The sequence below is a fragment of the Equus asinus genome, chromosome 7, assembly GCF_041296235.1.
Source record: "Equus asinus isolate D_3611 breed Donkey chromosome 7, EquAss-T2T_v2, whole genome shotgun sequence".
Taxonomy (NCBI): domain Eukaryota; kingdom Metazoa; phylum Chordata; class Mammalia; order Perissodactyla; family Equidae; genus Equus; species Equus asinus.
Window position 1 is genome coordinate 7,605,189 of NC_091796.1, and position 72,089 is coordinate 7,677,277.

The window sequence follows — 72,089 nt, forward strand, 5'->3', positions numbered from 1 at the left end:
GTCCCCACTATCCTCAACAGCATGAATTGCCCCCTCTCCACTCAAATAGAAAACAGCAATAGTATTCAAGAGTTGTCTGGTCTCCTTGCGTACATTCCCTTGCCTCCTATTCTCTCTTGAATCCTGTTCATTAGGTTTCCATCCTCATCATTTTACAAGATTTGGTCCCCTCAGGGTCACCAATTACCTAGACTGTTGAATATACTGGTCAGTCCTAGGACTTTACTTCATTACATCCCTAGCTGAATTTGAACAAATTAATTTTTTTCTAGAAATAATTTCCTCACTTAGCTTCCAACTTACCAGATTTTCCCAGTTCTGTTCTCTTTGTGGTTTTTTCCCTCAGCTTCCTTTGGCATTCCTCTACCTCTTCTCTGCAAGCTGTTAGAGTTAGATAACCAGGTCAGTTCATGCTCATCTTCTTTAATTTCTATACACTCATTCCTTTGGTAAGCTCATCTATTGTTATCAGTCTAAAGATGCTAAAAGTTTTCAAATTATAACTCCAACTTGGGCCTACCTGAACTCCATATTTTATACTTAATCTCTCCTCAACATTACTTTCTGGGTACATAACAGATATTTCAAACTTAACAAATTCTCCATGTACTGGGTCAATTTTTTTTGTTTTCTTTTTCAAGTTTCTCCAACTCAGTCAAGGGCAACTCTACCTTTCTAATTGTTCAGGTGAAAAAAAAACTATATAGGTTTTTGGAATCCTTTCCCTCCATTACAATCCACATCAATCCGTATAAGGTTCTATTTTCATAATACATGCAGAAATTCACCATTTTGCACCATCTCTACACAATTGATATTTTTCACCTTGATTGTTTCAGTTGCCTCCTAGTCTCCTTGCTTCTGCTCTCCCTCCTTCCTCTTCCAAGTTTTTCTACACATATCAGCCAGAGGGATTTTTTAAAAATGTAAAGTTGATCACAACACTACGTTTTATAAACACTTCAATATCTCCTCACTTCACATGAAGTAAAAGATCGACTTCTTACAATGTTCTTCCAAGGCTCCTCAAATCTCTTCTCCTGCCTTTCCCTCCTCACTCACTCTGCCCGAGACGTGCTGGTGCTTTTTTGTCACTTGACCATATGGGGCATTCTCCCATCTCAAGACCTTTCCACTTGCAATCTTGGTTTCAAAGACTCTTGGCTTTGAATGCTCACATGGTTGCATGGCTCACTCCCTCATTTCCTTTTGGTCTCTGCTGAAATCTAACATTTGCAGTAAGACTTTTCCTAATTCCTAACCTACTTTTAAATTACAAGCCTCTCACCATTAGACTCAAACTTCCCCATTTCTATTTCCTGATGTATTATTACCATGGCATTTTATTGAGAAGCATATATTTTACTCCTTCAGTTATTGTCTTTCAATCTTTCTTCCTCATTTCCCCTCACCTCTAGCATATGCCTCCTGCAGAAAGGGAATTTTATCTCTTGAGTTAACTATTATATTGCTGGTGCTTAGAAGAATGTAAGGCATTCAATAAATATTTGACAAATAAATATTTCATTTCAGGATTTCTATGACATAATTCTAATCTGGCTCCCCACGTTGCTCTCATATGGTTCTTCTAGATGCAGTTGAAATTCCAGCCTGTTTTAATATTATTATTGGCTGAATAGCAGAGGATTTTGCTTCTAGTTTTTGCCTAAAAGACATACTAAACCCTCCTCCCCTTTGCCTTATTTCTAATTGATAGATTTCTTTCTAGATTTAGATTTTATCTGTGTCAGAAGTACTTCACTGATTTCTTCAACTAAACTTAACTACTTTTTTAACTTTTACAATTTTCAACATTATCTGCAGCATTTTAGTGTATTTGCATAGCATAATCCCCTTTTAATCTCTTTTCCTACCCTTCCTAAAGTGACTATTTGGGACAATGTATTTGCTGTAAAATAGTGTTATACACTTTAATGCACGTGCCTTGATTCAAAAGCAGATACTCAGGCACTTGTATAAGTTAGGAAATAATCTATATCAGGCAATGATGAATGCATAATATAGAAAAGACAAATATTATATAACTCTCTCTCAAGGACAAGTCTATTGATGCAAACTGACATGTACAGCAATAAATAATTTTCTTTATTTCATGGCACAGAGAAGGAGGTGGTAAATTTTCTCCTTTGTGCTATCTCATCTATTTTTATAATTTAAATTATGATTATACGTGAAATGTAAACGTGTTCCATCTTTCACTTATAGTACCTCTGAACTGTTAATCACAACCTGATTTTAAAACAAATAAAAACCGTCATCAACAACAATTAACATGATCTTGCTAACAAATTTATTCACAATACTACATACACTCTGTCTAATATTAGCAGCAAATTTATATTGCTGGTAAATATTTTAACAGCTAGCTATTGTGCTCTGTTTAGTATTTTAGAAAACCAAAGGAAAATCTCCAATCTGAATAAAAGTTTATATCAATTTTTAAAGTTTCCAGCATTGCACAACTTTTTTCTTACACATAGATAATGTTACAACAGAATGAATCATGACAATAGGTCTCTATCATATATGAATGTGCTAAAAGTCAAGGTGTATGTTTTATTTTAAATTTGGATACAACTATAATAAAAAAGGAAAAAAATAACATGGGATTCTCTGACAAGGATCCACTATGAACACCGTTTAGAGGCAACATAAAGTCATCAAAGAAGCGGCCCATATTCAAAAGAGAACATGGGTTTTTCTATATTGTTTAGTACTTATTCACGTTATGGCTTATAAGCCACTTTTCACATCTTGACTTTCAGTTTCACAATCTATAACATACAATAACAGTACCAAATTGGGAGTTCTTGTGATATTAAATGAGAAAATGAAATAAAGCTTCTTACAACATGGATTTAACGAAATGTGTGCTATTTTCACACGGATTCTTAGGAAACACAATAGAGGTATGTTCCACATTGCCCCTACACCTGTGACTTCTCAGACTTCACTTTGCCCTCCGCTACCAATTGGTCTCAGGAAGTATAGAAACTCATCAATAGCCAAGTCCTCCTCTTCAATTCCTAAACTTATTTTGCACATAGGATCATTATGTAACTAGATGTGTTCAATAGAGTATGGAGGAGAAATCTTTGGCTCTTCTCTAAAGAAGCAGCCAATAGCTTCAAATCCATTTTGTTCATCCCTGGCTAACGTTTATGCTGTGAACTAAAGAATCCACAAGACTAAGCAACGTCTGTCCCTGAGATACTGCTTAGAGCAGAGACTCACATCCTACATTGACTGCAATGTGAGTAATGAGTAAGTCTTCGTTTTGCTATGTCACTGAGATTTTGTTTTTATTGTTAGAAAAATGAGCGTTAAGTACTCTAGCCAGTATAATATATAGGCAGTTTAACACGAGATGGATTGCATAGGCAAAAGTAACTCATTCCATTTTGATACTTATAATTGAGATTCTTCACTGGAAAATATAGTTATATTCTTATATGCTGAAATTCAAGAAACTCTATAGTTAATTGTAACTGTTATAAGGGTGGAAATAAAAGTTATAACCATAAAGCAACCAAGGTCAAGTAATGAAAGGGTAACTGTGAAAAGTGTAATTTTAATGAAGGTATTATTTGAATAAGTTGACTTTTTCAAAGCCAAAATAAAAACCCTTAAAATATAAATGTGTTGACGTTTGTTTGGCTAAAAATCCAAAATACCAGATTCCGTGAAGCAAAGAGACTTACCCACAAATTGCAAAGTACTCAAAGAAGACACTAATTGCAATGACCACTCTTTAAACAATCATGCAGAAACATATCAGGGGATAAGCTGTCAAAAAAGTTCCATTTAAGGTTTTCATGAAAACAAAACAGAAAATGAAAATCTCTTCTTCTAAGGATGTGGGAGATGTAGATTCTGTCTAATTATTTTCAGTGTACTGGTCATTTATTGAAAGAAATAAGTGTTTATCTAGAGAACAGGTTAGATTGGAACTACTTAAAAGCACCTACTTTGGTTTTTTAACTCTATAATTTCAGTAGTTTGTGGGCACACAAGCAGGAATTTAAAGAAGAGAATACTGAGAATTTTAGCTTCAAATGAAGACTCATGGAACTATAGTGAACACCCACAGCTATCTCAAACATTCCACGTCGCAGGGCCTATTATTGCACTGTTTCAGAAACATCCTGGCAGGCATCGGTGATGAACCAGACCACAGTAATTGACACTTGCATAAAATAACAGTGACTAAAAGTGTCATTCAATTCATTCAATGCAGAGATTTTTAAGAATGGCATGACAGTGACAAATGGGAAATGTCTTCCAATTCTGCAGTGTGTCTAATTAAAATTATGTGACACAATTTAGGAAAAAAAATTTCTAGATGTGGTAACTCTGCATCTTTCAGATTTTGATTTTAAAAAGAAAACAGCATACAGCCCTCTGCTTTCAGTTAAAATATAGAAATCACAAGAGGTCACCCTGCCCACCCTAAGAACAGGAATAAGATGGATAAGATAAGATGGATAAATTACAAAATCACACAAAGTTTTTCTGCCTATCACAGAGCTGAGGATAAAAAGAAACATAATAAAATTAAATTACAGAGCAGTGTAGGCCTGTGCCCAGGAATCAGACCCGGGCTGCCAAAGCAGAGTTCACTGAAATAACCACTAGGACACCAGAGCTGGGCAAAATAAAAATGTTAATATAATACTCTATGGTATATGTTTCAAGGGAAAAACCTTTGAAGTCAAATAATTTATGACACTTAAAGTCCACAGAGCCTCATTTATATCCCATACATTCACTTACATTTTAAAACTAAAAATGATAATGTAATTTTCTTTAAATATTATGTGACATCCTTATTTCATGTTATTCCAAATGCTGCTTTTAAGATTTATTATAACAATATATTTCAGCTTAATAATAGTGAGAACTGTCAAAATGAATGACATTAGTACTGCATAAATATGATTCCTTCATTCTTGTAAAAGCAAACAGACATATAACAGCATAGTACATATATTTTAAGCATTGATATCAAAATTTGATCTGCCCTGAACACATGCTAATATAAAACAAATGTAATGGAGACTATACTGATTTAAGCAAAGAGTTAAGCAAAGATTGCTTAGAAAGGACATAAAAAGCTCACAACATAAAGGAAACTATTGATAAATTGTACTTCATCAAAATCTAAACTTCTGCCATTCAAAACACGATGTGATGAAAATGAAAAGCCAAAGACTGAAAAAAAACATTTGCAAGGTATATATCTGATTAAAGATTTGTATTCATAATGTATAAAGCACCCTCACAACTCAATAAGAAAACCAAGTAAAAAAAATTAATAATACATTCAGCAAAGAAGAGATATGAGTAGCAAATAAACACATGAAAAAATGCTCAAAATTATTAGTCATTAAGGAAACAAAAATTAAAACTGAGCTACCACTACACATTTATTAGAATGGCTACTTTAGTAAAATCTGACAACACCGAGTACTAGCAACTCAAACTCTAATAACTTGTTTTGGGGAATGAAAAACGTTACACCCAGTTTGGAAAACAGTTTGGCAATTTCTTTTATAGGTAAACAGAAAAATGCCATATGATCCAGCAGTCCCACACCTAGGTATTTATCTGAGAGAAATGTTAATGTGCATTTACACCAAGACCTATATGTGAATATTTATAGCACCGTTACTGATAATAGCCAAATACTGAAAACAACTCATGTGCTGTTAATTAGTGAGTGGAAAATATATCGTGGTACATCCATCCATAAAGTGAAATGCTACTCAGTAATCAAGAGAAATGAATTACTGAAAAATACAGAAACATAGACGTATTTTAAAAAGCATTACTCTAAGTGAAAGCAACCAGACATAACAGGCTACTCAGTGAATGATCCCCATTATATAACAACCTGGGAAGACAGAACTACAGAAAGAGATATCAGACCTGATTTTGCCAAGTGTTGGAGAGGTGATGGGTGGGGGAATGAGATGGAGTAAAGAGGGACACCAGGGGACTTTTGAGGGAGATAGAAATATTCTATATCTTGATTGTGGTGGTGGTTGTGTAACTGTGTACATTTACTCAAACACATAGAACAGTAAGACAAAAAAAATGGATGTATTATACTGTGTGGAAATTATATATTAATGAGCATGTTATCAAAAAAGAAATGCATACATTAGATTTTTGGCTTAGTTTGGTTTGGTTTCAATAATGAGCTATTTGAAATGTTTTGGGCAGAATACTAACATAAAACAGATAAAATCAAGTAATTCTGAATGAAGTGGGGTGGGAAATCTAGGTCATTCTGTGTGATTTAGCTGCTGCGAAACACACAATGCTTTACTTACTCAGGAATGTCAGATATGGGTTATTAGGTTTAAGCAAGAAAACTTTCCAATCATTCTTGTGTAATTCAGAATCAAAAATTGGCTTCGCTTTGGTCATGAGAGCCCAGAGAATTTGTAAGTCTTTTTATATTTCTGAACACTAGTTATTTATAATGCTTTCCCAGGAACAATCTGAATGCACAGCCCGTCTTCTGGGAGACCTCACTGATTATTGCGGCTCTGTATTGTTTTCCTGAAAACAGACATATACAGTCACAAACGTGTGCGAGTCTGTTCTCAATCTCTTTCTCAAATTCGCACACACTGTCAACAGAGTATTTTAAACAGTTGTATTCTATTAAATAAAATCTTATCTTTTTTGTCTGAGATTCTATATATATATCACCATTGAATTATAAAATAACCTTTATCACCCAAGTTTAAATTTTATCATTTGTTGATACTAGATTAGGACATATATAAGAGTAATTCTGTTGTTTATTGTTAAATATCAAGAAACATGATTTTTTTTGTAAATTTTCTTATATAATACCTTTACCTGATATAATATGGTATACTTATATTTATTTAGTACATTTATTGTATTGATAATTACTTTCAAAGATAATTCTGATATTGGGATATGAAATTTTCTGTAAATTTTTTTCATACCCATTAAGAAATTTAATATCATATGTCACAAAATGACAGAAGTAAGATCAGCTAATGGAAAGTCAACAGGAAATCCAACTGAGAGTATTTTATTTATTTTTTATAGTTAAAAATGAAATATTTTCATTTATGATTCTTTAGCATTTTCCAAGATTTTCTCCACCATTCAAACGTCTTACCTAAACCTATCAGTCCTCTGGTGTTTCCCTAGGAGCTGAGGCTCCTTATGCAAACTTATTTATTATGGTTGCTGAGAGGGTTTGATTCTGCTGTGTCCAGTCTTGAAATAAATTGTATTTATCAATATGGACTGTTTTACCCTCGCTGATGTATTCCAGAGCGGTAAAATATTGAGTTATGATTTACCTGCAAATCAAGTTTTCAATTTACTCACTAGAACTACCTTATTTATGTTTTTCTTTGCATTTTCCACTAAGATTTTTACAGGAACACAATTTTTCTTTTAAGTACACATACACACAGAAAAGGACACAAATAACAAGTGTTGACTTGATGAGTTGTCACAAAGGGAACATACCCATGTAATCTGTACTTCAGGCAAAAATAAAAATATATTAGTATTTTGATGCTTTCCTAGGCCCTATTCCAGTCACCACCCCACAAAGGTAACCAGTCTCCCAACTTCTGGCACCAGAGAATGTGTTTGTCTGCTTTTTAAACTTGATGGAAATCAGCCTATACAGTAAGCACTCTCCTAGGTCCAACGCCTCTCAGGCGGTATTTTGATTGTGAGATGCATTTACATTGCTGTATGGTTGCATAACATCCCATTGCATAAATCTGGAATAATGAGTTTTACTCACCCTCCACTTTATACATATTTGCAAATTTCTTTTACTTTTTTGCTTTCACAAATAATGCTGCTGAAACTATTCTGGTGCAACCTTCTGGTGACGTGTGTGTACGAGCACACAGTGTCTATTACACTATTATCTATTACGTCAGATAGATCACTAGAAGTTGAATTTCCGGGTAATAGAACATGCATAATATCAACTATAATAGACTCACGTAATGGTTTCCTAGGTGGCTATACCTGTGTTCATTCCTACCAGTATTGGAACAGAGTTCCAATTGCTCCAAACCCTCACCAACACTTCTTTCTATTTCATTTAGGCTTCTGGAGGATATTATCCAAGTAGGTCCTTTTAATTTGCATATCCCTACTGGACAAGGATGTTAAGCGATAGTTTAGATAATCGTTGAATGCTTGGATATTATTTTTTGTTAAGCAGTGCCTGTACAAATGATTTCTGCCTTTTCCTTCCTTATCTTTTAGAAGTCTTTTATATATTCTAGATTCAAGTCTAGAAGGTATATTTGAAGATATTTTCTCCCAATCTGTGGCTTCCTTTACAATTTTGATTAGTCTTTTGATTAATAGAAATTCTTATGTTTAATGAGGTCTAATATAGCATGCCTACCTATGTGGGATTATTTTCTATCCTATGTAAGAAATCATTGCCTATTCCAAGACCATGAATATGTTCTGGTACATTTTCTACCAAAAGCTTTTTTGTTTTACTTTTCTGTTTACATCTAAATCAATTTAGAATTTATTTTTGCACACAGTGTGAGGCATAAACTAAGATTATTATTTTTCAGATATCTAACAGACTCAGAATCATTTATTGAAGTGACAGTTCTTTCCATATTGTGATGGAGTGCTATGCTGTTGTAAATTCGATAATCATACAAACATCTTCCTGCTTCTGAGCTTGTACATTGAGACAATACTACACTCTCAATCATGATGGCTTTAAAATAGGTCCTAACAGGTCACAGTTTAAACGTCGTACATTTGTTTGTTACATTGTCTTGACTCTTTGCACATCTACTTTAATTTTTGAAATCAACTTGTACTTTTCCACTAAATTTGCCTCCTGGGATTGTTCTTGGGTTGAATTTAGGTCTCTTAATCATTTTGGGAAAGAAATATTTCTTTACATATTGACTTTTCCAATTCATGAGCAAGTTTCATCCCTTTAGATCCTGTCTTTTCACAATTTTCTCAACACTATTTGTAGTCATAAGTCTTGATTTCTTGCCCATATTTCATTACATTTATTTCCAGCTTTTTGATGTTTTAGGATACTATTTTAAATGTATTATAAAAGTATAATTCTTTTGTTCATTTCCTGTGTATTTAACGCATTTGATAAATTCACTTAATTTTAAGAATTTTTCTATTGATTATTTTTTGGTTTTCTATGTACAGAATAATATCATTGCAAACAGGGTGTCTTTTACTTCATGTCTTTGCTCTTTATGCCTTTTCTTTCTTTGGAAATCCTTATTGCATTAACTAGGACACTCTTGAAATATTTAAAAATCTCATTCTTGAACTGGGGTGGAACACTGCATGATTTCAGTAATTCATCAGTAATAATGACATTTACGACAGGGTTTTAGTAAGTCTGCTTTACCAAATTGAGTCCCATTTATGTTTGTAATTTGCCAAAAGTTCTTGTCAAGAATAGGTGTTGAATTTTACTAAATGTTCTCTTTTAATATTAGCATATGAGTTTTTCTCTCTTTCTATTAAAGTTGGGCTCACATTTGTCAAAGGAAAGTATTTACGTGATTCAAACAGAAGTTGTTAAGGACTTTATTCAGGCTAATGAGCATCAGGAATCACCTGATACCAGGTAACTCCCAGATTGAAGCCAGGCTAGGGTTTATATATTATAGTCATGCATTGCTTAATGATGGGAATACATTCTGAGAAATGCATTGGTAGGTGATTTTGTCATGGTGCAAACACTGTAGAGGGTACTTAGACAAACCTAGATGGTATAGCCTACTACACACCCGGGCTATACGTACAAATCTTATGGGACCAGTGTCGTATATTTGGTCCATCATTGCCCGAAATGTCATTATGTGGTGCATAACTGTACTACATACACATACACAACTCTACTGCATGAACACATATATTTTATATGAGCATATGTACATAATGCCCAGGTATATTTAAATGTATTCATCTATTGTGGATTAGGATATCCTTTTACTAAAATAAAATCTCTTGAGCGATTGGTTGGTTGGTTCTTTATTCAACAAATATTTACAATGAACAAAGTACGTGCCAGACTCCTCTGACTCCGAAGATGGAAGATGAACATAGATATACATGGCATCTTTGCTCCTGCTGTTTATAATGATCAAATGCTTTCATATTTGGAGGGCTTTGTATAAATAACCAAAATAATTATGTACCTTAAGTTAATTGTCTGGTGCTTCAAAATAAGTTCAAAGTTCAGGAAGATAGAATTAATCACCAATTTCATCTTGAGTCTGAATCATCTTGGAATATGATTGTTCATATAGAAATAGTATAAAAATGTATCAGATAGTTTCTATTGCAAATATATTAGTGGATCTATTTACATCCACCTGCTTTTGCCTCTCCTTGTTTTATTTGTAGTTTTCTTAGAACTGATTTGCCTTAAGGAGTTGCAATGAGAAAAATTATATATTATTTAATGTTTTAAAAACCTGACCCAGTTTCAAATTAATACCCAATGATTGTCCATGCCAGATGAAACCATTCTCCTCTCAGTAGTTATTTAAATAGCCTTAACAGGTCTCACACTGGTATAATGACTTCCTCTCCAAATTCATGTGCGGATTTTATCTGCCTTGTCTATATAGCTATAAAGCTATATTTCTGTGTGGAGAAAGGACACAAAATAATAGCCTCAATAGCAACGAAGCAGTCAAGAGCAGAAGGCTGTTTTGGTCGTTGAAAAGCACAGGTTACTACCTCTCTGCCTATGGTTGCGTGCGATAACATCCTGACAGTCACTACTTGCCATCGCTTCTATGCACACCAATCCTGGGCATGTGGCCTCATTAAAGCCATTAATCCACTTATATTCAGGCAGAGGCCAAATTCATCTCTTAAAAAAATGTGAGGTTCTTTATTTTTCCCCCAGCTAAATTAGATGTTTTAGTGGAAGAAAATAATTAGATAAGTTTTAGCAGTATCTGATTTGCAACTCATTGCAAGCACAGTCAAAGCAGGGTCAGTAGAAAGAAAAAAAGAATCGTTTTAATGGAGGCTATTGATCTGTGGTAAAGCATAATGATTAAAATAGACCTTTTGAGTTTTAGTTGCAAAGACGTACTATGTTCTAATTGCTGTAACCTTTGGGGATCTTCAGAAGGATAATAGTGCCGTACAAAGGTTAGAGCGGATTCTGGGGAGAAGCTGTTTAACTGAACGTGATGATGTACCAAAGAAACAATCTAAAGCAAATAAATCACTTATTTTTTTCCAACAAGGACAGGTAAGAAAAGAAAAATCAAAATTTGGATTTAAATTTGTAATTACTCTTAAAGGCATACTCCTTTAATACTAAGTGCCAAAACTGTATCATTGAAGACAGCAAAGTCTTAGAAATCCATTTTTATTAAAGTCTTTTGGGGTAGAGCATAGTAGGTCCTTACACTCAAATCAATGTGGAATCTTGTGTTTTTAGTTTTATTTTTTCACAAAGTTAAAGATATTTGATGTATAGACCTACTTTATACATTTTTGAAGTATTAGTAAAAATTCGTCAAAGACAAAATACCCTACAGATCTTTCCAATACTGTTATTCACCAAAATTCCAAGATTATTAATATAAGATGAATTCTTGAAGGTGTCAAGGAAAATTTGCATTGAACAGAGTTAAACAGTCAAGGAAGCCTTTATTCAAGGCATGCAATAGGGGAGAGAGATTGAACTCAGCTCCACTGAAACCAAATGCTGGAGAGATTTAAGCACTGGAGTGGACTAATAGAAAAGTGCTGGAGGAAAGTGGAGTCAGGGGGAGGTTGTCAATGTGATTGTTTGCTAATTGTTAATAATTGTAATAGTTGGTTGGGCTCCTACCCTCCAGGGAGACTGGGAGATGGGGCCACTATCTTTCTAGGTTGCATTTCAAAGGATGGTTTCCAGGTATGAGAAAGACACAACTGGGCTATAAAACTAACAGAGGCTGAGAGAAGATTTATATCTCAAAGAGACAGAGAATTTATATTCAAGCATTTTCTAAAGTAAAGGCTCTAAGCTTTAGTTACACTGAAGACAACATTAATACCATCTTGACAAAGACACAAGAACTTATAAGTGAATTGTTAAAAAATCAGTCAGTTGGGTCAAGCACAGTTATTTCCTATGACTGTTTACATGTGAATATGAGCTAGACCAGAATTTCTTGACTAAAGGTCTTTCACCTTTAAAGGTATAAATATTTTCCTATTTCACCTATAAAGGTATAATATTTTCAGAGAAGTTTTCTCCATCTCCATTTAAATGATGACAGAGAAACAGTTAATTTAAGACTAATGACTAATTTAAGAGTGTTAGGTCTTGTAAATATCTCAGAACTCAGATGTGAGACTACCGACTTGCATCTTTTATGAAATTTACTTTGAGGTCATTGACTTACTAGAATGTTGAAAGAGATAAAAGACTCTCTCAATAGAGGGAGAGACATTACCAGAGTTATGGGTAAATTATTGATATTGCACATCCCAAATAAAGTTATTTGCATTTTAATACTTGCCTCCAGCCTTTGTTCCCTCGAATCTCTGATGTGAGATAGACAGGCAAAATTATCACTACAATTTTCCAGATGGAAAAGCTGATACAACCCCTTGAAGCAGGGCAGTCACAGAACATACTCTTAAATATTCTTCTGTGCGAACAGAATGTTACTGAACCAGGTTCAGTTTTGCCCATTGTCCAGAAAGCCAATCACCAAAATGATGAGGTTGCAGCAGATAGAGAGGGTTTTAATCACAAGGCAGCCAAGTGTGGAGACAGGAGAACAAGTTTCAAATCCACCTCCTTGAAAATAGAGACTCAGGAGTATTTATGGGGTACAGGGACAAGAAGGTCTGAAGGATGGGAATAGATGATTGGAGGTAAAGAGAAGTGAGGTAATTGATGATCCGTGCAAGTGTAGTCAAGCTTCATGCCTCTTCAAGGATGCAGGTTCACAAAATGGTGGTGTTTCCACGATCTGAGGGTGGTGTTTTTAGCTTCTTAATGTCAGAAAGATCACTTACCAGGTGGCTGCGTAGGTCCAGTCAATGAGTTGGTGGTCTCATCCAGCCTGAACTGGACAAGGGGGTCTTAATTCCTGAAAAATGGCTCAAACACCCATTACTATGGTGACCCGGGTGCCAGGGAGATGTTATGTGTAGGAACCCACTGGGAGCCAGATAATATATTGCCTAAGTAGCACAGTTAACAATGAGGGATGGATGAACAACTAAAAGCTATAATTAATAATTGCAAAAAAAAACTTTAGGTACTAGCTACCTAATTGTAACTGCAGGCCCTCAAGGACCAGTTCAACTGACCCTGTCTTATCAAAAGAGTGATTAAGAATTGTCTTTCAGAAAATGTGCAAAGTCACATAGCCAAAGCATGCACAGAAGAAGAAATCTTGACCTGAAAAGACCACAGAACCAAAGATTCTCCTCCCTATGGAACCAAAGGTACATGACCAGAAGTCAAAAGTTGGATTCTTATCAGAGGCCAGGTGTCCATCATTCTGGAAGATCCAGTATTCAAATTCCTTCCCTACCTTACCATAAATGTTTAGAACCACATCATAAATGTTTAGAACCTTGTCCTAAATGTTTAGAACCTTACCATAAATGCTTGAAGCCCACCAATCAAAATCTGTCCTGCCAGCATTTCCACATGCCAGCCTGTTCCTTCTAACCTCTTAAATTTCACCCTGAATCCTGAATTGGAGAGAAAGATCTGAGGGCACACACCCCCTGTCTCCCTGCAGACAAATCTTGCAGAATAAAGTTGACCTCTTTTCCCAAAGGATGATACTGTAATTAATTGGCTTGTTTATGTGAATCAGGCAAGAGACTCTCAATTTTGTGCAGTAACATAATCATTAATGGCTGTTTATGGCTTTCAAGAATAATTCTCTTTTTATAGATAAGGAATCTGAGACTTTGAGGCCCAATGCCACAAACATACTAAGAGTCAAGTTTGGTATTTTTTTCACTATACTATACATATGGATTCAGTACTCAGAGTCCTCAATAGCCAATTACTTATTAAGTTTTAGATCTTTCATTTTCATATCCTAAAATCTAACTTTCTTGAAACTTCTCTTACCTTCATTCATGAATGTAAAAACTATGAAGACGATGAAGAAGAATGACTTGGAAGAGGAGGAAAAGGAGGAGGAGAAAGAGAATAAAAAAACAGCTGCTTTTATAGATATATTCCTTGTTTTCCAAAGCTCAAACATCTAATGAGAAATCAACCTAGAAAATCTGTGCTGGATGAAGACAGGAAGGAGGCTCTGAGGAGTGGAATTTGCTTGTCCTTTGATGAGAGACATTTGCATTTGTGAAGGAAGTCTCCATCTGTGGGGGTGTCTCCCTCTCTGCACCAGGAGGAAGGGAGAAGGACTTTATCTCTAGAAACTCTTAATGGGGAAGGGAAGGACTTAAGTCTTGTTTATTGTACTTGTCTGGTAACCTCATGTAACTGACCCCTCCCCCACAACCAACATCCTCCTTTGTCTTTAGCTGAAGATAATATTTAAGGTGGTGGCTTCAGCCATTTACTTACTCTGGTTTGATTCTTATCTAAAAGTTATAGGACCATCCAATAACAAGACCCCACCTGCACTAATACCATTTTAACAACTTTTTTTATATATTCTTTCCTTTGTCTTGTAAAGAGATAACTCACATACCTATGCCTTAAATTTAGCCCTATCTTCAACCCATGTTTGTAGCAGCTTTTTACTGCCCATGGGTCCTGTCCCCATGCTATTCCACACTATTCTCTAAATAAAACAACTACTGCCAGACCTTGAGAGTCCAAGAAACCTTTCCTTCAACTCATCGGCTCACCAACCCCTCATCATTTATACGTTGTTTTTTCTTCTCTGTTTGTTCTTCCTTCTTTGCCCTTCTTTTCCCTGTTTTCTGGCCAATTAGATGTTGATATATTGTAGTTTGTAACTTTGACAAGTCCTTGTACAATTTTCACTGTAGATAACTTTGTTTCATTCCTTTATTTTTAATGCTGTGAACCATAATAGATTCATACCAATTATGAAAGCACCAAAACACCTAAAACATATAAAATAAAGGGTAAAAATGATTGGGTACTTATTACTAACTCTAAATCTTGTTAATAATTATTCAAAATGCACACCTGTAGTGTCATGAAAACAATTAGTTACCCCTATGTGAAATTAAAACCAGAGATTATCGTTAGAATTTTTAAACCATGATATGTTTTTGAAGACGAACATGAAGAGTCCTTATAGATCACTAGCTTAGCTTGAATTTTGATATCTTCAAAAGATGAGCTTATTGGATAAATTCTTATCGCAGGTTTTAAAAGAAAGAAAATGTATTTTGTGTCAGTTCAAGGAGGAAAAGAATCTGAAACCAAAAGAGTTACTGAATTGGTTAACGGGAAAGGTGTGCATATTTGATATATTTATTTAATAATGAATTTTAAACATGAATAAAACATTAGTGTAAATTGATAGGCACAAGCAAAATCAGTTTGATTATTAAATAAATTAAAAGCCAAATACTTTTTATACCAGTGATCTCTGGTATTTGAAGTCATCCCTTTATCAGACATGGACATGAAAAATTATAAGAAATTAAAGGATATTTTTCATTTTAGCACTTAAAAATCTATGATTTATTAGCATGTTTTAAGTGAAGAGTGGAATAACTATCTAATTATTAAAGCTTCTGTGGAATCTATTAAGGACATATATATTAGAGAGGAATGGCACATACTCTGAAAGAACTCCTAAATGCCACATCATGTTCTTGCAGAGTGCAGGGCCAGACTTTTAATAGCCCGATGGTGACAGTGCATATGCATCTAAGGGCAAAGCACATGCAGAAGAAGCTAATTAACATCAAACACTAATTAGTCCCTCAGTATTTAGCAATGAAGTATCAGCAGCTGTCTTAGATGCCATATGCTAATTAGCATTAATAAACTTCAGAAATAATTGTCTCCATTGTTCTGTGTCATAATACTCCCTCTAATTGTACTTTGGAGAGCATTGCCTATAAATGGTAGCAAGCATTCCATAGCATTGCTTGAAGTTTAATGAGCAATTTACTGTGACTTGTGGCATTAGAAAAGAATATATACCGGAAAGAGAAAAGATTAATGCCAATTTTTTAAATCCATAATTAAGTTGTTGGCTGGTACTCTTGTCTCCAGCTATTCAAACATTCAGACAGGAAAGATTGTTACTTCGGCTCCAGATTAACTTCAGGGTAATAAAATGTGAGGGTTAATAGAGATGACCTGAGTCACTGCCTCAGCCAGCATGCCACTACTGTTTTCAAAGATCAGTTTAGTCTTTCACTGGAAATAGTCTGTGCCATCCCTTTTGAGGTGCCTGAAATGTCAGGTGGGAGAAAGAGCATCTTTCTTTGGAGAGAAAACAATTCCCATTTTCTTGATGTCAGCAAAAGTCAGCAGAATGCATCTTTGATAGTGCGATCTGAAGTAAACACAGAAGATGACCACTAATTATCTTGGAAAATGTTTAACATTTCAATAATTTTCACTAGTTATCGGTCCATGATGTAGACTGCAAAATAAAATGTCATGAGAGTGTGGTGGTTGCCTACAAATAAATGGATGGCAAAGATTATGAGATACGATTCTTGACCCTAGGAAGTCTGCAATGCAATTAGAGGGACTAATGGATATGCAGTGATGTTCTAAACAATTAGTCAACATCAAAGAGTGCATTTTGTAAACTGTACACACTGTATATTCCTGGAACATTTTTAATAATTGAGAAAACAATAGGCGACCGTATAAACTAAGGGTTAAAGACATATATAGCAAACGGTATAAGTGCTGCATGAACTTCCATAAGCATTTATTCTTTATTTGAAATGAAAAATAATTGGAAGCAAAATATTTAGAAGTTTTCCAGAAATTAAATGAAGTGTTTATTTGGTAAACACTACAAGGAATTATAATGTATACATTTGTTAGTATTATTTGCCACACAGATCAGTAAAGGCATAAAAGTATGTCTTAAATCCCCTCATAAATTATAAAAACACTTAAAATTTTTTATTTTCATTAAACCTAATTAATTTTGTAATCAGTTTATATTAGTTTATTTTACGTAAAATTGTATTTTAAAAGAAATACAGCGCTTATTACTGTAGGACCTTTTCCTATAACAACTAATAACCTTAAATCATTTAATTTGTTCTTTTAAATTCTAGCTAATGATCAAATTTAAAATAATAACAGAAGGGAAAATTTTAGTTACTAAAGAAAACCGAGAATATCTCCTTGCATGATATCCATCCTGAAACCCCAAGAATTCTGTATCTGCTGTCTTTATCTTATTGCTGCAGTGACTCTTGGAAAGGCTTATGTTCTTTCTTCGATGTAGCCACTAGAATTTTAGAGACAAATATTGTGTTTTCCTTTATTATCACATAGCATCATACTGTTTGCGTTTATTGGTGTTAATATTATCTCTGATTATTTCTGTATACGTAGTTTTATTGACCTGATTTTTTTGATTAATTTTATCCTTAGGGATTTTATGTAAACTTTTAAGCTGTATTCAAATTCTTTGTGTTAATTAAGTGAACAATCACTAAATGGGAACATTAACAAATTCTATCAATTTCAAAATGGAACTAATATAATTTGCAGTAAGTTTTATTAATTCTGATAATTTATGTTGATTCATATAGGAACTGTAATAAAACTCACCCCTGTGAAGCTTGCCTTTAATTCACAAATGCTATAATGTAAGGGTATAAAGCATATTTAAGAATCCATTTTAAAGGCTTAATTAACAGGAATAACATTAATGAAATTCAAATATTAAGAATAAGATATTTTATACAGAAAGGTTTAAGACAATGTATCATTGGCTATTATGAAACATTGGTCCAGAGGGACAAACACATACACACACACATACTCCTAAATAGGCAGTTCATATTTTGCATTTACTATTGAGATAGGACAGCTCCAGACTTAGGAAAGCGAGAAAAGAGAGGAAGGAAGGAAGCAAGCAAAGAGGGAGGAAAGAAAGAAAGAAGGAAAGAAGAAAAGGAAGAAAGATACATCATTGGTTTCATTCCTGGTGTAAATTATAAAATGCTCCCAAGATCCTGCCTTCTCTGGGAGTGTTTGAAAACCGCTCAGGAAGCTTGATTCCATATTATTGCATGCTCTCTACTGTCTCCATCAATTGAAGTGAGGCAGATAGCTACCTGGCAAAGTTTGATCTTAGAATGCGGGTCTTTAGTAATAAATTTTAGCAAATCCTGTTTTGTAAGATCCTTGTGGAATAGTAATGAACTTTAGGGCTGAGAAGTGAGATAATCTTATCAGAATTGTATAGTGGTTCCCAGTTTTCTTAATCTTATTGGTTGACTGAAGTTTTGCAAACTCATCTTCATCCTCATGGGATGTGATTAGTCTCTCCAGGTTAGCATTATTGTCATCACTACCCATAAGAACAGTTCACATTTATTAAAGTCTTTCTGTGAGTTGGACAATATATTAAAGTTTTTAAATATTGGATCTCTTTCCGTTCTTCAAACCACCCTAGTCAGTAGATAGTGTTCCTCTTCTTATTATTGCCATATTCCAGATGATAAAGTTTAGGATGTGAGAGGACAATTTTCTCAAGGCTATGCAGCTAGCACAATCTTGGACTCAGAATGAACTCAGGGAGTGGAGTCATCAAACTCATTTTATAAACAATTTTATATAAACTTGATATTCAGCTATTTTGCTCTGGTATTTTCAGATAACTTCACATAGTGTATAAAATCCACTCAGTCTGCAATCTTTTTATTTACAATCTACTCATTCTATTTTTCTATTATCTTAAGTTGATTTAACCACTAGGAGAAGTTAATTTTAGTTTTAATGTAATTATTAAGGTTTTCTAAGTTAAAAGCCTCAATATTTTTATAAATCCGTTTCCACATAATCCATGCCGGCTAGACCAGTCTTCATTCCTAGTTGATCTACACGGTTGGCAGTTACTGTTATGAAAGCTGTTATTGTTTCTGGCCAAAAAAGTGCTTTATACCATTATCCACAAATGCATCTAAATTTATAGATAAATGTATGTTAATTAACAAAAACTAATAACATACATGAGTCTCCTTGTTATTAATCAAGCCTGAAAGAATGCACACAAGTAACAGCGGCATGTCTTTATGAATTGTAAAATAAATATCCTTCTGCCAATTAAGATTGTTTTTTTCAAAATTAGTAAATTTCAAAGGCATGATTGTATATTCCTTCTTATATATAAATGAGAAACTAGTGGTTCAGAAATGCAAGTAAAATGCCCCCAGATCTTTCTGGCTAACTCTTAATGCTCACGATAATCGACTACTATTCTCTTGTCAGTTTCTCTCTCTCACCACATTAAATACACTATATGCAGATGCCTTGCCGGCAGGACTTGTGTGAATTATTCATCTTCCAACCTCCAGGGCTTGGTAGTCACATCGCAGAGGGCTCAGAATATAACTGAGCCCTGTACTTAAAAGTGCCAAGTAGGGGCCGGCCTGGTGGCACAGGGGTTAAGTGCGCACGTTCCGCTTCTCGGTAGCCCGGGATTCTCTGGTTCACATCCCGGGTGTGGACGTGGCACCGCTTGGCAAAAGCCAGGTTGTGGTAGGCGTCCCACATATAAAGTAGAGGACGATGGGCATGGATGTTAGCTCAGGGCCAGTCTTCCTCAGCAAAAAAAAAGGAGGACTGGCAGTAGTTAGCTCAGGGCTGATCTTCCTCAAAAAAAAAAAGTGCCAAGTAGTAGAAAACATACAGAATCTTTTACTTCAAAAACATACTTATTTCCTTGAGAGAATACACTGAAATTCCAAAACATAAAGACAGAAGTGAAGTGACTACCAAACCATTGTGGATAGTTTATTGGTAGAAATAACATCTCCATTTTGAAATACTTAATCTCATGTAAATAATGTAGATAACTGAGTTTTACATGAATGCTGTCAAAAGGATTTTGGGCTAGAATCTACCTGTTTTCTTAGAATTAATTACTTAAGTCAAATAAAACTGAAACAGTTAAGGGATTTTTTTCTTTCCAAGGAGAATATATCTTATTTAATAGACATGGGAAAAATACTCTAACTTACAAGAAAGTACAATGTACATATCCTTTTTCCCAAAATGCCTTACTTATTCTGTCCTACTCCTTCCAGCATTTAAATAAGAGCAGAGGCTTTCAAGTTTATTTACCCAGTTGTCATTTATTTTACTTCTTAAGAAAGTGAAATTGTCTTTATTTATAAATTCTACCATATATACAGAGGTTTTCAGTAGATTAATTAGGTACAATTATTAAAGATTTACGCTATTTGAAGAATGGTTTTCTTATTTGTACATGTTGGGTTTTATACATATTACCAATCACATGATGCCTTGCTTGGTTTGAGACAAATAAAATAGAAGTAAGTAAAACTAGCTGCAGCCTTCCGTAATGACTAGCACATTAAATTAAATGAAAATCAAATATAAATAATGCTCTGCTCTTGCACAATACCAGATCCACGCTTGTTATTTTCATGGTTTCTTCTTCCTAATAATAATTAGTATGAACAATTCAAATAAAGAACAAACAAACAAATATTTCCCAGCAAAATAAATGACCTCAAGTTTCTTGAATTTCATCAAGGCTTAAAATCATATTTATGACAATAATTTCATTGGTCTTATGGTATATCTTTTATAAGTATAGAGCAAGATGCTGACGGTTTGTCAATGTTTGACATAATTATTTACATGTATTAAGGTCTGAATTAGATTAAATATTTAACATTATTTTAGGGGTTCCATGGTAAATATTAGTATTCAGAGAATTTTCCAGTCCTCCTTTCCTTGTGGCATGGACATGGCAGTGCTCATCAAGCCATGCTGAGGCGGCATCCCACATAGCAGAGCCAGAAGGACCTACGACTAGAATATGCAACTATGTACCCGGGGGCTTTGGGGAGAAGGATAAAAAAAAAACGATTGCCAACAGATGTTAGCTCAGGTGCCAATCTTTAAAAGTAAGTAAATAAAAAATAAAAGAATGACTTCTCAGGCAAGAGACGTTTATACTTAAGGTCTAAAAGTAAAAATATTTAATAGCAGTCAAGCAGTTAAAAGATCCCAGTGCTAATCAGTTTAGGCTAGGTTATGCTGTGAGGACAAACAACTCTAATATATCAGAAGCTTCAAATAAGTTTTAAAACACGCTGAAAATACATGTCCAATATAGATCACCCGAGGGACTCTGCTCGTTGCTGTTACTCAGATATCTAGGATAGCAAAGATTCCTTTAGTTTATAATGATACCATCTCAAAAGAAAATATTAGGTTTCACCACCATACTCGAAGGGAACATGTAGAAAACTCTGCTTCAATGCTTAAAGGCTCTAAAATACCTCCACCTGAAAGTGGCACATTTACTGTTTCACTGAAATTTCATTTGCTAAGGCAAGTCACATGGCCATATCCATACCCTCAAAGTGGAGGGAAAGTATAATCTTTTTTTTTTTGTCTTCCCCCCCAGATTTATTGAAGTATAATTGTCATATGTTTTTGTACACATTTAAGTGTACAATGTAATGATTTGGTATTTGTATATATTGTGAAATAATTACCACAATAAGGTTAGTTAACACTTCCATCACCTCGCATAGTTACAATTTTTTTTTTGGTGGTGAGAACTTTTAAGATTTACTCTCTCCAGCAAAACCCTGGGCCACCAAAGCAGAGCACTCGAGCTTAACCACTTGGTGACAGGGCCAGCCCAAGAGGTCATTTATTTTTTATTTTGCATGGTCATGTAAAATATTTGTGGTTTTTTTCTGTTTAATGTATTCTATTTCTTTTAAAATTTTTTTTTACTATCTTTTTAACATTCTCACGTTGTGGTAGAGACACCTCAAACCTCCTGTACCCCCTTCTCAACTCCTCTGAGCAGTCAGGAGGATTATAATCAGCTTGTGACTCATTAGGAGCATCTGATGAGTGTTGGCCAGTGGATTGTGAGAAGTGAGGAGAATCACTTTCAGGACACAGAGATTTTTTTTCAGTAGTTCTCGTCTTTCTTTTTCTCCTAAGGCTTCAACCAGGGGAGCGCAGTGCTCCAGAATGCTGGTGCCTCTGGGAACCTGAACCAGCATTGCCCCGGAAGTCACTGGGGTTCTATTTGTGTTAAACAACAGACATGTAGTGCTTTCAACCTCTGAGGCTTTGTTCATTTGTTTGCTGTAGCATAATCCAGCATATCCTGACAAACACAGATATGACCTAAGACCTGTGTATATTCTCACGTCATAAAAACTATCTCAGTCAACTTAAAAAAATGATCCTAAAGACTCAACTCACTTAAGAAAATAAAAAGACCTTTTACAATTCGAATAGAGCATTCTATCGGCCAGTAGCCTCCCTTTGTCATAAATCCTCTAATGCCACAGAGTTTTTAAATAAATCCCAGGAGTGACTTCAGCCAGATAGTGGGACAGGAAGTCCTACGCCCTCTTCTCTCCACAGAAATACTGATAAAAACAATATTGGGGCTAAAACATGTTTATGAGAGTTCCAAACTCCAGAATCTGGTTAAGAATTTGCAATACACCAACGCAACACAAAATTGAGGAAAAATGCTTTGAAAAGGGTAAGAAGAGCTGTACAACTTTATCTGCTTCAGCCCCTGCCCCAAGCTGCCACAGCTCAGTCCCCAGAGACATCCACTCAGACCAAGATTTCGAGAGTGAGGGAAGCATCCATCAGACATCCCCAGCCTTTAGGGTGCTGCCCAAAAGGCTTACTTCTTTCTCTCCTCTCTCAAAACACTGAGGCATCGGGACTAGTTAGAATGCTGGGGGAAGCTAAGCACAAAGGGGCGTGGGCTCTCAGTAGCCTCACAGCTCTGCAGGAATGGGAGAACCTTGAGACTTGACCTTCAGGTGGGAGGAAGAGAAGTGGAGCTTGCACCCAGCTGCCAGCATTCCAGGGCACTCCCCTAGGGAAAAGAGGAAAGAGGCTGGCAGCCACCAGCTGTATTAGACACTTCGCAAGTACTGAGAAAACAAGAACAAATGGGGCCTGGTCAGTGTCTTCAACATCATACTCCAACAACCAACACTCCAAAATAGTGTGAAGTTTGTTCACTGTCACCAAGATCACACTTTATAAAAACTTCTAATAAAAAAACCTCCAGTTTACTTTTTATCATAATTGCCATTAATTATTCCTAATATAAACTTAAAGTTCCAAATATACCTCAACTAAAATTTAGAACATTGTTAACACTGGTCCTAGAACACAAGTAAAGACAAAGTAAGACATACTCCTAAAGACTTCTTGAATGTATTAAATCCTATAGATGCTGATATGCCATTTATACCTATAAGTTGACGTAATTGTTTTTATCTTTATTTGGGTTTAAAAATATGTATTTTATGCTTTTGAAATGATACACATGTAATCAAAAACCTACACTTGGTGTTAGAATTTTTTCAACATTAAATTTCCAGCAATTAAGAGAAGTAGAATATTATATGTCCATTTTCTGGGATTACGAATAGTATTTTTTAATTAACAATATAACCAAATACTTAAATCCGTATCTTCTGTGCCTGAGCAAGTTTTTAAAGATTAAATTAAAAACGGAAAGCTAAGTAGTGCTCTAAAATTGAAAGACTAGACAATATATGATAAGAAAGGCAGCCTCTCAATTGCTGGCAGTTAACTTTGCAAATTCACCTGAATGTTAACTCAAAAAAGTCACCTATTATGTTTTCTGGTTGTTTTCTTTTTTTTTTTGATTTTGAGGAAGATTCGCCTTGAGCTCGCATCTGCTGCTAATCCTCCTATTTTTGCTGAGGAAGACTGGCCCTGAGCTAAGATCCGTGCCCATCCTCCTCCACTTTATATGTGGGACGCCTGCCACAGCATGGCTTGACAAATGGTGCATAGGTCCGGACCCTGGATCTGAACTGGTGAACCCTGGGCCACGGAAGTGGAATGTGCGAACTTAACCACTGCATCACTGGGCTGACCCCTCTGGTTCTTTCCAAAAGAGGGTCAAATATATGCTATGCGTTAAATCACCAATCCACTAAGTTATTTTGACTTATTTAAGCATAGGGCTTATAGCATTCACTTATTGAATGATTATAAGAAAAATATCAAGAATAAATTTATCACTAGAGTGTGTGTTTTTGTTTTATTCTTCTGAGGAGGATTCGCCCTGAGCGAACATCTGTTGCCAATCTTCCTCTGTTTTATATGTGGGCTGCCATCATAACATGGCTGATGAGTGCTGTAGGTCTGCATCAGGATCCAAACTGTGAACCCCGACCGTCAAAGTGGAGCACACCAAACTTAACCACTACTGCAGTGGGGACAGCCACTCGATTGTATATGTTTAAATTGTTTTCAAAAATATGGTGCAGTGCATGAATAAAAAAGTGAAACTTGCTATCATTCCATACATGAAGCTTTTCATAGATACATTTCAGTAGGTACATCCTGTTTTTACTAAATTTCCTTAATTATCGCTGTTATTGTAGCCACAATTGTCACTTAAAAGCCCATGTATAAATCATGGCTATTCAAGTAACCTTGGGGATAGGACTTTATCTCTTTTTATTCTATCTTGAGAGATTTCGTCAATAAAACTAAGATAAACCAATACATGGTTAATCATGGGGTTTTTTTGCAAAAAACTTCATGAGTAAAAATATGCTTTCATGCTGTTCAAAGTTAAGGTCAGCACCTCAGTTGGAGCCCATGGAGCATAATTTAATAGGTGCAATCACTATCCATGTCTAGGAAGGTGAACTTATTTATTGAATCCATTGAGTCTACGTCTATTTCATTCTCTATCAACTTAGTTTTGTATCAAAATTTGTTAAATTACAACCAATTCTTTCCCAAGGTTGAAGCTTAAAGAACTCCCAATGGTCAAAGCTGGAATAACTTCAGAATCAAAATAAACAATGACAACATAGGATTACAACCTGAGGAATAAATTAAATGTCCCTGAGTCCATATGGATACAGACAAATAGTGGATACGTAAGTCAATGGGAGATAAGAGACGAATCTTCACTAGAGAAGACTTCTAGATAATAAATGGGAAAGGAATAAGGGAAACAGAAAATCACCGTTAGACCATTGCAGTGCGAATTACCACAGGCAAGTTCCATGGATTAGTAGAAAAAAACTTTAAGTTAGTAGCATCGCTTTAAGAAAAAAGAGCATGTTTGCATATCCTCAAGATATCTTCCCCCAAATATTTATTAATTACTCTGGTACATATATTCATAAATTTCTTGATACTCATCTCTCTAGGAGGTAATTCATAATTCCTCTCTTCTTTAGAATGTCCTGAATTTAGCAACTGACTTTTAGCAGAGTATGGAAAGGAGACATAGCAACTTGAACATGGAGAAAGCTGGTAGACACCACCTTAACATAGTGATCATGGTTAGTCTACCATAACAAGTAATGGTAGCTTGTACTGCCAGATAGAAGGTTGTAAGAAGAGCACCCACTTCTGTGGGATTTTCCCAAAAAGAATTTTTAAAACCCAGCCTAAACATGAGAAAACATCAGACAAATCCTTACTAAGTACTAGATCAACACTCCTCAAAGGTATCAAGGCCAAGAAATGTAAGGAAAGACCAAGAAACTAACATATTTTGGAGAAAACTAAGGACATGTGATGAAAAAAGTGCAATTTTGTATCCTATGTTGCATCTTAAATTGGAAGGACATTAGTAAAAACCTAGTGGAATACAAAGAAAGTCTGTGGTTTAGTTAATAATGTTGTTTATAGTATTAAATCTTCATTTTGATATGTTTATAATGGTTATTTAACATATCATCAGTAGAAGCTGGAGATGGATATACAGGAACTCTCTGCTATCTTTACAACGCTTCTGTAAATCTGACGTTATTTTGAAATAAAGATTTTTTTTTAAGACTAGGTTTTTGACATATGCAAACATTTTATTTTAATGCAGGTGACAAATTACATATGGGAGTTTTTGCATGTAGATGTCACTTACCAACTCTAAAAGAATTTCATTGGTTAAGAATTTTAAACAATGTTTTCCTTATGTCTCAGAAGTTTCAGAGATAAGATAACCTGGGATTTCTTGATATAGATTGTAGACTTTCTATGTATGTTCCTGTCTGTATAGATGGAAGTGTGATGGCTAAATATTTTGTTTAAGAAAATATACCCTACCAATTAAAGACAATATTAACCTTGTCTCCAGGCAATATTTACTATTTTAAAATATCATGAATTCTCTTCTTCATAAATCCTACTATATTTATATTTTATTCTAATATTATCTGTTTTCTTTCTTCAAGAGTGTTTGGGTTTGTTTTTCTTCCTCTCGTCCTGCTTTAAACAAACTCTCTCTGCATTTTCTTACAGTCACCACTCCCTCATAAATCATCCAATTCAAAGCTATAAAACAAGTTTATCTTATCCAGATTAATCATCTCAATCTTATCACCTTGCTCACAATCCCTGACAGGCAGCCTTGAGTTTATGTTGGAGTGCCAGCCACATAGTTCTGACTAGAAGCAGACCATGAGAGTGACCTTGCCCCACTCTAAATTTTATAAATCTAAATGCATCCTGTTAAATCTTTACTTAAGTAAATGTAAAAAAGGAAAAAAAATAACGGCAAATAATAGAGAAATATACACATAAATACATTTATACTCACATACATAAAAACATACACATAAGGCTGAGTATTATTTATTTTATTTGCAAAAGACTACTTATACATCATAGCTTTAGGTAAAAGATTGGTTCAACACTTAGTATCTACCTTAGGGATATTTAATCTCAATTATTACATTTCTAATTATTCTTGTCAATAAAGTTATTATTTATTCTGTAAATTAACAGAGGAAAAATACTTGCAAAATGTGCCTATAAACCAATTGTTTTATTACGCTCTTGGTTGATGTAATTGTGCATTGTATATATTTCACCATTTCATAGTGCTCTCTGGCCATTAGTTATAAACTATTTTAGCGCAAATAACCATTTCTTTCTGTTTCTTCCTTGCCAGGCTTTACCAAGTTGGACAGCCAGATAATGGGATAGCAACAGAGAGGAGAATGAGGAGGAGGAAGAGAGAGAGAGCATGAGGGAAAGAGCAGCACACACAGGAGTCAGAGAGAAGAGTGAGGTGGAGAGAGGAAAGGAGAAGAATAGTGAAGAGAGATGGAAGAATAGGACAATGGGAGTCCACGCTTATAACATGCCAAGGTCTGGTGCTTTGAAAATAATGAAATAAATACAAATTTAGTAAAACAGGTAGGCAGGAGGGGGATAACCAAAGATTTAAGTTGGTAACTGGGCTTTTGCAGTGAAAGATAATAGTTTCTGAAATGCCATTAATTCTGAGATCAGAAAACTTAATCATTTTCAAAGAAACAAGGAAAAACTGTATTACAAAGGCAAACACACACTTATTTTGGATTTTCCTTTTTCTGGGATATATATATAGACTGACAAATATTTTACATTTTGACTATACTAGTTTTCTATATTTCTGAGTAAAAAATTACCACAAAATTTAGAAGCTTATAACAATACGCATTTATTATCTCATAGTTTCCACAGGTAATGAGTCCTAGCAAAGCTTAACTTGTGTCTGTGCTCAGGGTCTCACAAGACTGCAACCAATGTGTCAGCTGGGCTGCATCCTCATCTTGAGACTCAAGTGGGGAAAGGTCCACCCACGAATTCACTTCAGATGTTGGCAGGATTCCTTTCCTAGAGGCTGTCTGACAGAAGACCCTGTTCACCTGCTGACAGTTGGCTGGGACCACTCTCCCTTCCTGGCAGCCACCTTCAGTTCTTTGCCTTGTGGTCCTTCCATAAGCCATTTACCATGTGGCTCTTTACTTCTTCAAGGCTACTAGAAGAGTTTCTTGGTCCAGTCTGCTGTGATGGAGTCTTATATAACACAACAAAATCACAGGAATGACTTTCCTGTCACTTTTGCCATGTTCTATCAGCTAAAAGCAGTTATTGATTACCCCTATACTCAAGCAAAGGGGATTACAGAAGGAGTGACTCATTGGGGGGAGGGGTCACCTTAACCTGTGTCTGCCACACCTGAAAATAACAAAATCCTATATTAAAACTTTCATTCTAAATTTCACAAACATTTTTATTAAGTTATAGATGAACATATTTACTTTTACCTCCTTAAAAAACTCACACTCAGACATATTCACTGTTATGGTTAAACTTTCTTTGTTCAATAATAATAAATGATAAATAAACATCTATTTGTGGGCATTTTAGTGCATTTATTAGTGGAAGAGGTCTGCAGTATTTCAAAGAAAATGTTCAGAAAGGGGGAGTGCATTTTTCTTTCTTTTCGATTTACATTCCTTTTGCATATTTTGCAATACCCTGCAGGAACGGCACTCACATACTCTGAAAGCACACAATATTGAGTTCCACTTCAGCCTTGCATCCCTGGTATCATCTTCTACTTCTCGGAATCAGGGTTCACATATTCTAAAGTTTTCTGGGATATTTCCTTTGTACTGATTCCTTCTTACATTTTTTGTTTGTTTTCTGTTTTATTTAGCACTTAATTAACAGGAACAAGAGTGGTTTGGAGTATGGCAGAGTCCATTCCAAATATGTCTTGGGCAATAAGGGTAATTGGAATGGAATTCTTTAGTCATAGAGTCATGGGCTGAATTGTGACCCTCAAAATTCATATGCTAGCACCTCAGAATGTGACCGTATTCAGAGATAGTATCTTTAAAGAGGTAATTAAGTTACCATGAGGTCATTATAATGGGCTGTAATCCAGTATTACGGGTGTCCTTAGAAGACAAGGAAATTAGGATGCAGACGTGTACAAAAGGAAGACCGTGTGAAGACACAGGGAGAAGATCGCTATCTAGAAGCCAAGGAGAAAAGCCCTGCGAACACCTCAATCTTGAACTTTCCAACCTCCAAAACTGTGAGAAAATAAATTTCTTTGTTTCAACCACCCAGTCCATGGTACTTTGTTATGGCAGCCCTAGCAAACTAATACACATAGACACATTGCTTATTATCAAAGTTGTATCTTATCACAACTCGAACCACAAAGCCATTGACTGATGACTGACATTGTCTCAGTCAGTTAATCAGACACAAGAACTGTAGCCACAGGCTACCCCTGTGGCTGCTCACAGGACCTCTGTCAAAGGTGGGCCGAGATCTCCTTGTCCCAGCCAGCTGTCTCACTTTTCATCTGTTTACTTCAGGATGCAGACTGGAGAAGAGAGATGACGCAATATAAATCACGAGAACAACAGCCGCAGCTCAAGCCCCGTCTTATGACTGGCCCATCTCACTCAATATGCAAGAAAAAACAGTTTTTAAAGGTATCCTCCATGATGAATTAAAACTGGGAGTTTTACAAAAGTAAGATGAAAGGCTCTCCGTACTTCAAAGGAGTCAGGTGTCCATGATGCAGGGAAGTAAATGTTTGGTTTACTTTTGAACATTACCAGATCCAGAAAGCATGGAAAATTTCGTTAGTAATTTGGCTTACAATGTAGAAATAAGATGTAACAGACTGGAAAAGAAAAAAAATAGTAAAATGTTAATCTTGTGACAATGGTGATTATTTTCTCTGCCCTCCTGAGAGATGTCATTATTTATATTCTTAATTAAAAGCTGCTTCTCCAGTGGCATTCAAATTCTCATGAGAAATCAAATGCTGTTTTACTAAAAAGGCATCGAAACATTCTACTTGCATGACATATTTTGAGAGGCAAAGCATAGTGTCCTTCCTGAATGCCTTTGAAGGGAGTCTGCAAGATGCATCCTTGATCTCAAGTGATGCTTGCACGACCAAAGGATGTACTGAACTTTTCTTTCATTTTACTGAGTCTACTTCTGCTCCAAGGGTTAGATGGTAAACTCTGAACCCAAATGATAATTTATCATTTCTTCATCTTTTCTGCCAAAGGGACTCTGGATCTCAATTCCTTCTAGGTTTCCTAGATTTTCTGATGGAGGACTAGGAAGAGAAGGACATTATTTCTTGAAAGGTAGTGATGAACTATGGATATTTTATATCATGAATGAACAGTTTACAAAATAACATTGGCATTTTGATTGTTTGGTGTAAATATACGTATTCCAAAGGCCTCACAATCATTACTTTAGAACCAGGAGGAATACTGAGAAAATTTCTGCACCTTTAAAGTTTCTGTCCCCTGCAGGCTCATTTTCTGGCACAGTTAAGTTTCTGAAGATAATAAAGCACACATGGGTAAAATACACAAACTTTCTAAATCAAAAAGGGCAAAAGTGAAAGCACTGTGTCTTCCCGTGTACCTTTTATTTTTGTAATATCATTAAATAGCAAAATTCATATTAGGAATATATAAAATAAAATGCCGGTGGGAGTAGAACTTTTCCTCGAAATGCCTGTCTAGCACATCTAATTAGGTTTAAACTATAATTTAATACACCTTAGCAAGAAAACAGATAAATCACTTTTGAGAGTTTATGAAAGAAAATAGGATATAGGTGTGGTAGTACAAAGCATATATTTTATCTCCTGCACTGTTCTCAACAGACTTCTTCCTGAGACAACTAATTTGGAAAATATGCACTGTTATTTCTTGCCCATCCTGTCCCAAATGCAGCTGTTGCTTAATTACTTAACCCACAGATTTTGCAGCAATGAAGGCACCTTTCCATAACCAACCGAGAAAGTGATCTTTTCAAAATGACTACAAAGACAGCATAACGCACAAAATCTTTGGGAAGGTAAGAGAATGTAAAATCAAAAATTAAGTTTATGGTCTCACATTTATTTCCCTGATATGGTTCTAATATTCCCCACACCCTTACATAAACATGTCTTACTCTTCAATGATATGCGTTTCAAAAGATTGTTATGAATTTCACATGTAGGAGGTTGCAACAGCTAAGACATGAATAGCAAAATGTCAGGTAACATTCTATATATCTGAGGGCACAATTATACATAAAAATGAAAAATAATTTTTACCCACAGGTTACGTTTCAATTAAAATTTAAGGTAAGTGCAGTTTTCTCTCCTCCTAAGTCCTTGAAGATTTGTAAGTCTTCATCATAAAATTTTCTCTATAGGTTTGTACTTCCAGTGGTGAAATTGGGATTAATCGAACAGCAGTGAAAAAGAAGCTACTGACCTACTCAAGAAGACTTCCGGAAAATCCCTTTGTTAGTGAAGAAGCTGCTGTGACCAGGTTTCAACAGACAAAGAACATCCTGCTTGGTCTGCAATCTGCCCTGTCGTCTGACTTCACAGCTTTTGCTCCATCCTTTCAGTTCAGTTTGCCAGATAATCTTTGCTTGGAAAACAATACAAACTTGCAATAAGAAAAGTAGTATCAAAATAAAACGGTTATTTACTGTTTTTGACACTTTGTTGTTTATTTTTAAAATGTTTCGTAATTGCATTTTATCAATTTACAGAAAAAATACAGGTAATTAAATGGAAATTTGCCCATTACCCAGATTTGAAGGATTGTATCTTCTTTGTATGTAGGCATAGATTAAATTAAACAATATGAAAGCTTAATTTCCATCTCTACCTTTTTTCCTCAGATGAAGCTATTACAATATTTTTCTATAAGCCAAAGTTATTTAACATCTCTATACTTTCCTTAAGTGAAAAAATACCTGAGCACTGTTTTAGCTATTATACACTACCCTATCTTTATTGTTGTGGTTTTCCAGAGGTAATTTTTTAACCTTTATTATTTAAACTAAGTAATGTTTATGATTTTTAGAGAATATAAATTACAAAGATACTTTATCAGTTACTGGACTATTCATGTTTCTACAATTCTACTTCTTTCTCCCTGAAGGAAATTTCTTTCTCCCAGAAGGAAACCTTTTCTGTAAACCTAATTTTTAATGAATACAAATTTTTAATAATAAGAATCAAGCTATTTATTTTTTGATATGTTGAAAACGTATTGATGAAATCAATATGTTTAAAACCATATTACAGGCATACCTCACCAATATTGTGGGGTTGGTTCCTGACCACCATAATAAGGCAAATGTCACAATAAAAATTTTTTGGTTTCCCAGTGCATATAAAACTTACATTTACATTATACTGTAGTCTATTAAGTGTGTAATAGCATTATGTCTAAAAACATGTACGTGTCTTAATTAAAAAATACTTTATTCCTGAAAAATGCTAACCATCTTCTGATCTTTCAGTGAGTTGGAATCTTTTCACTGGTGGAGGGTCCTGCCGCCATGTTGATGGCTGCTGACCAATCAGGGTGGTGGTTACTGAAGAATGGGGTGGCTGCGGTAATTTCTTAAAATAAGACACCAATGAAGTTTGACACTTCCATCGACTCTTCCTTTCACAAGTTATTTCTCTGTAGCTTGCCATGCTGTTTAATAGCATTTTAACCACAGTAGAACTTCTTTCAAAATTGGACTCAGTCCTCTCAAACCCTGTTGCTGCTTTAGCAACTAAGTTTATGCCATGTTCTTTCATTGTCATTTAATATCCTTTCTTGTTATTTCAGAAATCTTCACAGTATCTTCTCCAGGAGTAGATTCCATCTCAAGAAACCACTTTTTGCTCATCCAAAAGAAGTAACTCTTCATCCGTTAAAGTTATCACGGGATTGCAGGAATTCAGTCACGTCTTCAGGCTCCACTTCTAATTCTAGTTCTCTTGCTATTTCCACCACATCTGCAGTTCCTTCCACCCCTGAAGTCTTGAACCCCTCAAAGTCATCCATGAGGGTTGCAATCAATTTCTTCCAAACTCCTGTTAATGTTGATATTTTGGACCTCTTCTCATGAAACACAAATGTTCTTAATGGCATTTAGAATAGTGAATCTTTTCCAGAATGTTTTGAATTTACTTTGCCTGGATCCATAAGAGGAATAACAATAGCAACTATAGCCTTATAAAATGTATTTCTTAAGTAATAAGACTTAAAAGTTGAAATTCCTCCTGGATTCATGAGCTGCAAAATTAATGTTGTGTTAGCAGGCATGAAAAGCATTAATCTCGTTGTACATCTCCATCAGAGCTCTTGGGTTACCAGGTGCATTGACAATGAGCAGTCATATTTGGAAAGGAATCTTTTTTTCTGAGCAGGAGGTCTCAACAGTGGGCTTAAAATTTTCAGCAAACCATGTTGTAAACAGATGTGCTGTCGTCCAGGCTCTGTTGTTCCATTTATAGAGTACAGTCAGAGTAGATTTACCATAATTCTTAAGCCTCCTAGAATTTTTAGAATGGTAAATGAGCAATGGCTTCAACTGAAAATCACCAGCTGCATTAACCCCCAATAAGAGCATCGCCCCGGCCTTTGAAGCTAGGACTTCTCCTCCCTGGCTATGAAAGTCCTAGGTGGCAATTATTTCCAATATAAGGCTATTTCGTCTACATTGGAAATCTGTTGTGTAGTGCAGCCACCTCCAATAACGATCTCAGCTAGATCTTCTGGATAACTTGCTGCAGCTGCTACATCAGCACCTGCCACTTCCCCTTGCACTTTTATGTTATGGAGACAGCTTCTTTCTTTAGACTTCATGAACCAACCACTGCTAGCTTCAACATTTTCTTCTGCAGCTTCCTCACCTCTCTCAGCCTTCATAGAATTCAGGAGAGTTAGGGTCTTGCTCTGGATTAGGGTTTGGTTTAAGGGAATGTTGTGGCTCGTTTCGTCTTCTATCCAGACCACTAAAGCTTTCTCTATATCAGCAATGAGGCTGTGTCGCTTTCTTGTCATACCTGTGTTCACTGGAGTAGCACTTTCGATTATTTTCAAGAACTTTTCCTTTATATTCACAACTTGGCTAACTGTTTGGAAGAAGAGACCTAGCCTTTTGTCTGTCTCTGCTTTTGACTTGCCTTCCTCACTTAGCTTAATCATTTCTAGCTTTTGATTTAAAGTGAGACATGTGTGGCTCTTCCTTTCACTTGAACACTTAGAGGCCATTGTAGGGCTAGTAATTGGCCTGATTTCAATATGCCTCAGGGAATTGGGACACCAAGGAGAGAGAGAGACAGGGAAACAGCTGGTGAGTAGAGCAGTCAGAACACACACAACATTTGTGACTTGTTTGCCTTCTTATATGAGCACAGTTTGTGGCGCCCCAAAACAATTACAATAGTAACGTCAAAGATCACTGATCACAGATCACCAAAACAAATATAATAATAGTGAAAAAGTTTGAAATATTTTGAGAATTACCAAAATGTGACACGGTGGCATGAAGTGAGCAAATGCTGTTGGAAAAATGGTGCCAATAGACTTGCTCGATGCAAATCTTCAATTTGTAAAAAGCACAATATCTGTGAAGCACGATAAAACAAAGTATGCTTCCATGTTTAAAATGCAGGTTGGCAATCTAACATAAGAATATAAAAGTATGCACACATTTTAGTGTACTTATATTTAATAACCTATGAAATCATTCAAAATATTAGAAAAATACCTGGTTTCAAACAGCATATACAATACATTATTAATTAAAAAAAATAAAAGCCTAATGTTTACGGTTACCTACTTAACCATCTGACTGTAGAATTTAAATCAGTGTGTTAATAGTGCTAATCTTTATGTAGAGGAATTACAGATTGGTGTTACTTTGTGTGTGTGTGTTTGTGTGTTTAGGATTAAGTTATAGGTTGTATTTCAAGTTCTTTAATTGGTATAGAATTCTGGTTTAATCAGTTTGTTAAATTTAAGGCAGGGATTATATTGACAAGATTAAATTTTTTTAAAAAACTATTTCACAGGTAAACTAAATTTTGTAATGCATACTTGTCTACATATTTGGGGACTCAATAAAAATCCTGTATCAATAAATAGGCCAATTATTAACTACCAATTATTAAATAAAATCATTTTTGAATGGAGCTATAGGATCAGTAGCTGAATTACTAAATAAAGGTTTCAATATTATTTTCTGAAAAATGCTTTTTTAATTAGAGTTACTCCTAAATTTATTTGTAAAAAGATTCTAGTTTAACATAAAAATTTTATAAATTTTCATTCTAAAAAAATTGTTAAGGTAATTAAAGAAAACATAGTAAAACTCCTACTTCAGAAATCTTTGTACATTCTTGGCATCACAATAAATGTGTTTTCCACCTTGTTTGTGAAGACTGCTTGATATCATTTATTTGAAAATAATTTACTGACATTCTAAACAATTAAATAAATGTTTAGTCTTGGGAGAGAGTCAATTCACACAAAGTAGAGTAATTTTTATTAAAATATATTTGGCAAGGGGTGCTCAAGTGGAACATTGGCAAAATTAATCTGATAGCAAATACTCTGTTTTTTTCTGTAACTTCCCCCTAGTTTCCAGGATTGACAAGCTATTCTCATCTATTACACGTTATATCTGACTGTCTGAATATCACTTGCTAAATGGTAGCTTTCACAGGTTGTATTGCTCGTCAGTGTCATGTCTTCCGGAACCTGAATCTGAGTTAGCACGTGGTGCAGAGTCCCTCCTTGCTCTATGCCATAGGGGTTGAGCCTGGATAGACTTGCCATAGTGGCGAGTGTCCCACAGGTGCCAGAGCAAATGTGGCACATTTTTATCCATTTCTCCTCACATTGCTTTTGCTTCAAATCTTATTTGCTGATTTTTCTGACACAACTAAATTTGGCTGATATTAGTAAAGAAGTGGCCACATAGCCATAAAAAAACCGAGTGGGATTCTATTCTGCCTTGATCATCATCAATCAATTTGTCATTTCAATCTTGATGGCTTATCCCTCAACCCAATGTAATGTTGTAAAGAGGAGAAAAATTCATTATATAACCATAGCATAGAAAAGAATTGTTGTGAAAGTCACATTTTGATAGATAAGCTTAAAAACTTATCTCCTTATCCAAATAGGAAAGTTGTAGTATATACAAAATGCCCACTTTTACGATATAAATGAAATACTACTAATAATGATATTCTAGATGATAATTTGCTGTTGAATTTTCTATTCCAATACAAGTTCTGGTTCTTGCTAACTCATTATCATAAAGATAAACACAGTTTGAAAGGAGTCTAAGTAGGACCAGACACAAGTGAATAATAGAAGCGAAGGTGTGACAAAACTTCACAAAGCTAAAAGCATACCTGTTTTTGTAATTCACACTAAATGGAAAAGATACTGGACTTTAAAACTTTATACTCAGAGCATATTTAATATGTAAATATTAGTACAAGTAAACATAGTGGAATTAAGAGGAAATATGGATTTAACCGTAGGCTTAACAAATACTAGCTTTGTTAGGCTTAGAAAATACTAGTTTTGCTTTTTGAGATTTTGAAGGTCAAACATCACATGACAAAATGCACTTCATTTGGTTCCTCAGGTTGACAAACCCCCTCAGCTTCCATCTTTAAAAGAAGGAGATATACATTTTCAATTACACACGAGTGGAAAGTGCTAAGTTCAATTTAAGCAGGATGAAGCCAAACACTTATTATAACTGCAGTACAAAGTAACTATAAATGAAGAAATAAAAATTAAAAAAATAAAGAATATGCAAACAAGAAAGATAACTATCATTTACGTATGACATATGGGTTGATATATTTCATAAGTTCGTGTGTTTATATACCATAGCCGTAGTTATAGTACTTTGCAGGCCTATTGTATGTAAAGAACTGAATATTTCAGTGGGGACACCAGAGTTACCAAGAATAATGCATTTAAAGCAAGGTTCATTTGCAATATGTCAAGAAAGCAGAACAATTTAGTGTTCTGAGACAAAGTGTTCTGCAAATCACCAAGGGGTACTCCAGGAGAATTTGGTCACCCTGCCTACTTCTGCACTTCTTCAGGAAATGTAATTTGATTAAGTTACTCCTTTAATTAAAAAATAAATAACCAAGAAACCAATAAGGATTTGAGGATGGTACTCAGAGTATATAACCTACAAACACACACACACACTCACACACACAAACAGCCCAATCAAATGTCCTTTAACCTAAAAAGATAATCTAACACAAGCATGTTCCAAATGTACAATTTTTTCTATGAGTGTTTTTGGAGAGCATTATTCTTAGTCTCAGATTGAATTTCGAAATTAAACATCCTTCTGTCTTGATTCCAGACTCCTAATTCAATCATCAAGATAAATGACAAATTATGAGTTAGTTGTAGTCTGAATATAAGTGATTAGCTTACTTTCTAGTTTTAGAAATTTGGAAATATAGTATTTTCAACCACTGCTGAATTAATCTATGAGTACAGGTACCTCCGGCTTCAGGTAATAGCTAGAAAAAAAGGGTGTTGGCTCTTTGCAAAAGATTTGCATGGCTTGGAGAATTTACAGCTAACTGTTTTACTCTCTGTATTGATTATAATTTTCATTTCCCTAAGATACAAAATATGAAGACATGTTGACTCTGGTGTGATCTAAAGGATAGGAAGCAATGGTGTCTGCATGTGATTTTTCAGTATGTTGTGAAATGAAAGAACCCCAGATCCAACAGCATAAGGCTCCAATTGGCTGCAAGAAAACCTACCATTTTCAGACTCTCATAGCTGCTTTCAGATATTTCAGGCCCCTCGTTCTTCAGTTGAACTATAACCTTAATTTTGTATCTGTAGTATCTGATAATATTACTTTTTGCCAACTAAGCATCTAGTAAATATAGACTCCTGACTAAACATCCAGTGGATACAGACTGCATGGTTTTGAAAGTAAGGGAGAGGCTTGGTTACAGTTGTTTTTCTGAACCGTTCTTGCTTCTTACCTTGATATTTTGCTTGGACAAATGGCTGACTCCATGACCAATTAACCTCTAGTGGTGCTTGTCTGCTTTAGCACTTCAGGCTAAGTGACTGTGTGTGTTTCAAATGAGTTCAAATCAGTGTTGTTACCTGCAGTTCTGGGGATCTATCAGGAGAAAGAAAGCATCAAACATTCTTTACTTCTAATATGAGAGATATAAAGAAGGCTCCTTCTTATATCCTGATACTAGTAATAAATAAATTAAAACAGAAAATGATATAAAAAGATACGGCTGAATGGTACCTTACGTCAAGAAGCTCAGTGTCCAGTGTTGTAAATAAAATTTTGAAAGTTATTATTTGCTTTATTTTTTTTGAGGAAGATTAACCCTGAGCTAACGTCTGCTGCCAATCTTCCTCTCTTTGCTGAAGAAGACTGGCCCTGAGCTAACATCCATGCCCATCTTCCTCTACTTTATATGTGGGATGCCTGACACAGTATGGCTTGACAAGCGGTGCATAGGTCCGCACCCGAGATCTGACCAGGTGAACCCCAGGCCGCCTGAGTGGAATGTTGGAAGTTAACCCCTATGATTTGCTTTGATAATAGTTGTGATAGTAGATGTGATATATGGGAGTATTTTGGGGTTTTGTTGGGTATTTTGGTGGGGAAATTTGGCTTTGAGCTGACATCTGCGCCAATCTTCGTCTCTTTTGTATATGGGACACTGCTACAGCATGGCTTGATGAGTGGTGTGTAGGTCCACATCTGGGATCTGAACCTGTGAACCCAGGGCTGCTGAAGCAGAGCATGTGAACCTAACCACCGTATCACTGGGCTGGCCCCTGCTGCGTGTGAGTTTTGAGGAGGGAATTATTGTGTCCAAGTAAAAACATCAATCACATACAAACAATGTCATTAGTTCATGTTTGACTGAAAATATCTATTGTTATCCCTCCATATTAAAAATATAATTCTCTTCTCTACAGAATCTTAAGCCAAAGTATACATTTATTTTTCTGTAATGTTTTGAAAATATTATCCCATTGTCTTATGACTTTCATTATGGCTTGTTAGAAATTAGTTGTATATCTAACAATTATTCATTATAAGTAGTATATCTTTTCTTTATTTGCTGTTTTTACAATGCTTTTCTTTTACTTTAGAATTCTATATTTTCACGGTGATTTTGTGGATAAGTTATTTCTTTTTTAACTATTCTGGCTGGAATGTTTTTGTGCTTCTTTATCTAGGGATTCGTAATTTTCATCATTTTTAGAAACATACTCAGCCGTTATCTTCAGAAAGGTATTTTGTTCTCATGTCTTCTCTTCTTTATTATTTTAATAAAATAAACAAAAATTTTAAAAAGAAGCAAGCAAAACCTATTATTTACATGTAGGTTAGTTTACTTTATGAATGTTTTTATCCTTACATACTGTGCAAACATTTACTGCTTTGTGGAAGTCTACTATATGTAGAGAATTGGCCATGGAGAAAGGAGATAAAAGTTACCCTTGAAATTTAATGTGATTTTTTATATACTTGCATTTAGGTGTAGCATTTTAATATTTATTGAATTGTTTGGTCTTTTATTTTCAATAGCTTTTTCATTAATTGAAACACAGTTTTAGAATTCCATTTTAAGTTATGTATTGCCTTTTTGGTCTATATCCCTTTTTATTTTTTTAATATAATTGTATTAGAAATTAAAATCTTTATCTTTACATAGTCTATTACAGTGACTATTGTGCTAATTCACATAAAATATAGAAATCTTGTAGCTGTATGAGGCTTCCCCTTCTTCCTTTGTGTTGTAGTTATCATAATGTGTTACAATTATATGCTCTATAAATCCAATAAAACAACGTTATACTTTCCATTTTAAACAGTCATATGTGAAGTAATTGGAGATAATTAGTATTCTTCACATTCTTGCATGGCCTTTTCAATGGATTCCGGGTTATTTCAATCAGTACTTTAATAATACTGTTTCACTTGCTCTAGGCCTTTGTGGTTTCTTATGTGAAATCCACAGTCATTCATATTGTTAGTCTCCTGTGTGCCATGTGTCAGGTTCCTGCCTGCTTTGAAGACTTTCTCCTCATCTTTGGTTTTCAGCAGTTTGACCATGATGCACCCTGACGTGAAATTATCCAAATGCGTCCTGTTTATGGTTAAACGAGCAGCTTAATTTTGTAAATTATAGTATTTCACTAAATTTTAGAAGGTTTTGGTTATTCTTCCGTAAAATACTTTTCTGCCATATTATATCTTTCTAATCAATTCTTCACAAATTGCTTCTATATTAGATCTTTAAATTTTTTCATAGGACCTGGTGGGGATTTTCCGTATTTTTCAATCTATTTTCTCTCACTTCTGATTAAATGTTTCTTATGGAACTATTCTCTTCCCTCTTTATCTCCATTCTGATATTAAGCCTATTTAGTAATTTTTATTTCAAATATCTTTTAGCTCTAAAATTTCCATCTGGTTGTTTTTCTTCTATTTTTTTTCTCTGCTAATACATATTACCTCTTCATTCATTATGGAACTATTTCCCTCACCTCACTGAGCATAGTTACAATAGCTTCTTTAAAATGTGTGATAATTTCAATGTCTCGGTCATCTAGGGCTGGGATTTACTGATAATTTGTCTAACCCTGTGTCTGCACATAATGTCTCTTTTTATTTCCCCTGCCTACTTTTGACATTCCTCTTTTTTACTGGTTTTTCGCAATGCTCTATTAGACCTGACTGGGTCTATGGGGCTTCTTTAATCTGTTGGTTTATAAGTTTCCATCATATTTAGAAATTATTTAGCCATTATTCAAATATTTTCTACCTCTCTTTCTTCTCTTTATGCGATTTTAATTATACACATATACTTCACTTCTTGATATTGTCCCACAGGTCATTGAGACTGTGAAATTTTTTCGAACATTTCCCCCTGGCCTTTATTTTAGAAATTTTTGATAGGTTTGTCTTCCTATTTACTTAACATTTTTCCAGTAACGTCTAAACTGTTAATTCCATTTAGTGGACTTTTAAAAGATTTTAGATATATTTTTCATTTCTATAATTTTCTTTTGGTTCTTTTTATTATATCTCATTTTTCTCTTCCCCATTTGTTTTACAGTTTTTCGTAGTTTAATAGCTTTTTCAATGTCTTTCTCTATTAATTCATCATCTCTATCATTGCTGTGTCTGTTTCTAGTGAACTGTTTTTATGCTGTTTGTGTGTCACATCTTTTGCTGTTGCATCCAGGAATTTTTATTATATCCCGAGAACTGTATACTTTACATTGTTTAGTATATGGATTTTGTTGCTGTTGTTATTTGTGGTTCAGTTTGAACTCTTCAAATTTTGTTTTAAAACTTGATTTATGCATTCCTAGATTTACTCTAAACTAGATAAACTTTGTCTGCATACCAAAGACCATCTCCTCTGTGGCATCTACTGAATGCCCTGGAGGATCTTTGTGGGCTCTCCACTCTGGTTGGTGGAAACTGGAAGGATTCCCCTTCTCTGTGAGCTCTGGGAGGTCTGCCGTCCAGGGCTCCCTGGTCACTCTTTGCCCAACCTCTTGGATATTCACTTTATGCATCTGGCTCTCAATGATTAGCAAAGAATCAAGGTGTTCCCTAGGCAGATTCTGAAACTATTTTCTGAGTAGTTTTCTCCCCTTCAAAACTCTGTTCTGCAATTTCCAGTCTCTTGAGATTCTCTAAGTTCTGTACCTGTCACTTCAACGCAGCAAGATAACTGCCTCTTGCTTTAGATTCTGCTCCTTGATCCATGATCCAGAACGAGTGCCTTTGAAGAAATCCTGAATGATGGAAAGGCTCATCTCATTTGTTGTCCTGTCTCTCGAGGATTTCAGTCATGTACTGCCTGGTGTCCAATAAGTAAATTGTGTTGTTTCATATGATTGGTCAATTTTTCTCATTGCTTAAGATAAATCCAGTGTTGGTTAAACCATAATGCCTGGAAGAGAAGTCCTCAGAACTCAGTTTTACCTGGAAGGGACAAAAGGCTACAATGAGATGTTACACTGAAGAGAGTCAATTAGAGCACATCTGGGCCTAATTTGTATGAAGTAATGGGGAGAGAACCTTAAATCATGCATTACATACATTTAGTATATTAACCTGGTAACCAGGGTCTTCCAGAGTAAATATTCTCATTGATTCACAAAGTGGACTAATATCAACTATATCACTTGATGTTGCGCAAATCAGAATGCTTAGATTTAATAAACATTTGAACATTCAGTAAAACACAATTATCCTAACTGAATTCTTTTCCCCAGCTTAATTGATCCAGCGTTGAACTATTTCATAGCAGCTTTCTCATAAAAGCATTATTTCCAGAGTTGCTTTCATTATTATATCCAGTAGATTTGGTGGGTGTTTTTACAGATTTTCCTTTGCAAAGACATTAACTTTAATAGACCGCCCATTGATGAAGTGGGAAGCAAATAAGTGGCCCTCCCAGTTTCTGGTAAGACCCAGGATTGTGAATTAAACACAAAAGTTAAATAAGACGACTATGTGATTGTCTAATTTTCACATTAATCTTGAGTTATAGCCCATTATTCCCTTCTTAAATTAAGTGTAATTTTATTGGCTAATGGAGAGATAAGGTAAAATATATGCTGGTGGTGTAGGTGCTTGGTTTCTAATTAAGCATTGCAGTTTGTTTAAAATGAAAATGAGTGCATTAAAATTAGTTATGTATCTTTCAAAATGAGTTATTTTGTAATTAAATAACCAAGTGGGATCTCTTTTTCAAGAGTGTTAATCAAGTTGCATGAGTGAAAATGCATCGTCATTGATTTAAGGTCAAGAAAGGAAACACTTGCCACTTTTAACCCTATTCAATGAAACAAAATAAAGCATCGTTTCAGGGTTATTACCAGAAATAAGAAAATAGATCAGGATTCCCATGGTCAAGTTCAACAGATTAATTTTTTAACTATTCTGCCAGATAAATAAGTTAATAATTTAGTTTATTACAATGTGCAGTATCGATTTTATTAAATTTACAATAATCTCTACTAAATATTAATCACTAGATACTATCTAATGGCATAGAATATTTATATTGTATGCATAATTCTACAAGTAAAATAGTGAAATCTATAGGAATTTCTAGGTATTCATTTTTACTTTGATTTGCATTTTAAAATTGGCAAATGATTTAAAATTTGTTTTGTTGATGATCTCATACAGGTAAACAAGGAAAAGCAAAATGATCTAAATAAATATATGAATTTAGAGTCTTAAAACCTTATTCTCTTTTCAAATTACAGAGTAATGAGACGCTCTATATAATTGTAATAAAAGAACACAATAAGCAGGCTTTCTGCTGCTGTTGACATAATTACTTAGTCTTCAATACCTTATACATTCCAGTCCTCCCTCTCTGTTGGCCATCGATTTGACATTAGAATACACGCTCAATTCTCTTCTATCATGAAGAGAAAACAGAACATCAACAAGTAAGCAGGCAGATACACAAGAGAACGATAAAAGATACATTTATTTAACACAATAACATGCCTTTAGGATGCTATTTATCTATATTTCCTTAGCAACAAAATGAATGATTGTAATGTCTACTTGAAGACCATTTTCATTCATTTTGCTGAGCAATCTGTGTGCACCATTCAATCTGGATACACCATTAAGTTCTGGATTTCTTTCTTTATTAATTTGTCCTCTAAATTTACTGGATCTTTTTCTGGAATTTCTATTAATCAGATCCTGGGCTCCCATAGCTGATTCAGTCATTTTATTTACTATTTCCTATTACCTGGTGATCATTTCTAATATCCAAGCCATATTTTCAACACTGTCATTAAATAGTTTTCAGTAAACAAAATTTTGCTTTTGTAGTTCTCATTTTCAAGAGTTCCGTCTTGTTGAAGTGCTTCCTGGTTTGTTTGTTTTCACAGCGTCTGTTCTTGTGATGTGCATGCAGTATCTTCTCTTTTCCCTGATTTTGTAGTTTTCTTTTCAGGTTTTCCTCTGCTCATTGCATTGCCTATGCTTCTTCAGAGCTCCAATTTCTATTTGTTTGGTTTGATCTCTTTCCTTGACTGTGAAGGAAATAAAGCTTGTGAAGATAAAAAAGCCAATTGTTCAATATTTACTTAGCAAATATATGTATATATATTTAAGTCAAGCAATAGGCTAGGCATTGGGGACACAGTAGTGAACAAAACAATGCAGAGACCATACATCCATATAAACAATATTGTAAGGGGTGGGAAATTCTAATAAAAAAAAGAAACAAACGGAGGCAACAGGAGTAAGTAGTTATAAGGCATCCGTGTGCTGGCCCCATGAAGAAGTGGGTGGAGACTCAGCAGGTTCTTTGCAGGACGCAGATATACATTGATTAGAGATTCTTTAAAATTTAATCGGACATATTCCGCAGAGAGGAATACTCTATCACACGCCAAATGAGAATCGGCTTGGTTGCTGGAATTTTGGAGGTCCAGAAGGGAAAAGGGGTCTCACCTTTCCACATCCATACTTTTTATTCAAACCTCCCTCTTGTAATACAGCGCTTCACTCCTATCCCAGCTGTATCTGGTTTCCATTTTTCCAGAATCCCTCAGGCTCAGCCTTTCTGAAGACTCAATCTCTCTTCTTTTGTTACAGTGATATTGGGAAGGTCACTCGTAGTTTAAAGAGCAGAGGTTTCTCTATCTTCATTTCAGCTTCTGCCTGAACAGCTGGTTTTATAGGAACATGACTCCTCAATTTTCTGACCCTTTCAAAGCTTCTGCTACAAATAGGCTTGCTTCTTATTTGTTTCCTCCATGACAGATATTTAAATGTTAACTTTCTTTGCCTTGCTAAATCAGTTCCTACTTGTCCATTGGTACTACCGTTTTCCAAAATTTTATTGAAGTCTCTCCTCTGGTGTTCTCTCCTATGTTCTTTGTTTGTGGGGCTCTTTATTCAATCACTGTCATTTAAGTCAATACCAGGAGCGAGGCGAGGTATGGTGCATGTTTCCTCCATGTTATTTGCTAAGTGATTCTTGTAGAATGCAGATGGGATCGCTTCCCTGCTACGGAAAATCCTCCTTCCTTCCCGATTGCTCTGAAGATAAAGCACACAGTCTTTAACATGGCTTTCAATGTACTTCATGAGTTGAAACTCAAAATAGTTATGCAGTATAATAATTGCAGTACAATAATAACCATTAAGAATATATTATATCATTAATAATTATAACCATTATTAATATTTGTATTATTATATTAGCATTTTTGTATCACTACATGCCAGTTACTATATTATCTCATTTAATCTTCGAAACATCCTATTGTTTATCTTACCTTGGATAAAGACTTGTTTTTAATCCCTCTTTTATCAGTTAAAGAAAAATAGATTTTCAGAAATTATTTCACTTACCCAAGATAATCCAAATGGTTAGTTACTGGATGTAACTAACCAACATAATCAGATTCAATACTGACAAAATTTAAATTTGTTTTCTACATGATTCTATGGCTGCTACTATGGTGTGGTATGGTATGGTATAAATTGGTATACTGTAGCAGACAATATAGTGTAAGATAAGATATCATAAAACAGGAAAGGATAGGATGGGGTCAAAGAGAGTGCACAGTACAGGATGCTCATGGTATAGGGCTCAAGTATCTGGCTTAATCTCTTATCACTGCCTTGCTCCTTAAATCTAAACTCTATTCAACCTGAACTTCTTTCAGTTTCTCCATTCTTCCTAATTTCCCATAATTTTTCTTGCCCAAAGTCATGAATCAGGCAATTCCAGATGCATGAAATACACTCCCCAACACCTCTACCCTTCCAGGAGCTTTTCCTCAATCTAACTTTAATGTTCCAGTTAAGGAAACTTTTCATCTCTATCAAGCACTAAATCACAGTGTATTGCAATCACCTAAGACATGGCCACATTTCCCTTAGTTTTTGTTTAAGTTTCATGAAGTAAGGATCGTGTAATTCCTTTTATTATACCTCATTACTTTGCTCGGCCTAGTGAGTGTCCTATAGTTCTCAATGAGATTATAATAACTGTATTAGTTTCCAATTGCTGCTGGAACAAATTTCTACAAACTTAGTGGCTTAGAGACCAAAATCTGTCTCATTAAGTGAAATCGATGTGTCAGCCACGATATGTGTCTTTATGGAGGCTCCAGGGAAGAATCTGTTTTCTTGCCTTTCTAGCTTCCCTCATTTCTTGGTCTGTGGCCCCCTCCTCTACCTTTAAAGCCAACATTAGAGGAGTGAGTTGATAATGTTCACCTGCCTAAGATCTAGTAGTAAGTAGGAGAGCCACGACTCAAATGCAAGTGGAGAGTCCAAAGTTATATCTCTTTTAATGAATATTGTTTTTTCTGCCCAACATTTCTTGCCCATCTTGTAAAATACTCTTCTATTCCTCTTGCCATATAATTCTACTGTGTGTCATATGGTCTTATATGATTCTTTACCAACAGGCCACAAAGCATTTTCCTGAACCAGTTGTCCTTCAGGGAGCCACTCAAGCCTTCCACCAAATTTCCCTATTTGTTTTTCTTTTAGCCTAATGAACATTGGCTGAGTTTCTGTCTTTTGCAGCCAAAAGCATTGAGTCTGAGTCAGTACTTCAACTCTGCTGCACCACCTTCCGGTGATCATTTAGTATGCTTTCTAGTTTACGAGAGGATTTACATATACATTACTTTACCAACTAATCAGAGAAATACCGGCATTTTGGATGTTTTCTCCACGTTAGAGACAAAGAATTGAAATCTGAAGAAATGATTCCTCCTTTTGTTATATTTGTTACATAGATTAGATAGATTAGATAGATAGATAGATAGATAGATATTGTTGAGAGTCAAGATTCCTCAGCAGATGAGCTGAATGAGGACAGGGAGATGCTATCTCATTCCTCTTTAGTCCTTATAATGTGTATTAGATATCATATTAGTTTTGTAGGGCTGCCATAACAAAGTACTATAAACTGCGTGGCTTAAAACAACCGAAATTCATTCTCCCACAGTTCTGGAGGATAGAAGTCTGAAATCAAGTTGCCATCAGAGTCATGCTCCCTCTGGAACCTGCAGGTGAGAATCCTTCTTTGCTTCCTCTCAGCTCCAGCTGGTTTGTGGCAATCTTTGGAATTCCTTGACCTGCACCTACAGCTCTCCATTCTCTGCCTCTGTCGTCACATGGCCGTCTCCCTTCGTGAGTCTATGTCCTTCCTCTTCTTACAAGGACGCCAATAATATCAAATTAAGGGATTATTCTAGTCAAGCATGACCTCATCTTAATTTAACTAATTACATCTGCAATGACTCTATTTCCAAATAAGGTCACATTATGAGGTTCTGGGGGTTTGGACTTCAACATATCTTTTGGGAAGATGCAATTAAACCCATAACAGATGCTTAAATAATTAATAGTTGGATAAATGATGCAGTAGCATGTAAGGGCCTGTTTAAAATATTTAGTATAACAATACATGCAGACACAAAAAGCTCGCCATCTCCATTTTGTACTACTAAAAGGCAGCTCTAGCTTGTGCTGTCTGCCAGTAAGAGGAGACCTTTAAAAATAAAAGACACACAATGCAGTGACAGTGGGGAGTATCCAATTAAAAGTAAAGAGTTGAGATTTGTTGCTCCCTAGATCTCTTCTGCTTTTTAGATGGTATTTTAGTGATAATGTCCTCATCCTCAGTATGTGAAAGCAATCAGGGAGCCGATGGCAATAGCCAATCCTTGACTTACCTTGCTGCTCCAAAGCCAGTCTGTTGCTGATTTCACCATTCTTTCCATGCTTGCTAATAAGTGAGGAGCAATTATATTATATACAGAGGCAGATTTACTGTGAAGCTAATGAAGATGAAGCTTCAGGCCCTTCCAGTTGCATGGCCCCCTTCCAGGACCTTGTGTCTAATTTAGTTTTAGTAATGTCGTGAGCATTTTTAAAAGATTATTGCCCAGATTGTATAAGCTTGAGGCCTCACAAAACCTGGATCTGCCTTTGAACAAATTCTAGGGAGAGTCAATTAATTATCTGACATTTTGATTGGCAGATTCTTCGTTCTCCAGAAATGGTGAAACTGTTCAACAGAAATGGTAAAATGAGAATAACATATTTTGAGCTGGCATAATCAGAGTATATTGTTCTGTTTGGCACCCCACCAGCAGAACACTAGTCTCTTAACATTTTTGTTTACCAGGAATTACAGACCAGACTCTTGATCATGATCAGCCATGGGAATGTAGAGGTCTCAAAGTGGAGGAGGCTGGGCAGTTGATGGCCCTTACTTTGGTTGATGTTTGGTAAGGATTGTTACTTTCAGTGAACACATAAAGAGGAAATGTGAACCTCTTTATGGAGGAGAGAGAGTGCAGGTTAAACGGAGAAACATGGACCATGAGCAACTTCATCAAAGTCAAAGGGGGAGCTATGTGCTGCCAAAGATTTCTACTCTTGGGGCCACAAATGGATGCATACTGTTAAATGTCGCATAAGATAGCACACACGAGGAAACAGTTGCATAATTAGCCTGGGAATCAAATTAAAGATTTTTTTAAAATTCTATGATATCTGCCTGTGTTTCGTTTTGAATCTCACTACAAGAGGAGCTTGTTCTCTCTGGTTTACTTACATCTTATTAAGTGAGATTTGAAGAACTAAATACCTCAGAAACCAAAATAGTAAATGTTGAACGGCAGAATTTCAAATGTTGTGATGCTTAGGCACAAAAATGTTTTTGATAGAAGATTATGATGAGCACTTCCTAGATCATAAGCCACAGGTGTGATCAGCCCTGCAACAATCGTTGGTTTTAGAGCTTGCTCCATATCATCTAGTCACTCATTACTCTTTATATTTTATCTCCCATTTTTCCAAGTTTCTTTTTCACATTCTCTCCTACCTTGACTAAATGTTGACTCTGATGGCTTATTTCTGCTTTAGTATTTTTTTAAAACACTGTTGATATTCACTCTTACCCATATCAGGTCTTTGTTCCAATCCAGCTTCTTGTTGAGGTTACTCTGGTCATACTCTTTAGTTCAGCTGACTGTGCCTCAACCCCACTCCGGAAAATCCCCTATTCTTCTTTTCCTTTTATCCAAACTTCTAACCCATTGAGGTGCAAAAAGATTAAGTGATTTGTTTACCAACATATGCAAAAGTAAAGCAAAAAATAGAACTAACTTATTTAATTACCTGCCCTATTTTTCTTTCCAACTTTAATGCATTATGTAGAATCTTTTTTTTAGTGTGTTAAATAATCACCATAAATCTTTTATGTTTTTCCAGAGAATAGCCTTTTCATGAAAGATCCAGAATAGAAACTGCTTATTCCAATAGGGACCAATATTCACAGTGTTGCTTAATTCAGCTTCCGCAGAATGCAAAACTATATTTTGCAATGCAATAGGCTCATTAGTTATTACATGAATTAAACTGTCTACCTAGCATCAATATTATTCCTAACTGAAAGTAGAACTTTATCCTCAGTTCTTTTCAGATAGCATCAACTATTCAAATATGTCCCTTAATTTTCACTACACTGAGTTTATTTTTGAATTTCAGAAATACTCATTTGAATTCACTTGATTATTCATCTCCTATGTCCATATTTATATTGAGTAAGAAAGTTTTTTAAAAACAAATTGCTAGTTTGTAGTTGAATACTTCTAAAATATATTTATAACTGTAATAATTTTCTAAACTGTGCTTTTAATTTTGAACTCACAACCTAATAAAATAGATTTATTCAATTTTATATTGCTAGTTGCCACCATCACTAATCATGTGTCTTCTTGTTTTGATTAGGTACCATTTAGTTCTGTTTTAGGAATACCAGCGGCATTACTTTGTCAGATATATATGACTTTATTCTGATACTTCATTTTAAATGTTTGGAAAATTGGAGGCGATAACTACAGGGAAAATCTGCGTTTCTCTCTAAAATTATAACCAGGTTCTGAGTGTCTGAGTTCTACAAACTGCATGGGAAAAGGGATTTTTGCACATTTTCCACTGTTACCCTAGATTCCAGAACAATGCCTGGTACATGGTAGGTGCTCAATAAATTTTCTGAATGATTGAAAATGAAAGACGGCATCAAACAATTAGTGATGGAAATGTTTCCAGAGAGGCTACTTTTAATTCTATCTTCAAAAGATTTAGTCTAATAATCTCCTGTTTACTCTGAAGTTGCAGCATTCTCATACTAGCCATAGATGTTGTACATCTCTATAGATTTTTACAAATCATGAGTCATGAGCAAACCGTTGTCAGAAGGGAATTCTTAATGCTCCAAGGAAAGAGATCAGTGTTCTGCTAAGTAGAATCTACTCCATCAGCATTCCATCCAAACAATGCCAATCCCCAAACATTTTCATTAGCTTCCCTAAGGGATGACACAACTAGTGGGAAATAAAGCCTTGATGTATTCCAGCATACACAAATTAACTAATATTAAAAAAAACACACTTAAAATCTAGAATATCTGTGACACTGAGTTATTTTCTAGGAAACACAGCAGCAAAGTTATTTTCAAGGAAACAAGTGGTAGCCCCAAAGGGCCGCACAGCAGATTAAAACCTAGTGGACTATTTAGAGCTGTAACACTCCCACACGATGGTAGAATCAATTAGTATAGATTCCATTTTAAATGAAAACACTTGTTTTCTAAAAATATGCCTAGGGAAAATTAAAGTCTGCTCATTTGATATGTTTGATTGTTTTTTATATGTTAATATAATTCAGTCCGAGTAGTTCCACGCATTAAACTTGAGGCAAATATCTCCTTACTCTGAGAGTAAAGTATAAGTGAAGGGACAGAGTTTGGACAGGACAGGCTCTTCGAATAAGGTAGAACGCTATTTATGTCATCAGATTACAGAGTGGTGCTTAAAGAGAATAGAGCCTTGAAGAGTCTAGCCAGTGTAACTAAGGACAACGAGGGCAGAATTCACGGTGTCCTCCACTGGAGCCCAAATTAACACATCTGGAACTCCCACTCTACCTCACTCCGCAACCTCCTAACGCACATCACAGACATTTTCTCTTTTTTGCTTTCCATGGGTCCAAAGAATTATTAAAAAGATGGAAATCATCAGCTTCAGAGAGGAATGCTCAAAGTTCCACTTGCACATATCTGAGGTGGCCTCACACTTGCATGAATATTTGCCAATAGTGGGTTTCCTAATAAAATACGCCTACTCAATAAACACCTCTCTGGAATAGTGTCCATCTGGTTCTTGAAGGGACTGCATTAACATATTCAGTGGAACTGGAAAAAAGTTAGAAAAGTAACAAAGAAAACTTGCCATACAAGTCTAGAGATGGGACCCAGTTTCAGTGTCCGGCAGAACATAAGCCTAATTTTGAAAAAGTGACATATATGCTTCCATTTATTCTAAATTTCAGCACACTATATAAATTCTTATTACTTGATACATATACTATATAGCATATTTTTAAAATTAAAAGTAAAATAACTTTGCTCAAGTATTTTCCTAAACTCTTTCTGTCTCAGACCTTTCATAGGACTACTTTTTCTAAGATCACCAAAGAAGAATGTTCATAATACACAAAATCTGACTTTTATACCAAGTTCAAGAACCAGAAATGTTACAGCTGTTATTGGCCTATTTTCTGCTATGAAATAAAAATCTACTCTAGCAAAAAATATATCCTTCTTCAACCTAAAGCTTCTATTACAATATACTGCCTTAACATTAATCACCATTTCACTAGATCTATTTTTCCTCATTTAATCCATCCTGAATTGGTCCATTTCTATCATACCTATGTCTTCATATGCCACTATTTTCATATCTGTACACTTCTCTACAAGATGATTCTTCAGAATATAGTTTCTTCCATTAATTGTCAATATATAATATTATACATACATATATAATCATTTTTATTCCCTAAGTTATAACTCAAATGTTCTGATAAATATACCCCAGATCCTGTTTAAAAAATAATTACAGTTTTATATAAACACTTGCTATATTTCACAAATAGTTCTGCTTAGCACTCAATTATACACACTTTACAACACATATAATCATTTCCTTGACTACCTTTACTACCAGGATGAAAATATTTTCTGGACAAAAACTTAGTATCACTCACATTTGTTTGATTTCCCCTTTTGCCTTGTAGTACCTTCACATATTTTTTTGACAAATATTAGACTTAGGTTTACAGGTATTATGAGATACTCCAAAAGACTTTTTTCTATATCAGAAGATGTTATAAACCAGCTTGAAATCCACAAACTAAATCTCAGGAACTGATCAGGTTACAATGTTGGAACTAGAGAGGTACATGATGTAAATATGTTTAACACTGAGTCAACTGGCCTAACAATCCCAATAATAATTTAAGCACCATTTGGCAAATGAAAGTCTAGTAACAGGACAATGCATAGATTTGGGGAATTTAATATTGATGTCCAAAGATATGGAGACTCTTCTACAGATATTTGTATATAATAGTCAGTATGCCAAACAGGAATTGGATACAGAGGAATGTTCTTGCCCAAAAGATGATGAAACATAAAACAGGGCCCCTAGTAGACAGGATTGGAGTTGAAGCAGCTCTCCAGTTTTCAAACTAAACTACAGAGAACGGTCATCAGTACGAAATGGGGAACAAGTCAGAAAGTCATTTTTATTAATTGGGTCAACAGAGTGGGTAGATGAGGAAGAGTTGCCTTTATATAAAGACAATGTAAACACCCAGGATTTCATTCCTCTGGGGTCAAATCTACACCTAAGAGACTCTCCAAGAGTACAAAATTTCCTGTTATCTAGGTGATTAAATTGATGTTAATTTGCCCAAGATGGCGGGGCGAAGTTGAAAAACTGTTCTTGCCTGTGTCAGGGAAGGCTCAGTGAAGTGAGTGACACTGAACCATACACATCCCTGAGTGCCGGAGGACAATCCTGGGAGGCAGAGCAGAGTTGCTAGCTGGCTATGGGATTAGTATTTCATAATTAAGCAACTGCAGAAATTACATTGCTTTCAAAAACTATTTTTACTACATTGGAGAGTGTTATTATCAGTATTATAATGACAAACAATGAGCATTAGCAGCTATTTTATTAAATTACAATAAAGAGGATTTGCATTGCTAAGAAAACTTCTGTAGAAGTCCTAACTGCATCTCAACTGTACAAATCTAAAATAGTGTCAGCTTCCTAAGAGAATGAATAACTACCTATGAGAGTAACTCCTCGGCACCAACACCACCTTACCCTTCTTCCACACAAACTCAATTCTTCACAGTAAGTGGAAGCTAACATGACCAATATTAGAGCTGCATTCATTTTTATTAGCATCGTGTACCATATGGAACTCCATAGGTAACTTTCAGGGTATAACGAGATGTGTGCAAACAGCGTTAGGCTATGTTAAGTCATCATTGCATAACAGATGACGTTTATCTGGTATTCTCAATTTGGAATTAAAAATCATTTAGTTATTTATTCACCAAATATTTATTATGAGTCTACACCTGAAGAAGAATATTTTTGAGGGTTAGGATAATGATATTAATATGGTACAGTCTTACAAAGTTTCATAACATGAAAAACATGGATTTATAAACAGAAAATATAATAATAGAATAAAGTCTAGGGTAGAGAAGTGAAACAGGAGTTAAATTATTAAATCTATCTACCTGGGATCGCAGAAGACTTCCTGAAAGACATTATGTTTGAGATGAATTTTTAGGAATAAAGTAGAATGACAGCTGGACAAGACTGGAAGAGTGTGCTTTGGGTCAAATTGAGCAGACAGCATGAGCTCTTTAAAGAGCCTGTGAAATAGCATACTGTATTCAATAAACTTGTTGAACCCGGTATTAAAGAGAAGAATGAGATGGCTTTCAAGATATGTATAGCTGAGAATGTGGTGATGGAAATGTTACAGGTTCTTACATGGCATGTTAACAACACACTTTCTGTTAAAAGGCAACTACTCAACTCTGCCCTTGTAGCATGAAAGCAGCCACAGACAATGTGTAAATGAAAGTGGGAGACTGTGTCCCAGTAAACTTACCAAAGCTTACAAAAACTTTAACAAAGCAGGCAGTGGGATAGATTTAATATCTACTGGTATTTATTTCCCTAGGGTAAGGGATGCTAAACACCATTCAATGCCCAGACATTTCTGCACAAAGAATTGTCTCGCTCAAAGTGTCCACTGCCAAACACTGACCTATGCTAGTCAGCACACTCCACTCATTGTCATGGGCCTCTGGCTAGGGATTTGGACCATCAAAGCCAACATGTTACTGAAGATTTACACTGGGGCTTCATGGTGACCAGTGAGTTTTCCCTTCAGTTTGCATTTGGAAGCCTGCAGTTTGTCTCTGCCCTGCCTTATTGCTAGTATATTTTCATAAAAATGAATCAGACACATGGAGAAGGAGAATGGAGTTGATCCTTGAGACAGAGCACAGCTGGATCTTGGTGACATATTTTGAATACTAAAGTGAAGCTCAGCTTACCTCAGACTCTTCTGTTACTTGAGCCAATAAATTTTCCTTTTGTACATGCCAGTTGGGAAGCCATATTCAACTGAAAGAAAATATCTCAAAAGAGCCATGAATAGAGAATACTGGGGAACAGCAAAATCTAAAGAAGAATCAGAATAATAGGATAGAGAGAGCGAAAGAACCATAAATGGACAGTAGCATAGAAGAACCGAGATGGAGTGATTTTACAAAATCCAACAGAGAAAAATTTTTACAAAGAAATGGTCAGCAGTGTCATCCGCTCAAGCACAATGAGACTTGATGAAAAAGTTTTATATACGGCAATAGAGAAACCAATGTCCAAATGTGTCAACTTAATTTCAGGTGTGGAAGCCAGATGGCAGCTTTACTACAACTGCTTCTTGGGCCTATCAAGTTATGTACCTACTTTTATCAAGACATGATGAGATTACTCACTCAGTACCTTATGAAGACATAAAAAAATGAGGAGTTACTGATATTAAATTTCTGATTGAAATGTATACAGTTCACAAAAATACTTACTTTAAATAAATCCACATACACATATGCACATATACATGCTGAAAATAAAATACCACAATTACAATTCACAGTTCTAGCCCTGTGGTGTGTTAATGACAAACTATGCTTATTAAAAATTAATGTAACACTACATAAAGTCAGCTTGGGAAAGCCTTTACCACAGTTGCATATAGAGCCTTCTCTTTTTCCATTGTCAAAGCTGGTATCATTTATTGCTCCTTCAGTGATGTTCCAACTCACTCATGAGGCATGGCAATTAATGTCAAGTTGTCAATTTCTTATATAATCTCAGAGTAAAGAAGGAACAGCTGATGATATATTCTGGAAGATGCAAAAGGAGACAATGCTAGGGAATGGTTGAAGAGAAAATGTTTCCATAGGAGGCTGGAAAAATACTTTGCCCGGATTGAAAGGAGAGTGCATGAGACATCAGGAAAAAAGAAAAGACTTCAAGAAAACAGGATGAAGAAGGGCGTGACTGCAAGTGATAAGAAATATATTTTCTTCCCTAAGGTACTGATCTGTGGGTGAACCATTGGCTTCTGAGAAAGCAAGTCAGGCCAACTAATTGCTGAGACAGCCAATGCCTGGTGTTACGGTCTAGGGATAAGTGAGAAAGCCCCAGGAGATTGTAACATGAGCGTCAGGAAAGTGAGAAGGGCACAGTGGAAGCAAAAATGGCATGATGCTCCAAGACTGAGCAACTGTAAACTAGGTCAAACCCACACAGAGTCAGGAACTTTGTAATAATGGAAGAAATATGCCAAATTCTCATACTAGCTAGGGAGTTAATGATGAATTATGTTAATTAAACTTATTAATATAATCCTGCAGTGTCTTCTAGGGAAATCAATACCTGGGGAAAGTCATGCAAGAATGCACCATTATCACTCGAATTTGACATGATACTCTAACAGCAGAGACACATATTGCTCCACATACAATTGCTCAAAATTTAGACTCTTAGTTTCTTCATCAAAAATAGTTGCCGTCCTATATGTGAACATTGTTGAAAAAAAGGCAATGAGACACTTATTCTCTACTATCCAACCTGAAAAATATTCTTATTGCAACTGCTCATGAATATTCTGAACTGGCTTATTATTTCTACTCTGTGTTACGGTGGAAGCTGTTGTATATACTCCCTAGGCTTTTGCTGACAAAGGATATCTGCTATCAAGTTTATTACTTTAAAAAAAATCAACAGAACGCAAAAGCCCTATAATCTTTGATTATTTCCTGTGTTGTTCTATTCTCACTGGCCTCCCCCACCTATGCCCATGGCTGAAAGGTCTGTGTTATGCAGTTTATTTGTATCAGATCCACAGGCTCTTGTCCTGCCCAACCTTCTCCCCTCCTTACACCCTGAAAATATTTTAGCATTCCTTTCAAGCCCCTTTTCATAACAGAAGCTTTTTGTTTTAAAGTCTGTGGTATAGATTTTTTACAGGACTCTTCATTTGAATTATTCACGTACACAAACACAATATGGATCAAATTTTAATGGATAAAAATCTCCTAAATTAGTACATTAACAAAATAAATAAATAAGCAGTTATAGAAGTTAAAGGGAATTTTTCTTCCTTTTCAATTGCTGGTTAAATGTCCAGAGACTCTAGTACCTGGAATATCTGCTATCCTCTTCTTAGAATTGGCATATAACCTCTTTATCGAAGACTTTACTCTGTAAACTTCTAGGGAAGGTTCATAATGTAGACGTGCCTGAATTACATTGGTGGCACTTGTTGAAGTGGGAACACACAAACCAGAATGATCAGAGTTGGGCTCTGTGTAGGGCTCCCCCATCTCTCTTTAAATCTCGTACAATGGCAAATTGCCATTTCATTGTTCTACAACAAAATAGACTTCTTGCAGAGCAAAACTTGGCACATAGTTGAATCATTTAATGATTCCCGTTACCTGTTTATTACCTCTGGAAGTGAAATTCCTTACTAAGATCTTAATACTGGGTTCCATTCCTTCTATTTTCACAGTCCGTTTCTTTTATGGACTCTCTGGTTTCTGTCAGGTGCTGCTCTTGCAAAGTCATAGGCATGTTATAAGAATATTTTACTTATTTCAGGTTCTCTCGGAGGCAGATACTGAGCCAAGAATTCAAGCGCAAGTGATTATTTAGAAGTGGTCCCAGGAGGAACTAGTAAGTGAATGGACAGCAGGACAGGGAGGCAGGAGCAGCCAAATCTTCCTGACGCTGTGCAGAGTGCTGGCCTGTAAATGATGCTCAGGAGTTTGTTCTGCTTTGAGACAAATGAGCAGGTTGTCTGTACTCCAAATCCAGTAACCATGAGCTACAGGCTTCTGCAGGAGCAGGGAGATGACATAAAATCCTAGGCACTTCTGACCCTCCATTACAGGTTAGGGGGCTCTAGGAAGAGTGGCCCTAAGCTAACAGCTGTTGCCAATTTTCCTCTTTTTGCTCAAGGAAGATTCTCCCTGTGCTACCATCTGTGACAATCTTTCTCTATTTTGTATGTGGGTCACTGCTATCACATGGCCACCAAGGAGTGGTGGAAGTCTGCACCTAGGAACCCAACCAGACTGATGAAGTGGCGTGCACGAAACTTAACTACTAGACCTTGGGGCCAGCCCTACTGATCCAAAATTATTCCCCAAAGAAGGCTGCAGGTGCAAGTACTTAGAAAAACACACAGGGGATTGGTGGGGGATGATGGCACACAAAGCTGTAAAAAGGATCAAAGCTAACCTGGTGAGGCAGGGCTTGTGGAGTGGTGGTATGAGGGGCTCTGGGAAACCTTTCCCCCAGAGAGAATCTATTTAACTGGTCGAAATTAACAAGACAATCATTCAAAGTCTCTGGAGATTGATCAAAGGGCTTGCTTAAAACAAACTGAGAGGCATATTCTCAACAAAATCTACAGAACTCAGTAAGAAGTGTGGGAAGCCGCTGCACTTGCCCCTGATGACTCCAAGCTGAAGGGCGATTTCAGCAGGCTCAGCAGCCCAGGAGTGGCTCCCCTCCACCTCAACAGGCTCCCTGGAGTGTGGTAGAGCTAGTCCAGGTGGATTTGACAGCTAGGGGGAATATTGGCGTTTGTGGCATATCTCACCTGGCTCTGTCCTGAAGAAGATCTACACTGTGCTGAACTGGGGCCTGATAGGGTAGAAAGGGAGCCATTGGATTGTGCCATACCTTTGGCATTTTAGAGGTATGAGTAACCTAGTAATTATAAGGACTATGGAACTGGGTGGTGTTTGTCTCTGAGTTGCAATTTATGCATTATAAGGAATAGATGAGAGTTTCAGGTCAGCTTACTATCACCTTAAAGCAAGCTATGCAAGGCAGAAGGGTCCATGACTGCATTTTAAGAGACTTTCATCACCTACAGCTGGAGAACTGATAGAGCAGAAAGCATGCACAGGACTCAATGGAATGAGTGGCCAAGTTTCATAGAAGTCTGCATTTTCCGGCTCAGCAAATCTTCCACGCCAAAGTCAGGGCGTGATAGAGACGTAATAGTCCTGAGACTTGAAACAGAGATACCTAGATAGAATTCTAAATGTCTTGTTTCCTCTGGACATTCTGAGCTTGTCTAAGAAGTATGCTTGTACAAGGCAGTTGGCACTGTTGATTGACTCAACAGGTTGTCACTTTCTTTAGGTTAGAGTTTATGGTAATAAATTTTACAAAAATTGTCTATCATCAATAGTATGAGTAGGATTCATTGGTCTCTCTATTAGCAATGGGATTAATATGTCCCAGAAAAGCAGAGGCCAGGTGGCAGCATTTAACGGTCAGAGGCAAGGTGGGTGTAATTACCATATACATGGCAAATTTGGAATGGCAGCAGGTTTGGAAAGATCAGGGCCTCATGGGATATATAGTAATGGCTATTGGACTATGATGCTCTTAAGGGCAATATAGATGGACACCCAGCCAGACTATTGCTTAATTTATATAATTAAAGGACACGAAAACAGGAATAACAGAAAACTGAGATCAGCCTGTCCAGTGGGTATGCCGTGCAACATTTTCATGTATATTTTTAGATATAAACTCTGCAGTCTTCATGGAACAATGATGCAATGCTATCACAATAAACACGGCCTACAGACTTATGCACACAACTGTGTATCCCTCCCTAGATGCTTCTATTCTGTTTCTGTTTTGGAGAGGCAAAATAGAAAGGAGGCAGCTAAACCATTGCCCTAGAACTTTTCCTTAAAACGTTATCATCGTATTGTAACAAAAGCAAGGATGCCGTGCGAATAAAGCTCCTTTTTGGTGAGCTCTCAGATCTTGTCTCACTGTACACAATCCCCTCTGGATGCTTAAAATAGTGTAAAAGAGTGGTTTTGAGAATGGGAAAAGTATTTGAGTGTGTTTTAATCTTATCCTGGTTAAACTACAAACAGTGAATTTTATTATAGCAATCAAAAATGCTACATGTTGAATGAATAAAACATTCTATCTTTATTCTCACTCTAAAAACATTACATCCCTCTATAAACAGTAACAAATGATCGGCATCTGTGAGTGGCACAGTGCAGTAACAAAACGCCAGTTATCTATTTTGACAATTGCTCCTTATGTCTTTACAAAATGTTTTGCTCAAAATCTCAATAAGCACTCTTTCAGACATAAAATTCATTTTCTCTCTCTGGTATAACTGGCAGTCAGTTTTGAAAGGAATGGCATGATAGACATCAACATAAAAATTTGAATTGTAAATATAAAGTTTTATCTCTTTTATCTTCTGTTTGTTTATTCTTATCAATGACATGTTCATATCATTTTGTCAACGTCCTAATCTGTTTATAAACATTTCAAATTACAGTCATGTGCCACATAATGATGTTTTGATCTTATTTAGTCATATACGGCAGTGGTCCCCGAAGATTAGTACCATGTAGCCTAGATGTGTAGTAGGCTATACCATCTAGGTTTGTGTAAGTACACTCTAGGATGTTCACACAAGGATGAGATTGCCTAACAATGCCTTTCTCAGAACGTATCCCTTATCATTAAGCGACACACGATTGTATGTCTATTAAAGTGTTGACTAAGTGGTTTTTATATGAAAGTCCTCGGTGAGACATATTTTTAAATATAAAGCCCATTCTCTTGGTGAAAAGGAAGAGGATTGGCAAATATTCCTGAGAAGTCCCGTCATCAGTCATGTCAGTAAAGGTAATTCAACATTCATATACTTCCATACAATTCTTATTCATCTATAAAGAGCAATAATATTCTTCTATAAAACAACATTCAATACTTTATGAGAAATCATACTAAAGATATTTGAAAAATTCAGACTAGATTTTATGGTTATCTTAAGTTAAACTTAAATCAAAGGCAATTATGAAAAAGTTATTTTATAGCATTACTTTTTTCATATGGTGCTTGTATGTGCTATTTTTGGTCCAGCTTTCTTGCTAATTTTCTGTCCAAATTAATTTATTTTTCTAATAAATAACACATAATTCTTAGCTAAAATATAAAATACCTAGTAATGTTACAACTCAATGGAAACAATAACGGAAATTAAGGTCAAAATAATTAACTTTTCACAAATAAAGAGATCTATCTCATTCAAAAAATAATAATTAACTTTATAAATAAGATTGAACAAATTGAAGACCTATGATAATGGAGTGCACAAAACACTGACTTGTGACTTCTATGTGAAATAAGCACTCCTGCTAAGCGTATGTAAAACCTTGGGAAATGTCTAAGGTCTCTGGGCTTTAAATTTCTTACCTTTAAATCTAAAATTCTACAGTCTGGGTCACAATCATGTAAATAAGGGAATTTTCCAAGTCAAACATTTATTACTCAGTTCAAAATGTGTATCCTACCTGAGAAACTTGGAAACATCTGGGGTAAGATTTTTAACAGTCATAGTAACGCTATTAGCAGTAATTAAATATTAGCTGGCCAAAATATAAGCACTTTAAGAATGAATAGAAATAAGAAGGAGATGGTTAGCATTCTCTTCTTTTATCATAACAGCAACCCTGAAAAAGAGAGCAGTAAAGTAACCCAGCCTAATCTCTGTATAAACACACTAATGACAGACCACCTGGCAATGAGTCAATGGTATTCACTTGTGGGAGAGTCCTCATTGATGGGACACTTTTAGCAGAACATACCTGGTCTGTCTTGGCTGTTATAGTAAAGAAACCCGGAAACTATGGATTTATAGCAGATGACTCCCTGAAAAATAACACGTAAGCTATGTAATTATGTAAGTTTTAAATGATTTATGATTTACGATAAAATATTTCTTTTCTGTGTAAGTGGAGTGACTGCACACAATACTTGGAGGCTGCAGATGCAAAAGCCCTGATTACTCGTATAAGAAATCACCAGTGAAGCTTAATTCTAAGTAAGATATCTGATTCTCGTGATCCTGATTTGACAGTCTGGTCTTTTGTGTTATTTCAAGATGCCAACATAAAAGGAGTTTTCTATCTAAAATGCCTCATACATTTTACAAATTATCATTTTTATTGCTGTAAGTTATCAACAAAGACTACCGTTTTGTTTCTTTTAGGCATAAATATAATCTTTGCAAATAAATATGGATATGTTTATCTAGGAAATATTTTTCCTAATTAATAGTTATATTAATAGTAACATTAATAGTTAATAATTTTTCCTAGTTAATTATGTTATTTCTTTCAAAATTAATCTAATGTAAGTTTAAACACAGGGAAACAGAATTTCAGGAAAGCTTATCATTCATACCAAACATTTAAACTACCAAGGATGTATAGGTTTTCACAGTGATTGGGTGACATTGGCCCCACATCATGCAAACTGTAGTGATCTTTTTTTTTCATATCATTTTACGATTCACCATGATTTGGATAATGAGATAGCCACTTAAATATGTTTAGGAAATGATATAGGTAATGCTTCTTGCGTCAAACATTTACATATTAAATTGTTACTAATGATATAATCAACTTAACACTCTGGATATTGAGGTGAGAGGAGAGTCCAAGAGAGTGAAGTGCTCCTGCTGTGTAATTAACAAAAAGAAAAGAGAGATTTTATCAAGTTAACTAAGGCACTATATTTTCAGAAATTAAATGAAAAATGTGTTAAAAATTCCACAAAGAGCACTTTAGGTTAAGTTTTACATATACCAAATAAGATACAAATACTATTTCCAAAACTCAAACAACATAGACATACCAGAATAGGAAAAATTCAAATTTGTATGATACTGAACTAAACACAAAGTTTTATATTTACCTATACTCACATAATCCATCAAAACTAGTTCTCATTTCTTTAATTCTTTCAGAAAAATTAGCTCTTGAAATAGTCATTTTAAGTGTGTTTATTTAAAAAATATATTGTTGTAAATCTCGTCAAAGTTTTTTCTTACTCAGTATCAGCTTCAGTGAATATGTATATAGTCTGGCTTGTATTCTAAATTTGGCAAGTCAATGATCTAATTAATGGCCATCTAGACAAAATATGCCTCACCTTACTAGAATCGTATTCTGGAATCTTGAAAAACAACATATGATATTACCTTGAAAGTTACATGTGTTTTATAGGTCATTATTTTATTCAAATATGTCTTCTAACAATTATAGAAAGGAAATTCCTAAAACATATGTATCATATATTTATATATAAAAATATATAATGTATAAAATATATTAAAATATATAAATATTCTATATAAATTATATATGTGTATATATTATGTATAGATGTGTCTACCTTTATATATAAATATATGCATATTTTATAAATTATATACTCTTTCTTTTCTCTAGAAGGAACAATCTATTGGTGAGTTCAATGATCACTTTACTCCCATTGCCATCACAGTCAAAGGTGTCTTTTGTTAATGATCAAAAAAAATACTCAGAAAGATTTTCTCTTGTTATTTACTATTGTCCTTTCTGTCACTCAACTTTTAAGTTGGTTCAACACACTGAAGTAATCACATAGCAATGATGCCCCAAACAAAGCAAAAACAGCAAGTGACTATTATCAGTAAACTTGGTCAAGTCTTGTCTTGAGTTTCAGCGGTTCTCAAGCTTTTACATATGAGGCTGTTTTTATACTCTGAAAAATTATTGAGGATCCTAAGGGGTTTTTTCTTATGTGGGTTATATTTATCAATACTTACTGAATTAGAAATTAAAGCAATTAAAATACTAATTTGCTATTTAATCTAAAATAATAAACAAATTTGTTAACATAAGTAATATTTTAATGAAAACATAGCCATAGTTTCCAAAAATATATATTGAAGATTGTGTCATTATTTCACAGTTTGGTAAATCCCTTTAATGTCAGCTAGATTTTCACATCTGTTTCTGCATTTGATTTGCTGCAATATCACTTGTCATGTTTCTGGAAAACAATTATAAACTCACAAGGAAGAGAGAGTGAAGAGCCAAACAATATTTTATTATTATTATTTGGAAAATAATTTGACTCTTGCGATACCTTAAAATGATCTCAAGGCCCCCAGTGCTCTCCAGATCCTCCTTCAAGAACTGCTTCTATCCTCCAAATTTTAGCGTGAAATCATGATCACTGGGGAATAGTTACTTCAAAACCTCATCAATTTAAGAGAACCAGGTATGTTCCTTTCATCTCATGTTACCAGAGATGGAGAATAAGCATCTTCATACCTGGTTCAGATATAGTGCCCAGGAGACCACTGGACCCAGACACAGCCCCACGTAAGTGCTCACACAGTTAGCCACACTTCCTTCTGGTACTCAAGAATCTACCAACATTGGGCTATACACAGCAACTCCAAGAAATTAGTAATATTCTCTATGTTGTTCTCTTTGGGTCCAAATCTATGATGTTGAATATTCATACTATTGCTGAGAAAACTAATATTTATTTTTGCATTTTACCTTTGAATTTTTCCACCAAAACTCTAGAATTCACACAAGTACCAACGTCACTTTCTCTGCCTGATTCTGGAATCCAAAAAAGTTCAGTGCCTTGCCAGGGCAGTCTGTGTACCAAGAGAAAGACTTTATGTACCAAGAGGCAGACTGTAATTACTCTCAGATCAGAAGTTTCTGTGAGAGGTAACCTTCCAGGAGCCTGCACTCCCACCAGCTGCTCTCTGAACTTGAAGCCAACGCTGCTGCTGACAGTTACATCCACATCTAAGCTAAATAAAGTATTCCATCTGCTCTTCATCAAGACGAATGTATGGGGGCTGGCTTTACATCTTTCGTACCATGCCTATAATGCAATCGCCAATCAAGACTGCTGCTCTTGAGCTCAGGCTTAGCTTAAGACTGACTGGGTTTAAAATGAGCTCACCACTTCCCATTGGTCTAGTTACTTAAACTCATTGCGTCTGAGTGTCCTCAACTACAAAAGTCATATAATATACATACCTAAAAGCATTGTTAAAAGAACACCCAGCACCGAATAAGAGAGAACAGATGTCATCAGTTAGCTGTGCGTAGACCATCCCTACATAACTCGGCTCACCACGCTAGATCTCAAGGCTTTGACAATTTTATCCGAAAGATGGAGAAGAGAAAAATTGACCACACCTTTCTAAATTTACTTTGCTGGTATTTGAAGGACCTTCTATCCTGGAAAGGCAGATAAATAGCATTCTTCATAACATTCTAAAGAGGCTCATCATTTTCTGTTAAGGGAAGACTCAGAAAAAAGAAGTAATGCTAGACTGAGTAGTAGAATCCAGAATTTGAAACTGTTTTTCACCTCTGTTCAGATCCCACCCAGCTTCATATCATTTAAATAAAAATTTCCCAAGGCTGTCTTCCATTGGGTGGTATGTCAAGATGTGAGAAGTATGCGTATTTCTGTTTGCAAGTATATGTGTGTGTATCTGTGGGTGATGGGCAGGATTCATCATGTCACAAAAAGAACGCAGCCCTGATGACCTTTATCCTTGTGATTGCTTTTTAAGAAAAACTTCCTGAGCAAGTTCAGAATGTTCATATATAAAATGAGAAGTACTGGTGATCATATCCTTCCTTGAAAATTAGAGCCATGATTTTTAGGGAGATTTGAAAAAGAGGATTCAGTATAATATATGCATATGCAAAATATACCAAAAGATCTGTGGAAAAGACAGGGAACACTACCTAGGCAGGATTATCCAGTGACAATTTGTGATTTGCCCTTAGCTCTGCTTTACTAAATAAGCTTTGTTAATGATGGTAAATTTTAGTGACCTGATGTGTAGTTTAAATCACAGATAATGGTTTATAGGTAGTCAGTATCATACTTCATCAGTAATCAGATGCAGGTGGATAGAAGTTTTTATTACATATGGACTTTATAAGTTCCTCTTGAAGCAAAAGCATGGCATTAAATCTCATAGGTCGCAAATTTACTAAGGAAAGCCTGGAGCTAGAAAGCTCCTGCTTTAGAAATCAGATTAGAGCATAGAACTGTGGAGAGAGATGACAGAGGATACACATGCAGATGTAGTCAGTCATATATTTAATAAGCACCTGTCACATTTCCAGTAACGCTAAACGAGAGACACAGCCTTGTCTTTGCAGAATTTACTCGATTGTCTTGCGCCACAGGGTCAGAGAATTTATCCTGAAGCAGAAGAGTTTCAAGAGAAATATGCCACTTGTGGAGGTCCAGGATAGTCAAGGTAAGCAGAAGGGCACTGTTTCACAAGCTATGTTCATTAGAGAAACAGGTTTTCAAAAAATTCCAAAAATAAAGCTCAAGCTCAGAGATCCTATCCCTGCATCACAGAAACACCTGAAGCTTATTTTCAATCCCCTGAAAACCAAATGTACAAAGTGAGCTTTGGTGACATTATGCAGTAACTCCATGAGCTCAGTCCACTCAAAGAATTAGCCATTGGTATACACAGTGCAAAACTCACTCAAGTTGGGGCTGGCCTGGTGACGCAGTGGTTAAGTGTGCACGTTCTGCTTTGCTGGCCCGGGGTTCACTGGTTCGGATCCCGGGTGCGGACATGGCACTGCTTGGCAAGCCATGCTGTCGTAGGCATCTCACATATAAAGTGGAGGATGGGCACAGATGTTAGCTCAGGGCCAGTCTTCCTCAGTAAAAGGAGGAGGATTGGCAGCAGCTGTTAGCTCAGGGCTAATCTTCCTTAAAATGAAAAAAACTCACCCAACTTGACTATTCCTTGAGAAGTAGAGATGGAAACAGGCTTTACAGACAAATGGCGGCAAATGGCCACAAAAAAGAAAAAAACGATGTGATAGTAAAGGCATCAGTGTTGTAAGAGAGATGGCAAAACGCCAGCCTCCAATGGAGACGCATGAGACTTAACGTGTGGCTTGCAGGAATTAGAGTTTCAGCGATAGCGTTTAGAGCATGAGCATGGATCCACTGAACAGTCAGCCAGTACCAAAGACTCTTAAGCCTGCTGATTTGCATATCCATATACTGCATATGAAATTTGTTAAAAATTAGATGGGTGTTTTCTTAGGGGGAGGGTAAGAGAAGAGGAGCAATAGCATCAGTCTTTTTACATGTTTGATTTGACCTACATAGCCTTGGCTCAGAGAGTTTTTATAAAAAACTAAAGTAGTTGATGATATTTTAAAATCAGAATGTTTGCACAGAAATCTAATCATTGCTTCTCTTGTCACATTTATAATTTTAAAATGAAGCGTTTTTTGATATAATTATAGATTCACATGCATTTGTAAGAAACAATCCAGAGATTTGCTGTATGCTTTACCGAGTTTTCCTCAATAGCATTATCTTGTAAAACTATAGTGCAATATCACAACCAGGATATTACCACTGATATAGTCAAGATATAGAACAGTTCCATCACCATAAAAATCCTTGGTGTTCTTTTATAGCCACATCTACCCCCCTCTCCTCTGCCTCAGCCTCAGCCTGGTCCCAAACCCTTGACAACGAATCTGTTCTCCATTTCCATAATGTTGTCATTTAAAGAATGCCATATAAACAGAATCATAAACTATTGAGATGTTTTTCGCTCAGAATAATTTCCTGGAGATTCATCCCAGTTGTGTGAATCCAATAGTCCATTCCTTTTTATTACTGAGTACCATTCCATGGTATTTATGTACCACAGTTTGTTAAAACATTCTTCTACTAAAAGGCATCTGGGTTGTTTCTAGTTTTTGGCTCTTATGAATGAAGCTGCATGAGCATTTTTGTATAGGGTTTTCTGTGAATATAAATTTTCGTTTCTTTGGGATAAACACCTGAGTGCAATAGTTGGGTTATATGGTAAGTATACATTTAGTTTTACAAGAAATTGTGGAACTGTTTTCCCAAGTGGCTCCATCATTTTGCATTCCTACCAGCAATACATGAGTGATACAGTTTCTCCACATCCTCTCCAGCCTTTGGTGTTGTCACTATTTTTATTTTGGCCATATTGATGGGTATATATTGATACCTCATTGTGGTTTTAATTTGAATTTCCCTAATAGATTATCCCACTTTTTGTATTCTCTTTTATATTTTTTGTTTCTTAATTGACTTGAGATTAATATGTTTTCCCAATTATTAAAAATTAATATTTTTTAGGAGGAATGAAAAGTACACTTAAATGTCCAAATTACTTGGCATTAGTGAGAGTTCCTCTTCAGAGTAATAAATGGACTCTCTGGAGTGAGTGGTATTGCTTGTTAATCCTGATAACAATTTTCTTAAACTTTCATATGTCTTAGACCATTTGAGTTTGCTAAAACAAAGTCCCACCGACTGGGTGGCTTATAGAACAACAGAAATTTATTTCTCCCAGCTCTGGAGGCTAGAGACCTAAGACCAGATTGCCAGCATGGTCAAGTTCTGATGGGAGCCCTCTCCCAGGTTGCACACTGCTGACTTTTCAGTTGTGTCCTCACGTGGCAGAGAACAGAGAGAGGATGCAAATTCTCTCATGACTAATCCCATTCATACATGTTCCACCCTCATGCTCTTATCCAATCGCAACTACCTTCCAAAGGCCTCCTCTCCTAATGTGATCACACTGGGGCATAGAGTTTCAACATATGGATTTTGGGGGGACTTAAACATTTGGTCCATAACAGACACCATGTATATCAAAAGTCTTCTTACATGAGTCTCCCCAAACACAGGGTTGTAATCAACTCAGGCTCTATCTTGAAAGCCCAGACAAAGTTGGCAAGGCAAATTGACCTCATCATCTCACTTTCCTTTGCCACCTCTCAAAAACATGGTCTCAAGTTCCTATAACATTGGTCTCTTTATTGCTCTCAAATTGCGTTGTAGAAACAACACTTTTGTCTTACCCTAGCCACTTTATCTCCACAATCCCAGGTTCTTAACAAGCCTGAAATCCCCCACAGATATAATGATAATTGTAAAGGCAGAATCAAATTATCCTCAAATTGAGTCTTTTAATTTTGTTCAACTACTTCTGTTTAAACTTTTTTAAAATATAAAGACTATGTAGTTTTCAAATATTGCATAATATAGTATCATCCTCATCCTGTAAATTTGGAACCTGGAAACACCCTTTATACTATATGACTTATATTTTTACTAATGGAAATATACTTTTGACTCATTTTCAGTATGTAAATAAGAAAATATAAGGGATCACATCCTAATTTTACTACTGAGATAAAACCAGGCATAAAGAAAAAATAAGCATACAAAAGTAACAAATTACAAAGAGATTAAAGATTAGAAAGTGATTAAAATAACCAGATTATTCTCTGGTGCCAGAAAATCCTGTCTTGAAACCATTTGTGCATGGATATGATTTGTCTGCGTACCGATTTACTTGAAATTTCCATTTTTTACATGGTAACTGATTTTACAATTACAAAGACTAGAAATCGGCTTTGCTAATGTTCATCTTCCTTATTGTTCATGAGCTAAAATTTTAGGTATTTGACTTTTTATGTGATAGGGTTCTATGTTATTCTTTGTGCCTGTCTATAAATCAGTTTGAGAACTTGAGACTTTCAGTTGCCTCAACATATGTAATCTGTGGCAAGTCATCTAGTCATGTGCACCTGCCAGGTGACATATTCTTCTCCAAATTGCTTTTTTTCTCATAGAGCTCCTATATAGGAAGTATGAAAGAAAAACCAAAATGGTGGCTGTGGTTTGAATATACTCTTAGATCAAACACTCCTAGTCACATAACCAAAACTTTCCTGATTTCCCCAAAGTGCTGACTGACTTTCAACAAAACTTAAGCTCTCCTCATGTCAGCATGAATTTACAACTTCCTAACCAATCAGCTACAAACAAGCAAGCTTATGCAATGAAAAGGAATGTTTCTAGTTACCAATCACAATAGAAAACAATGTACTTACTCTGAAGCACAGAGACAGACATGAATAATAGAATGTGAAACGCTTCTTTTCTGTGAGCTTGGACAACTTAATTTGTTTAAAATAGTACAAATCACAAGCTCGTAATCCCTATTTTTAACAATGGCAAACACAGTGTTTGACTTCCATGATCACTGGTGCAGTTATAACTAATCTGAGTATTACAAATGAAGTTCCAAAACACATTCTGATGTTAACCTGTAAGAGATAGATTTCAGTAAGATAATTCGTAAAATGTTCATCACACACACACACACACCATCGCCTTGCCTGCATGTGTGTGCGTTATGTTTTGTTGTTGACCTCCGTGAAGCAAGCTGAACCCACCTCTATGTGGCTGCCCTCCTGAAAATGGTGCAATTTTTCTGTGGTTACTTTGCTGGGGACAGAGAACTAGAAATGAGCCAACTGAAAACTTTTCAGAACATCAGCTTCATCCTTCCAACATTGTCTACATTCTTTCTACTGTGAGAGGGCTGGAACACAGAACATCCACATCCGGTGAGAGGACTATCCAGTATCATAGAAGACAGGGCTTGGCCAGGAGAAACTCATCATCTCTCAGGAGATGGTGCTTTATAAACTGAGCTGTCACTACTGAAAGTTAAACTTCTAACCATGTTTGGTTGAGAACTCCCTGTTCGTGACCAGTTTGTTTATCCCTAAATAAAATATTCATATCCAGTAAATCTCTCTAAATTTTCTCTTGACAGAAGCAGTAGCCATGGTAAACTGATAGTATTTCTCAGAAGAAACTCTGTAATTTTGAGTGGAAGGGATATAATAAATTGTTTCCAAACGCTTTCCTTTACAGATGAGATAAATAAGCACAATTTGGTCCTAGACACAGGTGCTTGGTAATGAGAGTCAGGTGTCCTGACCCTTAATCTAATGCTTTGGGCATCAGACCAGCGCCTGCTGGCAATCAGACAATCGCCTGTAGTGCCCACATGCCTTGAAAAAGGCCTTAGACATGGTAAATAAAAGTTATGTTGACATCTTTATCTAATCATTAGCAAAAAGATGGAGAGAATTTCCATTCCTTCCCCTAACATTATAAAGTAAAACATAAAATACTGCAGAGCAAAGGTTGGGGTGGATGAGAGACAGAAAGAAAGAGAGAGAGAGAGAGAGGCCAATTGCAAAATACTTGGTAAATAAATAAAATTCAAAATGATTAATATAAAATAAAACAGAAATACTTCTGGGTTGCTTACATTAGAGAATAGACCTAAACTTGATGAAGAATTGCAACCTCAGATAATTTAAAAATATATAAATGGAGAACAAAGAAAAATAGAATGAATAAAGCATTAATATTAAGGCAAAAAATTGAAAAATAAGAAAAAAGTCTACATTGTGAAAAAATCAGTAGAGTTTGCTCATATTAGCCACAAGTTCCTGGTTCGGTACAGAAATACTCAATTCACAAGATGAATAATGTAAATTAAATGATTGTATATAAAAACATATTTTAGGTTATATCTAAGACCAAATACACAAAGCTCAAAATTTCATATAGTAAGAAGATGAAGCTCCCAACAGTACATCTAACAGAAAATCTTTCAAAGAAAGAAGATATTTCCATTCTCTGAAATTTTTAACTGCATAGGCTACAATAGAACATAATATACATCTCTTTAGAGAATAGAGTGGACTTATTGTATGAAAACATATTTGCAGATGTAATTTTATTGAATACATGATAAAGATTATAATACATTAATAAAAAGAAATAAATTACCTGTGAGCCTAACTCTATGGTATGTTAGTAGACAATTTACCTCTTTTGTCAATAGGAAAACTCAAGGTTGTAATTGTACTTAACTTTGCTAAGATCCTAGATTAAATGCGGTAGAGCCATATAAGAAATTCCAACCTGGGGCTGGCCCTGTGGCCGAGTGGTTGGGTTCGCGCGCTCCACTTCCGCAGCCCAGAGTTTTGCTGGTTCAGATCCTGGGTGCAGACATGGCACAGCTCATCAGGCCGTGGTGAGGCGGCATCCCACATGCCACAACTAGAAGGACCCACAACTACAAAGATATACAACTATATGCTGGGGGGATTTGGGGAGAAAAAAGCAGAAAAAAAAAAGAAATTCCAACCTACCAAGAGCCAGTCAAACTCAATTATATTTTGTAATGTCATGATTTGTTAGTTGCTGCATTTTATTCTCAGTATTTTCTAAATATATGTTTAATGACAATGCAAAAGCAATTTCCAAAATGTAACTTCTACACTAAAGTTGATCCTATGTTTCACAGGGATATGGATTAATATAAAGCAGAGCACACACAAATACATATGCACACATAAGAACTGTGGATTTAATTTCTCTTTTCAATAAGTAGAAATCATTCTTTATTAACCTTCCTTGTAAAATTTTGTTTTTTAAAGAGCTGAGAATTTTGTCACAATGGATTACAAACAACTATATGAGTAAAAAAGTTGTAAAGTTGTAAGATAGAATGAGGACTAAATTTTGATGCTCAAAACATTCTCACTTGAGATAACGGAGCATATGTGACAACTTGGCCCTCACCAGTTTTCTCCATCTACAGCAAATATATTCCAGAAACAGAAAGTCGTACCCTACATATCTTAGGAAAGTATTTTATTGCTAGTGGCAGTATAGTCAAAAGTTTTGAAACTCTGCTCATTATATGAAGAAAGAACTTAACAAGCATGCATGAAATACGGTACCTCCTCTAACTAGCTCTTCTCTCTGGATTTACTGAGTTTAATGAATCATTTAACAAAAACAGCCTAACTACCCAGGCATGTAAAAGTCAGATTCATTCATCACCAGAAAGCCTTGACCAC

The 72,089-nt window shown here is 35.5% G+C and overlaps 1 long non-coding RNA gene across 1 annotated transcript; it reads right to left on the reverse strand.

Annotated features, from left to right (window-relative positions):
• Positions 1-26,255: 26,255 nt before the first annotated feature.
• Positions 26,256-43,045, reverse strand: LOC139045633 (uncharacterized). Its single transcript, XR_011504365.1, has 4 exons — positions 41,621-43,045; positions 37,902-38,044; positions 31,321-31,482; positions 26,256-29,708 (listed from the first exon to the last, which is right to left on the reverse strand). It is a non-coding gene; the product is annotated as an uncharacterized lncRNA (long non-coding RNA).
• Positions 43,046-72,089: the final 29,044 nt, after the last annotated feature.